The sequence below is a fragment of the Lolium perenne genome, chromosome 5 (assembly GCF_019359855.2).
Source record: "Lolium perenne isolate Kyuss_39 chromosome 5, Kyuss_2.0, whole genome shotgun sequence".
Taxonomy (NCBI): domain Eukaryota; kingdom Viridiplantae; phylum Streptophyta; class Magnoliopsida; order Poales; family Poaceae; genus Lolium; species Lolium perenne.
In genome coordinates this window covers 73,150,118-73,207,618 of record NC_067248.2, presented here as the reverse complement: position 1 = coordinate 73,207,618, position 57,501 = coordinate 73,150,118, and the positions used below count along the sequence as shown (strand labels likewise).

Genomic DNA, 57,501 nt, shown 5'->3' with positions numbered 1-57,501 from the left:
GGTCAAGAGAAGAGGATGATATACTCTGATCAAGAAGAGTGAAAAGTCTAAGCTTGGGGATGCCCCGGTGGTTCATCCCTGCGTATTTAAAGAAGACTCAAGCATCTAAGCTTGGGGATGCCCAAGGCATCCCCTTCTTCATTGACAACTTATCAGGTCACTTCTAGTGAAACTATATTTTTATTCCATCACATCTTATGTACTTTACTTGGAGCGTCTGTGTGCTTTTATTTTCGTTTTGTTATTTTCATTCTCTGTAAATTCATGCTCATGTGGGAGAGAGACACGCTCCACTTTTTCATATGAACACTAGTGTTCTTCATTCTTACTTTTAATGTTCAAGGGCGAAAGTTGATCGCTTCACTTATTGCTATTTGGTTGGAACCAGAAAATGCTTCATATGGTTTGGAATAACTTGAAACTTGGCAATTGTTTTGAGCTCTCATAGATCATGTTTAAGCTCTTGCATCATGTAGTTTAAATCTATTAATGGAGAACTACCGTAGAGCTTGTTAAAATTTGGTTTGCATTATTGGTCTCTCTAAGTCTAGATATTTTCTGGTAAAGTGTTTTAACAACAAGGAAGACAGTGTAGAGTCTGTTGGAGATATGCCCAAGAGGCAATAATAAAATGGTTATTATATATCTTTATGTTTATGATAAATGTTTACATACCATGCTATAATTGTATTAACCGAAACATTGATACATGTGTGTTATGTAAACAACAAGGAGTCCCTAGTAAGCCTCTTGTATAACTAGCTTGTTGATTAATAGATGATCAGGGTTTCATGATCATGAACATTGGATGTTATTAATAACAAGGTTATGTCATTGATGAATGATGTAATGGACACACCCAATTAAGCGTAGCATAAGATCATGTCATTAAGTTCATTTGCTATAAGCTTTCGATACATAGTTACCTAGTCCTTTCGACCATGAGATCATATAAATCACTTATGCCGGAAGGGTACTTTGATTACATCAAACGCCACTGCGTAAATGGGTGGTTATAAAGGTGGGATTAGGTATCCGGAAAGTATGAGTTGAGGCATATGGATCAACAGTGGGATTTGTCCATCCCGATGACGGATAGATATACTCTGGGCCCTCTCGGTGGAATGTCGTCTAATTAGCTTGCAAGCATATGAATGGTTCATAAGAGACCACATACCACGGTACGAGTAAAGAGTACTTGTCAGGAGACGAGGTTGAACAAGGTATAGAGATACCGATGATCAAACCTCGGACAAGTAAAATATCGCGTGACAAAGGGAATCGGTATCGTATGTAAATGGTTCAATCGATCACTAAGTCATCGTTGAATATGTGGGAGCTATTATGGATCTCCAGGTCCCGCTATTAGTTATTGATCGGAGAGGAGTCTCGATCATGTCCGCATAGTTCTCGAACCGTAGGGTGACACACTTAAGGTTTGATGTCGTTTTAAGTAGATATGGAATATGGAATGGAGCTCGAATGTTGTTCGGAGTCTCGGATGGGATCCGAGACATCACGAGGAGGTTCGGAATGGTCCGGAGAATAAGATTCATATATGGGAAGTCATTTTCCGGGGTTCGGAAAAAGTCCGGTGTTTTGACCGGAGCTTCTAGAAGGTTCTAGAAGGACCGGAATAGTCCGGAATATTATGGAAGGTTCCGGAAGTGTCCGGGACGACCCGGGATGTCTAAGGAAGTCCGGAGGGTTCCATAATAGGTGCAACCACGTTGCCTTAAGGGAAAAGGAGTCTTTCCTTAATGCAATTTCGGAATTGGCAAAAGAGTCCGAGTAGGACTAGGTTTTCGGAACCGGAAACCTATCGGAACTCAGTCAAACTTGGGGGCAGGTTTTTGGACGACCCAAGGGGCTTGGCCACCTATTTAAAGAGGCCAAGGGGCACCCCAAGGGCACCACAAGTCGCAGCCCTAGCTCCCCAAGTCGCAGCACCACCCTGCGCCCAAACCCTAGCTATTCCCTCCTCCTTCTTCTCCCGCAGCGCTTGCGGCGAAGCCCTGCCGGAGATCTCCACCACCACCGTCACCACGCCGTCGTGCTGGCGGGATTCCGAGGAGGATCTACTACATCCGCTGCCCGCTGGAACGGGGAGGAGGACGTCGTCTTCATCAACACCGTACGTGTGACCGAGTACGGAGGTGCTGCCCGATTGTGGCACCGTCAAGATCTTCTACGCGCTTTTGCAAGCGGCAAGTGATCGACTACATCCACCACGAGATCTAATCTCGTTAGGCTTTGGAAATCTTCGAGGGTTAGTCTCATGATCTTCTCGTTGCTACCATCTACTAGATTAGATCTTGGCTTGTGTTTTCGTTCTTGCGGTAGGAAAATTTTTGTTTTCTATGCTACGAATCCCATCAGTGGTATCAGAGCCGTGTCTATGCATAGATTGGTTGCACGAGTAGAACACAATTGTTTTGTGGGCGTTGATGCTTTTGTTGTCTTTAGTTCGTGTACTTTGCATCTTGCGGGATGGTGGGATGAAGCGGCCCGGGCTAACTTTACATGACCGCGTTCATGAGACTTGCTCCACGTTCGACATGCAACTTGTATTGCATAAGTGGCTTTGCGGGTGTCTGTCTCTCCCACCATAGTGAAGATTCAATTTACTCTTTCTATTGACAACACTAGTATCACCGTTGTGGTTCATGTTCGTAGGTAGATTGGATCTTACTCGAAAACCCTAAACCACGTAAAATATGCAAACCAATTAGAGGCGTCTAACTTGTTTTTGCAGGGTTTGGTGATGTGATATGGCCATGATGTGATGATGAATATGTATGAGATGATCATTATTGTATTGTGGCAACCGGCAGGTGCCTTATGGTTGTCTTTCAATTTCATGTTGAGTATTATTTCAAAGTAGTTGTAATAGTTGCTACATGCGGTGAACAACCATGAAGACGGCGCCATGGACCTTGATGCTACGCTGACGATGATGGAGATCATGCCCGTTGATGATGGAGATCATGTTCGTGCTTTGGAGATGAAGATCAAAGGCGCAAAGACTAAAGGGCCATATCATATCACATATGAATTGCATGTGATGTTAATCCTTTATGCATCTTATTTTGCTTAGATCGCGACGGTAGCATTATAAGATGATCCCTCACATTAATATCAAGATAATAAAGTGTTCTCCCCTCGTATGCACCGTTGCTACAGTTCATCGTTTCGAAGCATCTCGTGATGATCGGATGTGATAGACTCTACGTTCACATACAACGGGTGTAAGCCATGTTTGCACACGCGGAATACTTGGGTTTGCTTGACGAGCCTAGCATGTACAGACATGGCCTCGGGACAACAGAAACCGAAAGGTTGAACACGAGTCATATGGATGATATGATCAACATGTTGATGTTCACCATTGAAGCTACATCATCTCACGTGATGATCGGTTTTCGTGTAGTGGATGTGGATCGTGTGCCACTTAACAACTATGAGGGATGTTGTATTAAGTGGGAGTTCATTAGTAATTAGATTAAAACTTGAACTAATTATCATGAACATAGTCTAAATAGTATTTTGAATTAAATTTGTAGAATTGGCATCCGTTTTCTACCATGCGTTAGTCTTGTAATTGAGATAGAAATACTGTTAAGTCTGACAAATAACTTTACGGACTGGTACCGTATTGTTAAAGAATCAAGAAATGATTAAGTCCTATTGCAAACTTTTAGTAAACCTCACATTGTTGATTCAAAGAACAAAGGTTTCAATTAGTACCTAAAATCATCTTGTCTCCATGAAACTTGAAGTTCAAATCCGTTTGAAATTGAAGTAAGGAGCTGGAAATTTTGTTTTCAGAAATAAGCGAGGTATAAGATATATGTGATATCTAAGACCTTATTGCAAGGTGATAGAATATAATTTGGTGAGAGTACATAAACTCATAAGTTTTATGGGAATGTACGAAGGTTGAAGACGCCAGGCGTCCCAATCCTCCAACTATTGGGGCACTAACAATATTCGCATATCCATGAAGTGATCGTCCTTAGTATGCACCGTTGCTAAGACTCGTCGTTTCGAAGCATCTCGTGGTGATCGGATGTCATAGATTCCACGAGTGCATACAACGGGTGCAAGTCAGATTTGCACATGCGAATACTAAGGTTAAACTTTACGAGCCTAGCATGTACAGACATGGTCTCGGAAAGTCGTCACGATGGATAAATTTATGAGTGATATTGTTCATCATATTACAAAGTTACTAATAGTGAAATCTGGAACACTTGTCATATGATGATCAACTTCAAAGTAAGAACCTCAAGGTTATTGGTATTTGACCAACAAACCTAGAAGTTTTTGAAGGTGAAGTATTTTCTGAGAATGAGGAAAACTAAAAGAGAAACTACAAAAGATATTTTGGCAGAAATAAAGAAAAGACTAGAAAGTCTAGCTCAGGTGTATATACATGATATACATGTTATGGATGTATTCCTTGTTTTGTCACACAATGAAACTCTTGGGTATTTGTACCAGATTGGTTGGTATGAGATGTCATACAATACAACGCAATACAAGAATACAATGGCCTAAGTGACTGATAAGGAATATGGTAATAATGCACGTCTGGAACATAATAAAGTGTTATTATGTTTGTCGTTGGCATTATACCTAGCCCTTAGAATTTATAATAAATAACTTAATAATTGTTATTTTGCTCTAGTCAAATGAAAACAATGAGTTGTTCAAATTATGACATTACTCCATGTACGATGGATAAAGTTATTATAAATATTAATGGTGAAACACACATACATAACACTGACGCTAAAATGCCATAAGGCAAATGATTTGAATTCTACTTATTTGTGGAACCGTCATTTAGGTCATGTTAGAAAGGAACGCATGAAGAAACTCCATGCAGATGGATTTTTGGAGTCATTTGATTTTTGAATCGTTTGGCGCTTGCAAATCTTTTCTAAAGAGAATGACTGAAATACCGTTCATAGGCCAAGAGTTGAACGGGCAACTGACTTAGTGGAAACATACATGATGATGTATGTGGTTCACTGGGCATAGTTGTGTGCGGGAGATTCTTCTACTTCATGAAAACTTCCAACAATGAATTGAATATATATATGTGGATATATTCGATAAGAAAGAAGTTTGAAACATTTGAATGGATTCAAATAAATTTCAGCATGAAGTGGAAATCATCGTAATAGAAAAGTCAAATATCTATGATTGGATCATAGTGGAAATATTTGAATTACGAGTTTTTAGCGAACATCTGAGAGAGTTATGAAATTGTTCTATAACTCACGTTTCTTGGAGTATCATAGTGATGATGGAGTATCCGAGAGATGTATCCAAACCTTGTTGGGTCAATGATGATATAAAACATTGATGCCATTATATTTTTGTGGATTATGCTTTAGTGACTACCGTTTTTACACTAAATAGAGCATCATCATGATCCGTTGAAATGACACCATACGAGTTATGGCATGGGTGATACGTCTCCAACGTATCGATAATTTCTTATGTTCCATGCTACTTTATTGATGATACCTACATGTTTTATACACATTATATGTCATATTTATGCATTTTCTGGAACTAACCTATTAACAAGATGCCGAAGTGCCAGTTCCTGTTTTCTGCTGTTTTTGGTTTCAGAAATCCTAGTAACGAAATATTCTCGGAATTGGACGAAATCAACGCCCAGGTTCCTATTTTTCCACGAAGCTTCCAGAACACCCGGGAAGGACCAGAGGGGGGCCACAGGCCCACCAGGAGGGTGGCCGGCGCGGCCTAGGGTTGGCCCGCGCCGCCTTACCCCCTGGCCGCCTCTTCGACCTTCTGACGCCGCCTCTTCGCCTATATAAAGCCCCTGCATCGAAAACCCTTACAGAGAGAGCCACGATACGAGAAAAGTTCCAGAGCCGCCGTCATCGCGAAGCCAAGATCTGGGGGACAGGAGTCTCTGTTCCGGCACCCTGCCGGAGCGGGGAAGTGCCCCCGGAAGGCTTCTCCATCGACACCGCTGCCATCTCCACCGCCATCTTCATCACCGCTGCTGCTCCCATGAGGAGGGAGTAGTTCTCCATTGAGGCTCGGGGCTGTACCGGTAGCTATGTGGTTAATCTCTCTCCTATGTACCTCAATACAATGATCTCATGAGCTGCTTTACATGATTGAGATTCATATGAGTTTTGTATCACTACTATCTATGTGCTACTCTAGTGATGTGTTATTAAAGTAGTTTTATTCCTCCTCCACGTGTGTAAAGGTGACAGTGCGTGCACCGTGTTAGTACTTGGTTTATGCTATGATCATGATCTCTTGTAGATTGCGAAGTTAACTATTGCTATGATAATATTGATGTGATCTATTCCTCCTACATATGCATGAAGGTGACAGTGTGCATGCTATGCTAGTACTTGGTTTAGTCGTTTTGATCTATCTTACACTTAAGGTTACTTAAACATGAGCATTATTGTGGAGCTTGTTAACTCCGGCATTGAGGGTTCGTGTAATCCTACGCAATGTGTTCATCATCCAACAAAAGTGTAGAGTATGCATTTATCTATTCTGTTATGTGATCAATGTTGAGAGTGTCCACTAGTGAAAGTGTAATCCCTAGGCCTTGTCCCTAAATACTGCTGAGTTACTACTGCTTGTTTACTGTTTTACTGTGTTACTACTGCTGCAATACTACCACCATCAACTACACGCCAGCAAGCTATTTTCTGGCACCATTGCTACTGTTCATATATATTCATACCACCTGTATTTCACTATCTCTTCGCCGAACTAGTGCACCTATTTGGTGTGTTGGGGACACAAGAGACTTCTTGCTTTGTGGTTGCAGGGTTGCATGAGAGGGATATCTTTGACCTCTTCCTCCCTGAGTTCGATAAACCTTGGGTGATCCACTTAAGGGAAAACTTGCTGCTGTTCTACAAACCTCTGCACTTGGAGGCCCAACACTGTCTACAGGAAAGGAGGGGGAACGTAGACATCAAGCTATTTTCTGGCGCCGTTGCCGGGGAGGAAAGGTAAAAGGTACTCACACTCCGGATCTCGGCCACTAAGCTATTTTCCCGGCGCCATTGTAAGTACTCAAAGCTATTTCCTTTAGACTCTGCAATTGCGACATTTGGTTTCTTGTTTACACTAGTTAGGCATAATGGAAAACAACAAAAATATGAGAGATCTTTATGAACTTTATCTTGAATTAGGACATGATGTGTTTGAAGAAAGAATTAAGAAACCCATGGAACTTTATATGCATGATAATGGGAATGTTATTAGTATGAATGCTTTGAACACCATTGTTGCTAATGCTATGGAAAATTCTAAGCTTGGGGAAGCTGGCTTTGATGAGCATGATATTTTTAGTCCCCCAAGCATTGAGGAGAAAATTTACTCTGATGATACTTTGCCTCCCATTTATGATGATTATAATGATAGTAGTCTTTTGTTACCACCTGTTATGGAGGATAAATTTGATTATGATTACAATATACCTCCTATATTTGATAGCTACTTTGTTGAATTTGCTCCCACTACAACTAATAAAATTGATTATGCTTATGTTGGGAGTAGTAATTATTTTATGCATGAGACTCATGATAAGAATGCTTTATGTGATAGTTATATTGTTGAGTTTGCTCATGATGCTACTGAAAGTTATTATGAGAGAGGAAAATATGGTTGTAGAAATTTTCATGTTACTAAAACACCTCTCTATGTGCTGAAATTTTTGAAGCTACACTTGTTTTATCTTCCTATGCTTGTTACTTTGCTCTTCATGAACTTGTTTATTTACAAGATTCCTATGCATAGGAAGCATGTTAGACTTAAATGTGTTTTGAATTTGCCTCTTGATGCTCTCTTTTGCTTCAACTTCTATTTCTTGCAAGTGCATCATTAAAACTGCTGAGCCCATCTTAATGGCTATAAAGAAAAGAACTTCTTGGGAGATAACCCATGTGTTATTTTGCTACAGTACTTTGTTTTATATTTGTGTCTTGGAAGTTGTTTACTACTGTAGCAACCTCTCCTTATCTTAGTTTTGTGTTTTGTTGTGCCAAGTAAAGTTTCTATGTCAAAGTTGATGTTATATTTGGGATTGCTGCGCAGAAACAGCATTGCTGTCTGTCACGAATCTGGGCACAGTTCTCTGTAGAAAATTCGAAAAAATCTGCCAATTTACGAGCGTGATCCTCAGATATGTACGCAACTTTCATTAGTTTTGAGTTTTTCCATTTGAGCAAGTCTGGTGCCATTTATAAATTCGTCTTTACGGACTGTTCTGTTTTTGACAGATTCTGCCTTTTATTTCGCATTGCCGCTTTTGTTAAGTTGAATGAGTTTCTTTGTTCCATTAACTTTCAGAAGTTTTGTGCAATGTCCAGAAGTGTTAAGAATGATTGTGTCACCTCTGAACATGTGAATTTTTGATTATGCACTAACCCTCTAATGAGTTTGCTTGAAGTTTGGTGTGAAGGAAGTTTTCAAGGGTCAATAGAAGAGGGTGATATAATGTGATCGAGAAGAGTGAAAGGTCTAAGCTTGGGGATGCCCCGGTGGTTCATCCCTGCATATTTTAAGAAGACTCAAGCATCTAAGCTTGGGGATGCCCAAGGCATCCCCTTCTTCATCGACAACTTATCAGGTTTCTTCTAGTGAAACTATATTTTTATTCAGTCACATCCTATGTATTTTACTTGGAGCGTCTGTGTGCTTTTATTTTTGTTTTTGGTTTGTTATCTTAGTTCTCTGAACAAGTTCATCCTTGTGTGGGAGAGAGACACGCTCCGCTGGTTCGAATGAACACATGTGTTCTTAGCTCATAATATTCATGGCGAAGTTTCTTCTTCGTTAAATTGTTATATGGTTGGAATTGGAAAATGCTACATGTAGTAATTCTAAAATGTCTTGGATAATGTGATACTTGGCAATTGTTGTGCTCATGTTTAAGCTCTTGCATCATATGCTTTGCACCCATTAATGAAGAAATACATAGAGCTTGCTAAAATTTGGTTTGCATAATTGGTCTCTCTAAGGTCTAGATAATTTCTAGTATTGAGTTTGAACAACAAGGAAGACGGTGTAGAGTCTTATAATGTTTACAATATGTCTTTTATGTGAGTTTTGCTGCACCGGTTCATCCTTGAGTTTGCTTCAAATAACCTTGCTAGCCTAAGCCTTGTATCGAGAGGGAATACTTCTCATGCATCCAAATCCTTGAGCCAACCACTATGCCATTTGTGTCCACCATACCTACCTACTACATGGTATTTCTCCGCCATTCCAAAGTAAATTGCTTGAGTGCTACCTTTAAACCATTCAAAATTTATCACCTCTGATTTGTGTCAATGTTTTATAGCTCATGAGGAAGTATGTGGTGTTTATCTTTCAATCTTGTTGGGCAACTTTCACCAATGGACTAGTGGCTTCATCCGCTTATCCAATAATTTTGCAAAAAGAGCTGGCAATGAGGTTCCCAGCCTCAATTAATTAACTTGCATTAATAATTCTCTTCACATGTTTTGCTCTGATTCATCAGTAAGCAACTTAATTTTGCAAATAGACACTCCTCCATGGTATGTGAATGTTGGAAGGCACCCGAGGATTCGGTTAGCCATGGCTTGTGTAAGCAAAAGGTTGGGAGGAGTGTCATCCATAAATAAAGAAAAACTAAACTAAAGTACATGTGTAAACAAAAGAGAAGAGGGATGATCTACCTTGCTGGTAGAGATAACGTCCTTCATGGGAGCCGCTCTTGAAAGTCTGGTTGATGAGGTAGTTAGAGTGCCCACTACCATTCGTTGACAACAACAAACACTTCTCAAAATTTTACTTTTATGCTCTCTTGGTGTTTCCAAAACCAAAGCTCTAGCACAAATACAGCAATCGATGCTTTCCTCTTTGAAGGACCTTTCTTTTACTTTTATTGTTGAGTCAGTTTACCTATTTCTCTCCACCTCAAGAAGCAAACACTTGTGTGAACTGTGCATTGATTCCTACATACTTGCTTATTGCATTTGTTATATTACTCTATGTTGACAATTATCCATGAGATATACATGTTACAAGTTGAAAGCAACCGCTGAAACTTAATCTTCCATTATGTTGCTTCAATGTCTATACTTTAAATTATTGCTTTATGAGTTAACTCTTATGCAAGACTTATTGATGCCTGTCTTGAAAGTGCTATTCATGAAAAGTCTTTGCTTTATGATTCAGTTGTTTACTCATGTCATTACCTTTGTTTTGATCGCTGCATTCATTACATATGTTTACATATAGTATGATCAAGGTTATGATGGCATGTCACTTAAGAAATTATCTTTGTTATCGTTTTACCTGCTCGGGACGAGCAGAACTAAGCTTGGGGATGCTGATACGTCTCCAACGTATCGATAATTTCTTATGTTCCATGCTACTTTATTGATGATACCTACATGTTTTATACACATTATATGTCATATTTATGCATTTTCTGGAACTAACCTATTAACAAGATGCCGAAGTGCCAGTTCCTGTTTTCTGCTGTTTTTGGTTTCAGAAATCCTAGTAACGAAATATTCTCGGAATTGGACGAAATCAACGCCCAGGTTCCTATTTTTCCACGAAGCTTCCAGAACACCCGGGAAGGACCAGAGGGGGGCCACAGGCCCACCAGGAGGGTGGCCGGCGCGGCCTAGGGTTGGCCCGCGCCGCCTTACCCCCTGGCCGCCTCTTCGACCTTCTGACGCCGCCTCTTCGCCTATATAAAGCCCCTGCATCGAAAACCCTTACAGAGAGAGCCACGATACGAGAAAAGTTCCAGAGCCGCCGTCATCGCGAAGCCAAGATCTGGGGGACAGGAGTCTCTGTTCCGGCACCCTGCCGGAGCGGGGAAGTGCCCCCGGAAGGCTTCTCCATCGACACCGCTGCCATCTCCACCGCCATCTTCATCACCGCTGCTGCTCCCATGAGGAGGGAGTAGTTCTCCATTGAGGCTCGGGGCTGTACCGGTAGCTATGTGGTTAATCTCTCTCCTATGTACCTCAATACAATGATCTCATGAGCTGCTTTACATGATTGAGATTCATATGAGTTTTGTATCACTACTATCTATGTGCTACTCTAGTGATGTGTTATTAAAGTAGTTTTATTCCTCCTCCACGTGTGTAAAGGTGACAGTGCGTGCACCGTGTTAGTACTTGGTTTATGCTATGATCATGATCTCTTGTAGATTGCGAAGTTAACTATTGCTATGATAATATTGATGTGATCTATTCCTCCTACATATGCATGAAGGTGACAGTGTGCATGCTATGCTAGTACTTGGTTTAGTCGTTTTGATCTATCTTACACTTAAGGTTACTTAAACATGAGCATTATTGTGGAGCTTGTTAACTCCGGCATTGAGGGTTCGTGTAATCCTACGCAATGTGTTCATCATCCAACAAAAGTGTAGAGTATGCATTTATCTATTCTGTTATGTGATCAATGTTGAGAGTGTCCACTAGTGAAAGTGTAATCCCTAGGCCTTGTCCCTAAATACTGCTGAGTTACTACTGCTTGTTTACTGTTTTACTGTGTTACTACTGCTGCAATACTACCACCATCAACTACACGCCAGCAAGCTATTTTCTGGCACCATTGCTACTGTTCATATATATTCATACCACCTGTATTTCACTATCTCTTCGCCGAACTAGTGCACCTATTTGGTGTGTTGGGGACACAAGAGACTTCTTGCTTTGTGGTTGCAGGGTTGCATGAGAGGGATATCTTTGACCTCTTCCTCCCTGAGTTCGATAAACCTTGGGTGATCCACTTAAGGGAAAACTTGCTGCTGTTCTACAAACCTCTGCACTTGGAGGCCCAACACTGTCTACAGGAAAGGAGGGGGAACGTAGACATCAATGGGTATGAACCCTAATAGTCTTTACTTAAATTTTGGTATGCATAGCATAAGTAAATGAGTTTACAACCAAAATCGGATGAATGTCTTTGTTGGTTATCCCAGATAATTGATTGGGAATTCTTTCCACTATGAAGTAAAAGACAAAAGTGTTTGTTAATGTTACTTGCTTATTTCCAAGAAATTGTTTTCTAGCGAAATATTTGAGTGGGAGGACAATAGAACTTGATAAGGTTTATGAACCTGAGCATAATGATCAGAGTAGCGCAACATCGGAAATGGTTCCGGAAGCGGCTACGACAATCATGGCTCCCATGACTACAAAGTGTTTTAGCCATGGAGATCGAAGAAACTATTGAACCTTGTAGGTTTGGTTTACTTTGTGATCAAATAAATGATTTGTGGACAAAGGATTGAATTTGAACAATGATAAACCAACTACATACAAAGAAGTTATGATGGGCCCTGACTCCGTTAAAATGGCTATGCGCCATGAAATCCAAGATAGATGAATACTTTTTGAAAGTAAATGGATCTATAAAATTGATGGACTTGGATGCAATATCCTTTAATAAGTACGACTTGTCGAAAAGATTGTTTACGACAAAGTTCAAAGAGTTGACTACGTGAAGATTAGATCTTCCGTAGCAATGCTTATAGTCTATGTGGATTATTCTAGTAATCGCTACATATTTCTTTATGAGATATGCTAGTAGGATGGCAAAATATATTACTTAACAGAAGTGTGTATTAAAGGTGTATACAAGATACAACCAAGAGTTTTGCTAGTCCGTAGAATACTAGATAGGAATACGAACTTCAATTGGATGAAGTGAGTATTGCGGAGTTGGAATCTTCACCGGATGAAATAGTCAAAGAGTTTTGATTTCATCAGAGACGATGAAGGTACTTGCATTTGCAAGAAATTAAGTGGGAGCGCTGAGACATATTTGTAATACTTTATGTAGCTGACATATCGTTGATTATAAATAGTGTAATTATATAATTGATTAAAAAGGTTTCATTGAGAATTAACTTCAATGAAAGGATATGGACTGAAACATATTTAGTGTCAAGATCTATGAAGATAGATTGAAACACATAATAAGTTTAAGTTAAAGTACATAGAATGAATATTGAAGTAGTTCAATATAAAGAAGGTGTTCTTTTCATGAGAAGGATTAACAAGACTTGAGTGTATATGACACTCAATGAGTTAAAACACATGAGTGATTTTGGATCACAAATAATATGTACAAAATCAGATGTTCTGTGCTCTAAAAGGTTAGGAGCATATACCAGAATGATTCATGTGATGATCATTGGACAAACAGTAAGAATATCCTTGTGTGCTTCAGAAGAACCAAGGATATATATATAATTTTATATGGAGTAATGACAAACAAATCGCTGTAAGGTGTTGCACCGATATTAGTTTGGTCACATATAAGAATTAATTTCAAATCTAAATTAGGCTAAGTATTGTTTAAAAGGTAGCACAATGCTAGATTTAGAAGAGTTCTAAATGTTGTGACGGATTCTACAAACGAAGGTAGAATATGTCATTGTTTTGACAATGACTGAAGATGTTAAGTCAAAAAGTAATTTGAGAAATTGGTTTAGTTCCGATAGTGTCAGAACTTTGAAGCTATATTGTGTGTGACAATATTAGTGACATATTTCAGACCGCGGAATTAAGGTTCCACCAGAGGACTAAGCATATATGCCAACTCATTTGGAAAATGAGTGATGCGTTGAGACGCAAATGAATTGCAAAGTACATACATTTCTGAGCGTGTCAGATCCATTGACTAAAACCTCTCCCGTGAGCAAAACATGATAAAACACCAGAAGGCCAAGGTGTTATATCTTTAGAAATGTAAACTAGATTATTGACTCTAGGGCAAGTGGGAGACTGTTGGAGATATGCCCAAGAGGCAATAATAAAATGGTTATTATATATCTTTATGTTTATGATAAATGTTTACATACCATGCTATAATTGTATTAACCGAAACATTGATACATGTGTGTTATGTAAACAACAAGGAGTCCCTAGTAAGCCTCTTGTATAACTAGCTTGTTGATTAATAGATGATCAGGGTTTCATGATCATGAACATTGGATGTTATTAATAACAAGGTTATGTCATTGATGAATGATGTAATGGACACACCCAATTAAGCGTAGCATAAGATCATGTCATTAAGTTCATTTGCTATAAGCTTTCGATACATAGTTACCTAGTCCTTTCGACCATGAGATCATATAAATCACTTATGCCGGAAGGGTACTTTGATTACAGCAAACGCCACTGCGTAAATGGGTGGTTATAAAGGTGGGATTAGGTATCCGGAAAGTATGAGTTGAGGCATATGGATCAACAGTGGGATTTGTCCATCCCGATGACGGATAGATATACTCTGGGCCCTCTCGGTGGAATGTCGTCTAATTAGCTTGCAAGCATATGAATGGTTCATAAGAGACCACATACCACGGTACGAGTAAAGAGTACTTGTCAGGAGACGAGGTTGAACAAGGTATAGAGATACCGATGATCAAACCTCGGACAAGTAAAATATCGCGTGACAAAGGGAATCGGTATCGTATGTAAATGGTTCAATCGATCACTAAGTCATCGTTGAATATGTGGGAGCTATTATGGATCTCCAGGTCCCGCTATTAGTTATTGATCGGAGAGGAGTCTCGATCATGTTCGCATAGTTCTCGAACCGTAGGGTGACACACTTAAGGTTTGATGTCGTTTTAAGTAGATATGGAATATGGAATGGAGCTCGAATGTTGTTCGGAGTCTCGGATGGGATCCGAGACATCACGAGGAGGTTCGGAATGGTCCGGAGAATAAGATTCATATATGGGAAGTCATTTTCCGGGGTTCGGAAAAAGTCCGGTGTTTTGACCGGAGCTTCTAGAAGGTTCTAGAAGGACCGGAATAGTCCGGAATATTATGGAAGGTTCCGGAAGTGTCCGGGACGACCCGGGATGTCTAAGGAAGTCCGGAGGGTTCCATAATAGGTGCAACCACGTTGCCTTAAGGGAAAAGGAGTCTTTCCTTAATGCAATTTCGGAATTGGCAAAAGAGTCCGAGTAGGACTAGGTTTTCGGAACCGGAAACCTATCGGAACTCAGTCAAACTTGGGGGCAGGTTTTTGGACGACCCAAGGGGCTTGGCCACCTATTTAAAGAGGCCAAGGGGCACCCCAAGGGCACCACAAGTCGCAGCCCTAGCTCCCCAAGTCGCAGCACCACCCTGCGCCCAAACCCTAGCTATTCCCTCCTCCTTCTTCTCCCGCAGCGCTTGCGGCGAAGCCCTGCCGGAGATCTCCACCACCACCGTCACCACGCCGTCGTGCTGGCGGGATTCCGAGGAGGATCTACTACATCCGCTGCCCGCTGGAACGGGGAGGAGGACGTCGTCTTCATCAACACCGTACGTGTGACCGAGTACGGAGGTGCTGCCCGATTGTGGCACCGTCAAGATCTTCTACGCGCTTTTGCAAGCGGCAAGTGATCGACTACATCCACCACGGGATCTAATCTCGTTAGGCTTTGGAAATCTTCGAGGGTTAGTCTCATGATCTTCTCGTTGCTACCATCTACTAGATTAGATCTTGGCTTGTGTTTTCGTTCTTGCGGTAGGAAATTTTTTGTTTTCTATGCTACGAATCCCATCAGAGTCTTATAATGCTTGCAATATGTTCTTGTGTAAGTTTTGTTGTACCTGTTCATACTTGTGTTTGCTTCAAACAACCTTGCTAGCCCAAAGCCTTGTACTGAGAGGAAATGCTTCTCGTGCATCCAAACACCTTGACCCAAAACCCATGCCATTTGTGTCCACCATATCTACCTACTATGTGGTATTTTTCTGCCATTCCAAAGTAAATTACTTGAGTGCTACCTTTAAAATTTCATTCCTTTATCTTTGCAATATATAGCTCATTGGACAAATAGCTTAAAATCTATTGTGGTGATGAATATGTAGTTATGTGTCTTAGTTCTTATAAGTTGCTTGTTGAGCGGTAACCATGTTTCTGGGGACGCCATCAACTTTTTACCTTTGTTGGATATCATGTGAGATGCTATGCATGTTCTTCTTGTCTGAAGTAAGGGTGATTTTCATGATTAAATGGTTTGAGTATGCATATTGTTAGAGAAGAACATTGGGCCGCTAACCAAAGCGATGTATCATGGTGGAAGTTTTCAGTTTGGACATACAACCTCACTCTCTTATGAGAATATTATCTGTTGTTGAATGCTTATGCATTAAAAGAGGAGTCCATTATCTGTTGTCTATGTTATCCCGGTATGGATGTCCTAAGTTGAGATCTATTAAAAACGAGAAATCAAATGCAATTGATCTCCTAGGACCTTTGTACAGGCGGCATAGAGGTACCCCTTTGTGACACTTGGTTGAAACATATGTCATGCACTGATAATCTGTGTTAATCCAAGCTAATTAGGACAAGGTGCGAGCACTATTGGTATTCTATGCATGAGGCTTGCAACTTGTAGGAAGTATTATGCATAGCACATATATGAATTATTACTACCGTTGACAAAATTGTTTCTATGTTTTCAAAATAAAAGCTCTAGCACAAAAATAGTAATCCATGCTTCCCTCTGCGAAGGGCCATTCTTTTACTTTATGTTGAGTCAATCTACCTACTTCTTTCTATCTTAGAAGCAAACACTTGTGTTAAATGTGTGCATTGATTCTTACATATTTACTTATTGCACTTGTTATATTACTCTATGTTGACAAATATCCATGAGATATATATGTTACAAGTTGAAAGCAATTACTGAAACTTAATCATCCTTTGTGTTGCTTCAATGCCTTCTACTTTTAATCTATTGCTTTATGAGTTAGCTCTTATGCAAGTCTTGTTGATGCTTGTCTTGAAAGTACTATTCATGAAAAGTTTTGCTATATGATTGAATTGTTTAGTCATCATCTTTTGTTGGCAATCTTTTGCTTCGAATCACTCCATCTATCTCATATGCTTTACAATAATGTTGATCAAGGTTATGTTGGTAGCATGTCACTTCAGAAATTATTGGTTGTTATCGTTTACCTACTCGAGGGCGAGTAGGAACTAAGCTTGGGGATGCTTGATACGTCTCCAACGTATCTATAATTTCTGATGTTCCATGCTAGTTTTATGACAATACCTACATGTTTTGTTCACACTTTATGATGTTTTTATGCATTTTCCGGAACTAACCTATTAACAAGATGCCGAAGTGCCAGTTCCTGTTTTCTGCTGTTTTTGGTTCCAGAAAGGCTGTTCGAGCAATATTCTCGGAATTCGACGAAACAAAGACCAAACATCTTAATTCACCGAGACGGACCAGAACACTGAAGGGGAGACGGAGAGGAGGCCCAGGGCCCCCACACCATAGGGCCGCACGGGCAGGCCCTTGGCCGCGCCGGCCTATGGGGAGGGCGCCCTGGTGCCCCTCTGACGCTGCCTCTTCGCCTATAAAGTCCCCCGCGACCTAAAAACCCGACACCGATTGACGAAACTCCAGAAACCATCCAGGGGCGCCGCCGCCATCGCGAAACTCCAATTCGGGGGACAGAAGTCTCTGTTCCGGCACCCTGCCGGGACGGGGAATTGCCCCCGGAGCCATCTCCATCGACACCACCGCCATCTTCATCGCCATCGCTGTCTCCCATGATGAGGAGGGAGTAGTTCTCCCCCGGGGCTGAGGCCTCTACCGGTAGCTATGTGGTTAATCTCTCTCTCTCTGTACTCCAGTACAATGATCTCATGAATTGCTTTGCATAATTGAGATCCATATGATGAGCTTTATATCGCTACTAGTCTATGTGCCACTCATGTGATGTTATTAAAGTAGTCTATTCCTCCTGCATGGTGTAAAGGCGACAGTGTGTGCACCGTGTAGTTCTTGTCGTAGGTTATGATCATAATCTCTTGTAGATTATGGAGTTAATTATCACTATGATAGTATTGATGTGATCTATTCCCCCTTTCATAGTGTAATGGTGAAAGTGTATATGCTATGTTAGTTCTCGGTTTATTTTGCAAAGATCTATTATGCTCTAAGGTTACTTAAATATGAATGCTGAATGTTGTGGTGCTTGTTAACTCCGGCTTGAGGGAGCTCTTGTAGCCCTACACAATGAATGGTGTTTGTCATCCAACAAAAGAGTGTATGTAGCACAAATGAGAGAATTTATTTATTTATTATGTGACCAATGTTGAGAGTGTCCACTAGTGAAAGTATGATCCCTAGGCCTTGTTTCCAATACTGCAAACACCGCTTACTTACTGTTCTACTGCATGTTTACTTGCTGCCATATTTATTTCAGATTGTTATTACCACTCATATTCATCTATACCACCTGTGTTTTACTATCTATTCGCCGGAACTAGTGCGCCTATACATCTGACAAGTGTATTAGGTGTGTTGGGGACACAAGAGACTTCTTGTATCTTAATTGCAGGGTTGCTTGAGAGGACTATCTTTGACCTCTACCTCCCTGAGTTCGATAAACCTTGGGTGATTCACTTAAGGGAAACTTGCTGCTGTTCTACAAACCTCTGCTCTTGGAGGCCCAACACTGTCTACAAGAATAGAAGTACCCGTAGACATCAGACATGCCTTCTTATGTAGGTGCAATAAAAATATGGGATTTCTATTTTCGTGCCCTCAGGTCCTTAGTTGTACTCAGTTTTCCCCAGCTCCTTAGTTTTTCCTCAGTTTCCCCAAGCCCTTATTTGAAACCCGCATAAGCAGCTCAGACGACATGATTCCCGTTTAGTTGACCGTTCTGTCACGTGTGGGGCCGCGTCGTGTGGGCCCGCGTCGCGTGGGGCTGGTAGAAAGGGACCGCGTGGGACAGGACGAGAAGCGTTTGGTTGCACGTGAGCAGGAGCTGGGTTCTGTCTCTCCCGGCCCCAAATTGGCATTATTAAGTGCACCTTTTTCCCCTCTTTCTCTCTGTTCTTTTCACCAAATTAGTATAAAATCTAGAGAAGCTTGCATTTCTGACTTTCTTCAATTATTTGTGCCTTTTGGCCCTCGTTGTTTGCCCAATATGGCAGCAAATCTAGTACTCCCTCTGGTCCATATGTATGTAGTTAAATCTAGAAGCAAATCTCCAGGATAATGTACGATAAATTCACAGTCAAAGTAAATCAAGAAAACTAAGTACGGCCAACAAAATATAGTAGACTAGGGATAGATAATCCCTAGATAATATGGATAGATAATAAGCTGCATACACAGCAGCCAACATAGTAACAGGTTCTTCACAGCACCAACATAACAACAAGGGATCCCTAGCTAACAACAAAGGGATCCAAACAACAAACTAGGAGGCAGCAGCAGCAGCACACGTCCAGGACTCCGCCTACCCCATCTGGCTCTGCCTCCACTTGTTGCTCTTGCTCCCCTTGGGAGCCTTGGGCTTGAGCGGAGGCATGCGCCCGGCGGAGATCTCCACCCGCTGCAAGCTGCGGAGGTGCATGCCGAGCGCCCTGTGCTTGGCACGGAAGGAGTGGACGTTCACCGTCGTGCCGACGTTGGGGAAGGTGGTGCTGATGTTCTCAGCATGCGTGACGAGGCAGTTGAAGTCCGTGGCGCCGAGTCTCCTGGTGCAGAAGGGGCACCTGTAGACCTCCTTGGCGAAGTAGGAGATGTACTGGCCGACCTGCAGCCTCCGCAGCACCTGGCGAGTCTTGACGTCCTCCTCCTCCTCGTCGCTGCCGACGTCGCTGCCAGACATCTGATCCATATCAAACAGAAACTAGTGAATGAGTTGCAACGATGACTAACGTACATGATAACAAAGTTAAGAAAAACAGAGTCAGCCTCAGTTAGAGTGGACATGATTATATATCTACAGCGAAGGTGTTAGCGAACTAAAGCTCATGCACAACAGATTTGTACACAGCAATGGTTCGCTGAACCCTCCCTGTAAATATTTGTGCCCAACCATTCATCATAGGCAAAGAAACAGATTCTAGATCTGAACTAGATCTGAACTTGAACATATTCGAGATTATTTGCAAAATTAAACGGTTGATATCTTTTGATTAGTGCATAAAATAACTGATTGAGATCCCATGATTACTTGCATAAATTAACTGATTGAGATCCAATATTACTTGCATAAATTAACCGAACAGCCGAACCCCAAATCTTAAACGAAATCAAGAAGTGATCAAAACAAAATGGAATAAAATCGGCGCAAATATTAGCCCAATACTCATCCATCTACAGATCCATCTACACCAGCAAAAATAGGGTTCAAAAAGGAATGGGGAACAAAAAAGGAAGCAAACCGTAGTTACCTCGTTCCATGGGTCCTCCAGGGAGGTGTCGTAGGGGTTCGGGGGCGGGACGTACGGCACGGGGTCGTAGGGGTCCCATCCCGCCGGGATCTGACTGCCACCGGAGGCAGCAGCCTCCGATGCACCGGCGACGGCGGCGGCGACGTCCGTAGAGGGGACGGCGCCGAAGATGGAGGCGTCGCGCTTCGAGCCTACCTCGACGATGGGATTGGCATTCTCCTTGTCCATCTCTCCGGCGGAGGAAGAGGAAGAGGGAGAGGGAGAGGGTTTTTTGCTTTGGAGAAGATGATGGGACGTGAGAGAGTTGGCGATGCGTGAGCGAGTGAGAGTGACAGAGAGAGTGCGAGGAGGCGTCTATAAAGGCGAGGGGTGGTTAATGCGACCCGCGTCCTACGCGTGCACAGGTGCACGTCTGCACGTCTTGGACATCTGCAACGCGACACGCGCCCACGATTGCACGTCTCGACTTCTCCACCGCGACCCGCGTCTACGCGTCAACAATTGCACGTGTCCTCGAGTCTAACCCTGGAAATTTAGATATACTCAGGTATACCCTCGAGTCTTATACTAGCATTTTTTGTGTGCTCAATTTTCCCCTCGAGTGCTAATACTGGCTAGTGCAATATAGTCAGTTTTACCCTCAAGTGGCTGGTCAACAGAGAGTCAACAAATGGGATTAACTAGTTAAATGAGTCATTTAATGTGCAAAAAAATCCGAAAAAGAGTGGCACTTACTCATGGAGTCTTTACCACAAATTGCCACTTCTCAAATCATAGATAAATCATAGATAAATCAAGTTTTACCACAAATTGCCACTTCTCAAATCACCTAGTAGCTATGAAGGTGCATGGTTTTCCACAATAAGCCCTTCCGAAAACAGCTTCCCCCAAATCATACTTTGTCTAAATGAGGCCACAATTCTCACACTAATGTATATTGGTATTGCAAATAGTTTGAGGTAGGCCAAGATGGGTTTCATTGTACAAAACACGCATTTTCCATTTTTTAAATCTCATATTTGAATCCCTTAGTCTATTTACTACTCAGGTGCCCTTGGTTTCTTGATAGTACTCAGTTTTGCCCTCTCTCTTCACAAATTCTCGCAGACGTGCAACATCGCCCTGATTGCTCTAGCCCATGTCACGCGGATCGTGCTCGCCGACCGTTGATCGTATGATATAGGGAACGGGCAGGATAACCCCTCTCTCTCTCTCTGTTGGCGGTTAATTAGCTTCCACCCTCTATGTATGCTGAAGGGCGGTTTTCTGTATTATTTTTCACGCGCTAAAAATTATAAACTCTTTTAGGCGTTATTTTTCACGCAAAAAATGATAAACCATCACCGATTTGTTGTTGCCATTACTTTTCACGCAAAAAAAATTGATAAACCATCACCGATTTGTTGTTGCCATTACTTTTCACGCAAAAAAAATGATAAACCATCACCGATTTGTTGTAGCCATTACTTTTCACGCAAAAAATCATAAACCATCTATCTTTGTATAGAATGATAAACCTATCACGTATGATTTTTGAGGTCATTTAGAGAAGGCAGAAAAAACCTAATTTGTTACAAAAGCTGGTTTCAGTGAGACCTAACCAAGTTTGGCATACATGATGGCATACCTATAACAACAAGGAATATCTAAAAGGGAAAGTTTCAGAAAATTTGAAATTTAGGGTGAAAATGATGCCATACATGATGCGGTTTTTCGAGGTTTTGACCTGAAAATCAATTGGGTATTATAAAGGGAAATAAAAAGTTCGAAAAATGTAAAAACGAAACAATCTATCTATCTATGTATAGAAGATCAGCTGTATGAAATTTGAGGTTATTTAGAGAAGGTAGAAAAAATCACCTTGTTAGAAAAGCTGGTTTCAGCGAGACGAAACGGCATGCGCTTAAGCAAAGTGATTTTTTCGAACATCTCCAAATTACCCCAAATTTTCCATACATGATGCCATACGTGTAACAACAAGGAACCCTATCTAAAAAGTGTCAAAAAAGTTTGCCCAACCGTATAGCTCTATCAAAAAGAACCTCACCATGGCGCTAGTATAATTTTGGGATAGTTACAAACTTTCGTTACCTAACCTTCAACATGAAACTTGTTTCAAATTCATTTTGGCCTACAAGAAACAAATCCCAACTTGATTCGAGCACCACAGCCTCCAAACGATGCCGATGCCGATATCGGCATGGTCAGAACGGCTATGCTCGCCGCCACTGCTAGGTCAACGTCGGGATGCACCCTCAATCCCGTCCCCTCATTCGATCACTGACACACCAGAGATACCGCCGAGGCCAATGCCGAACGTACATGCTGATGCCAATGCCGAACATGCATGCACGCCGCTGTGGGCACGGCCACGCCGACCCGCTATGCTGGATGCCACAGACCGCCGCGAGGTCTTTCCCTTCGCCACCACACTCTCCTAGCACCCACCTATACACGCCAGAAAGGAGATACACTAGTTTTCTCTATATTGCTCGCGTTCGTGTCCGACACGGTCAGTCAAAGTTTTGAGGTGGTCGTCGATGTCGTCAACCATTTCTTCTCTTCTTTGCATGGTTAAACGCGCCTAGTTCATATCTATCTAATGCGCCTGGTCTCGCCTCATGCAGTTCTTTGTGGACGTCGATCTCATCTCGGCACCCCGCATGCCACCTCCTCCGTGCCATCGCTGTAGAGCTCCGTTTAAAAATCTAATCCTACCCGTGTATTGCCCCTTGTATCAGCGTCATGGCCCCACTTGTCATTTGATATACCGAAGCCCCACTCGTTCGCGTTTTTTTCAGGGATACAGCGATGCTTACGGTCAAACAAAGATGGATGGTCTGACGTGTCTTTGCAGGCTCTACGTGGCCCCACTAGTCAGAAGATAACGGTCAACCGTCGGGCAACCGGCCGTTACATCACGTGTGATGGTTTCAGACAAACGCTTGGGTAAAAATGAGGAAAAACTAAGGAGCTGGGGAAAACTGAGCACAACTAAGGACCCGAGGGCACGAAAATAGAAATTCCTAAAAATATTGGGATTTCATGAATAATTTTTATAACTTTCCCTTGGCTTTCATTGTAGGGAAACACTTCATACTCTTCTTCTTTCGCATTAGAAATTGGTTTCTGCATATTAGCATCAAAAGATCTATAGCAAGATTCTATCTCTAGTTCATTATTAGTAATGCTCTCCTCATGAGTATCTAGGCACTAAGCCTCCGCATATAAATTATAATCATTTTCAGCATTACAAGAATCATCACTAAAGAGAGATGCATCATTAACAGTCATATCATTTCTAATGTGCAACTCGTTGTCACCTTCACCTTCTTGGTGTTCCTCCTCTTTATCTTGTGAATCCTGCAAATGGTTATTTTCGGGATCTACAAGTGTGCATTGTTCCTTACTCTTTATCACAAGTGCATTATCACTAAAATATGTCTGACAATACTCAGCAATACATTGCATGGGTTCGTATGCCATTTGTAAACATTCATCATCACTACTCATCATAAGTATCATAATTTTCGGATTAGCTCATGGGCACCTTCATAAAGAACATACTCTATAATTACCCTATTAGTCCCGATGCATGTAAAATGCATACATGAACTTTGTACTTTATTTACATGAATTCCCACATATTTGCAACATATATGATAATAATACCACATTTTACATTGATTTATGGGGATTTACCAATAATCCCCTGATACCTTCGATCCTGATTATGGATTGTAGTATGATAAGATTTTTTCCCTAGAAGATCTAGGTGTAATCGAACCTTGGGAAGCACTGCTAAAATGGTGTAAAGGAAACGTCTACAAGACATACTAGTTGATTTTATTTTATGTTTACTGGACCTATCTAGTTTAATTTTAATTGGGTTGTGTTCAATGGATGGAAATATGTCAGGGTTAAAAATTCTCCTGCAGCTATGCATACATATAGGATTGAAGTGCAAATGTGTAGTAAATAAAATAGTGATAAGAGATTTTGTGAGCAGCACATCCGTAAATAATATTGCCCCTAAAGCCAGAGGTGACAAGATCCTCTTGGTCCAACCATTGTTCCCACGGCCGCGAGTAACAACAATTATTGAGTAAATGAATACAGACCAAAACATTAAGCTAGATGATTGTGCCGTTGATCCCGAGTGAATCACTAAACATGTACCATTACTTTCCCCTTTTTGTCACTGAGGTTTCGCGGTAGCACGCCGTTCTCCCCCCATCCCACCTATTCCCTTGATCGATCTGATAGAAATTGGTACATGTAGATCATCGAATCGAGGCAAAGAGACAAGGATAGAAGATTGCAAAACTCCTATTCAATTCTTACACATATTTATGAGACTGGATGCATATAGACGCTGCGAGGATTCACCCCAACCCGCAGCCCGTGAGAACTAGTCACACATAATATCAAGATCAAAGATAGAAATCATTGTTGCAAATACTTCAAATGAAATCACAATATTCTTACAATGGCCGCCAATTCTCGAGCAGATCTCTATTACAATGGTGATGGCTATGGCTATGGAGGAGATGGGAGATGAAATGCATGAACTATGGTGGTGGATCTCCTTCGGTGTGGTATAGATGGATCTGATGGATGGCGGCTCTGTTTGGTGACAAATGGTTCTCCTTTTGGCATGGGTCCTTCACAGAACTTATAGGGTTTGACCTCGGGAAGGCTGCGGTGACCAGTACGGGCGGACGGTATGGGCGGGGCTTGCCCGTACGATGTCCCCTAAACTCTCTGGAACCACCTTTCGATGTCTGGCCATATTTGTTGTACTCGTGACACGATTTTCTTCAGTTATTGTAGGTCAATTTGCCATTATGACGTGATTTCCTGCACACCATTCAAAGATAGAAGAGATTGCACATCTTTGCAATAATTACTCATTAATAACACATTGAGAGGGAAACTTAGTCAATTTCTTGACTTAGCTAAAGGTTTAAACGCGAGAAAAAGTGGCGTATTTCATAGCCATCATCCCCTTTATTTGGTTTATAACTCTGCAGAACAAGAATTCCCTATATTTTTGTGTATTTTTCACTTTCAGACACCTAAACGGAGTCAAATTGAGATAGGATTTCTAGAGGGTCATTTTTTGCATCGAGAGAAGCATCATGGAATTTTGGATCACACCTGGAGGGCCTGAGGAACAAAAGAGAGGTGGTGGCACGCTCACCCTGCTAGGGAGCGCCACCCAACCTCTTTCGGCCGTCGATCATCCAATTCGCTTGATTCTTTCACAAACTGATGTATTTTGACCTAAAATCACTATATATATGACCCTCGAGGGTTCTTGTGGATCGAGCGCCGCAGAAACACAGAAACACGAAAATGGAGGCTGCAATGGAGAATATTGGAGGGGGAAACTCCACCGGAGCTGCCGCCGGAGGGATCTCCACCTTCTCCAACGTCTTCCTCATCATCACCATGATCAAGGGGGAGTAGTCCACCTCTAGACTACGGGTTTGTGGCAGTAGCTTGATATATTTATATCATGTTCTTCATAGTTCTTAGTGTCATATGAGCTTCCTAACATGATTATGGTCATATATGTAATACCTATGTGGTGTAACTTTATTCAATGATATGATGCTATGAGTTTGACTATAATTTGTGTAAGATGTATTGATAGATGCATATTATGTACCCCGTTCTTAAGTATTGGTTCTGATCCAACTTGTATGCAAGGATGTGTGTCGAGTGATGTGTGTGTTACATGTAATGGCATGATTTTAGTGATTGGACAGTGACAATAAATTCATGATCTATTATGGCTTTGCCTTTTCTTTTGCTATCCCACTAGGGATAAAGTGAATGCATGTGCTATGTTCGTCACGTGACAAAAGTGATGATCTTGCTTGTTGAAGGTAGCATATATTTGATATTCAAACATCATGTCAAAGTACTTATGGTTGTACTATGTTAATTTTTAATACAAGATTGCTTGAAGTTTTTCCGGTCTTGTGGAATATAAGAGAGATGTGTTGCATCATCTCTATGTTAGGACGTGATGCACATATGAATGTGTATCTTACACATGTTGAAGTTATATTCTTTATATTTCATTGATGAATTGTTATTGTCCACTACAACTTAAAAGAGAGAATAGTCAAGTGAACCCATGAACCCCAGTCCAATTCTAATCATAAGAAACACCTTTTCATCGCATTTATCTCACTCTTTATTTGCAACCCTATTTTAAGCCAAAAATACAAAAAATATTTAGTTATCTTATTTGCATTCAAAACCTAAAAACAAACAAACCTTTACTGCTTTTATTTAGTTTACTTTACTTGTTTAGTTTACTTTACTTTAGTTACTACTTTACTTTACTTTTACTTACATGAAACCTTGTGCTTGACAATCACACGGTCGAGTTGGGGATACAAGGATTTATTTTATTTTACATGATTACCAGAATAAGAGGGGGAGTGATAATTCTTTACTCCATTCGCCGAGAGTTCGATATAACCATCAAGTCACCCTTGTGTGGAAAATACTCTGCTAACACAACACTTTGTACTTCGAGTCCCAACATCATCAAGACTATTTTCTGGCGCGGTTGCCGGGGACTGGGAAGAGTTACATCACAGTGGTTGCTGCATGAGAAGCACAAAGCAATTCCCACGACAACTGTCAGACTATTTTGTAACGCCTTTGCCGGAGAGTGGGAAGAGCATCTCACAACTACATCTTCATCAAGCTAGGAGCACAACAATTTCCAAGGTGACTACAAAGGTTTTTTCTGGCGCCATCATCTTCATCATCAACTTAGTGCAAACACCCAAGCTTGGGGATGTTGCACAATTGTGAGCTCTCTTTTCTTTTTTAGATTTTGCAAAGTACTTTACTTGTCTTGTTTTTAGTCTTTACTTTCTAGTTCTTTGTCATAAAATACAAAAACATATAAAATTAGTAGTAACTATCTTCTAAAAATCATGGGAGAAAGAAATACTAAATTGTGTGATTACACAAACACTCCTAATGATCACTTTATTGCTAAGCCTATCACAACACCTGAAATAACTGTTGAAAGCTTTGAAGTAAGTCCTGGGTTATTAAATCTAATAACTAGGGAACAATTTGGTGGTAGTGCTAGTGAATATGCCTCTATGCATAAGCATGATTTCTGTGAAATATGTGATATGCAAAAGTTTTAAAATGTGTAAAATAATATTGACAAGCTTAAATTATTCCCATTTTCACTAAGAGGAAAAGCTAAAGAATGACTATTATCATTACCTACTGCTAGCATTAATTCTTGGGATGATCTTGAAGAAGCATTCATTAAAAAGTATTACCCAGCTGTTAAGATCCTACAAAATAGAAATAACATCCTATCATTTAGAAAAAATCATAATGAACATGTAGCAATAGCTTGGGAAAGAATTAAATACACGCTTAAAACGTTTCCATCACATGGAGTAAATGAATGGACCATCCTACACTCTTTTTATAATAGGTTGAATATAATTTCAAGAAGCATGATAGACTCTGTAGTGGGGGTGCATTCATGAGTAAAACTGTGCCTGCAACTAAAGCTATATTACATAACATGTTGCATAATCATAGTCAATGGCACACTAAAAGAGCACCCTATCACCAAGAAAGTACACTCTATTGAAGAAGAAAATCCTTTATCCAATAAAACTGATGTCATATTAGCTTACGTAACAAAGAAAATAATGATAATGTTCCTCTACAAAAATTAGTTGGAAACACCAATGAAAATGTAGATGTCAACTATGTAAGAAACTTTGGTAATAATGGGTATGGGAACAAATATAATAATACTTATGGTAGACCACCTTATGCTCAAACTAATTATAACAACCGACCTTTCATTCCATATCCTAATGCCAATGAGAACAAATGGAAGTCACCACCGTCCCACAAATGAGTGGAGACTCTGAAAAACAACAAGAGGCAAATAAAACACTTACTGAACAAGTAGCTAACCATGCCACCATGATAGAAGAGTTGCATAAATCGCTTGCATCTATAAGTTCTGAAATAAAAGGGCTACAACACCAGGCGGCTGGTTTAGATAAAGCTTTATCAAAATTGGCTGACAACCAAGCAACTTTATTAAGCATGTCTGCGAGAAAACCACAAGGGCCACCAGCTATTGGTATGAATTCTATAACTATTGCAGCAAATATACCAATTTCATTTGAAGAAACAAACAATTAATTAATGCAATATACTAATCTTCTTTCACCACTCCTATTACTATTGCAGCAAATATTACTACACCTGAAGATGAGGAGGAAGAAGAGAATATTATACTTACTGAAGAAAAAGAAAGGACTACTATACTTTTTGATGAAAAAGAAGAAACACTTATTCTTGCAAATGATAAACAAATAGAAGAAATAAAAATGCTTAGTGAAGTAAGAGAACCACTATTAGATCTTGATAAGCGTAGTTTACATGAATTAATTACTATACATGAAAAATTCTCTAAAGATCCTACTATCAATGTTCATCAAGCTGGTTTTGGTTCTTATATTGCTAACTATGTTATTAAAGAGAAGCTACAAAGATATAACAATGAAGATATGATACCACCTAAGCTTGGAGATGCTTGGATCTCCAAGATTTTAATTCCCATAAACAAAGAGACACACCATGCTATTCTAGATTTAGGATATAGTGTCTCAATTATATCTAATGAGCTATATGATTGGCTTAATCTTAAAAATATGGAAAAATGCTCTATTGATATTTTACTTTCCGATGATTCAACCAAAAATACATTAGGAAGAGTTAATGATGTTATGGTTGAATTACATATGACTTATATACCTGTGGATTTTATTTTCTCATGGACATGGGTAGCAACACATCTAGTCCTATAATTTTTGGGAGACCATTTTTGAGAACCACATGAGCTATTATTGATTCAAAAAAGGGAATGCTAAATTAAAATTCCCACATAAGAAGTGTATGGAGCACTTTCCAAGGAAGAACGGGGTAGCACCAAAATTCAAGCTACCACATGATATCCATAACTTGAACCAAGTAAGTAAGCCTAGCTATATGGCTATAAAGAAAACGCTTTACGGGAGGCAACCCAAGATGTTTTTATTTTTATTTTCTTTCTACATGCTTGCTATGGAATGTTAGTTTTCTTTTAGTTTACTCTCTGGTTTCTAAATAAAGTACCAAGTTTTTACCCATTTGGATGATAAAAGTTGCAAACAATATATGGAGTTGTTGATTCCCGCGCTGCACTTTTTAGTGCACAATTTTTTTTTGACTTTTTCGGTAACTCCTAAAATCTTGATAAATTCACAGTAGCTTAATTTTCATCCTCTATATGAACAAAAACTGGCTAAAATTCCTTACATGTCTAAGTGGTCTAAAAAGTAAGTTTTGATGCACCAAAAATTCTGGACAGATTCTGTTTCTTAATGTTAGAACCATTCTTTTAAGTATCAAAATGATTTTTCCTTGAAACTTTTGATATACTAAAATGATTATAAAAATATTTTCTCTCAGGTTCATGAATATATAATTTTAATTATGAAGAAAATATCATCAATCTTGATATCTTTGTACCACCAATGTCACCCATAGAAAAGAATAGGAAGAAAGTTTTGTGTTGAAGTTTTTTCATAGGGAATGGAAGAACACCACATCAAGAGTAATCCAAGAATGGTGAAGACCATAATCTTGGGGATGCCCAATGCACCCCACTGGACATATATTACATCTCTCAGTTTTCACACTTCTAAACTTTGTTGTTTAACCAACATAGAATTCTCATTAAAACTTGGAGCATCGACCTTTATTTGTTTTGTGTTTAGTTTTGTTTTAAATTTAAGATGACCAACACATTGAATAATTTTCATTAATATGAATGAGCTACTGGACCAAACTCTTTTTTTATGAATTCCTCAGAAACTAAGTTGCATACTATTAAAATTTGAAGAGGGATGCAAAATATAAAGCTGAAATTTATATTATGTATGGTACTACTAGTTTTAAATGCTTTATTGAGTGATGACTGATGACCCACAAGTATAGGGGATCGCAACAGTCTTCGAGGGAAGTATTACCCAATTTATTGATTCGACACAAGGGGAGACAAAGAATACTTGTAAGCCTTAACAGCGGAGTTGTCAATTCAGCTGCACCTGGAAACAGAATTGCTCGCAAGAGTTTATCAGTAGTAACAGTTTTATGGCAGTGGAAATAGTGAAATAACAGCAGCGGTGAAATAAAGACAGCAGTAGTGATTATAGTAAACAGCAGGATTAAAATACTGTAGGCACAGGGACGGATTTAACGGGCGTTGCATGGATAAGAGAAACTCATGTAACAATCAAAGCAGGGGCATTTGCAGATAATAATAAAACGGTATCCAAGTACTAATCAATCAATAGGCATGTGTTCCATATTTAGTCGTACGTGCTCGCAATGAGAAACTTGCACAACATCTTCTGTCCTACCAGCCGGTGGCAGCCGGGCCTCTAGGGAAACTACTGGATATTAAGGTACTCCTTTTAATAGAGTACCGGAGCAAAGCATTAACACTCCGTGAACACATGTGATCCTCACATCACTACCATCCCCTCCGGTTGTCCCGATTTCTGTCACTTCGGGGCCATTGGTTCCGGACAGCGACATGTGTATACAACTTGCAGGTAAGATCATAAACAACGAATATCTTCATGAATCAATAACATGTTCAGATCTGAGATCATGGCACTCGGGCCCTAGTGACAAGCATTAAGCATAACAAGTTGCAACAATATCATAAAAGTGACATCTACGGATACTAGGCACTATGCCCTAACAATCTTATGACTATTACATGACCAATCTCATCCAATCCCTACCATCCCCTTCAGCCTACAGCGGGGGAATTACTCACACATGGATGGGGGAAACATTGCTGGTCGATGGAGAGGCGTTGGCGGTGATGGCGGTGAAGATCTCCTCCAATTCCCCGTCCCGGCGGAGTGCCAGAACGGAGACTTCTGGCTCCCGCGACGGAGTTTCGCGATGTGGCGGCTCTCTGGAGGGTTTCTGGCGATTTCGACTTCTCCCCGTGCGTTTTCAGGTCGAACCCAATAAGTAGTCCGAAGGGGGGCGTCGGAGGCCGGCCGAGGGGGCCACACCACATGGCCGCGCGGGCCCCCCCTGGGCCGCGCCGCCATGTGGTGTGGGGCCCTCGGGCCTCCACCTCTTTTGCCCTTCTGGCTCCGTCAATATTCTGGTAAAATAGGGCCTTCTGCATAAATTCCGAGGATTTTCCCGAAAGTTGGATTTCTGCACAAAAACGAGACACCAGAGCAGTTCTGCTGAAAACAGCGTTAGTCCGTGTTAGTTGTATCCAAAATACACAAATTAGAGGCAAAACAATAGCAAAAGTGTTCGGGAAAGTAGATACGTTTTGGACGTATCAACTCCCCCCAAGCTTAGCTTATTGCTTGTCCTCAAGCAATTCAGTTAACAACTGAGCGATAAAAGAACTTTCACGAACACATTTGCTCATATGATGTATATATTCTCATGCTATGGCTAATACTTAAGCAGTTCATAATGAGATACATGCAAATAAGATCATCCAACAGCTATGTCAATCATGGAGAAGTACCAACAATTAATAATAAGCACCATGAATCATGTATATAAGCAGGATTGCAATGTTCATAAGAGAATATGATAAAGTGGTATCTCGCTTGCCTGTATTTGATTGGCAAAACATAAATGCCGAGGCACCTCTGGAGTTCATAGAAAGACTAGAAGTATTGATTGTCAAAGATAAAAGCATCAAAGTTGTACCACAATCAATCATATTTTGAGACAAGCATATTATACTAAGAATGACAGTTGTGCTCTCAAGATAGTGCTCGAAGAAAGAATGGAGACACAACATAAAAGTAAAAGATTGACCCTTCGCAGAGGGAAGCAGGGATTAACATGCGCTAGAGCTTTTCATTTGTAAAGCAGGAGTAAAATTATTTTGAGAGGTGTTTGTTGTTGTCAACGAATGGTAATGGGTACACTAACTACCTCATCAACCGGACTCACAAGAGCGGCTCCCATGAATTATTTTTGGGTGGCACTCCTTCCAACCTTTCTTTCACAAACCATGGCTAACCGAATCCTCGGGTGCCTGTCAACAATCACATACCATGAAGGAGTGCCTTTTTATTTAAATTTTATTATGATGATGACACTCCCCCCAACCTTTGCTTACACAAGCCATGGCTAACCGAATCCTTCGGGTGCCGTCCAACAATCACAAACCATGGAGGAGTGTCTATTTAAGTTGATTAATTCGGGACTGGGAATCCCATTGCCAGCTCTTTTTGCAAAATTATTGGATAAGCGGATGTGCCACTAGTCCATATGAGAGTCCGTCAAAAGTAAATGACAAGGTTGAAAGCTAAACACCACATACTTCCTCATGAGCTATGAAACATTAACACAAATTGAGAAGTATTTTTAAAGTTTTAAAGGTAGCGCATGAGAATTTACTTGGAATGGTTTGAAATGCCATGCATAGGTATTTATGGTGGACACTTTTGGAACAACTTGGTTTTCAGGTGTTTGGAAGCACGAGCGGCGTTCCCGCTCAGTACAAGTGAAGGCTAGCAAAAGACTAGGGAGCGACAAATCAAGAGAGCAGTAACTGTCATAATCATGCTTGCGGCAAAATAAATTAACGGAGGCATAAAAGTGATACAAGAACTCTGAAGCAATATAAATCATCGAGGCTTAATTGACTTTTTGTTCAGTCATATGCATGCGTGAGCATGTGCCAAGTCGATATAAATGAATTATTCAGAGGAGGATACCACAATGCCATACTTAGTTATGAATAAAACAATGCAAGCAAACATCCATGACATGCTACTCATATTAATAAATTGGAACTAAACATGAGAGATCATGAACTACTAGACTTTCTCAAATAACATATACCTCACATGAACCAACTAAGCATGCTCATATGGATGAGTATATGTACAAAAATGAAAGCAAATAGAGTTCATACCAGCCTCTCACCACAATCAGATTGTCGTAGATCGTCATTATTGCCTTTTCACTTGTGTAGCTTGGATAATATGAAATGAAAACCACGCTCCAGCCACCGAAGACCATTGAACTCATGATGAACTTTACAAACCAAAGAAGAACAGCAAATATTTTTGGTATTTTCGAATTAGAAACAAGAGCGAAAGAAAACAAGCAAACAAAGCAAAATCTTTTTGGGTTTTCTCATAGCAAACCAACGATAGCAAATAAAGTAAACTAAGAGCAAAGAACCAAATAAACAAATGGTGAAGAGAAACAACAGAAATATTTTTGGTCTTTTTGTGTTTTAGGAAAGAAACAAAGCGAAAACAAAAGAATGCAAACTAACAGAAACACAGAAAAGCAGGATGACAGAAATCTGCCAAATCCTGACAGCAGTACAGAAATCGAAATTAACAAAAATCTTCCATTTCTCAGCTCAAAAAGTGTTCAACTAATGAAAGTTAGATGATAACCTGGGGCACATGCTCAAAAATTGGCAACTCAAAATAACGTTCTGGCTGTGCGTACGAATTTTTTTGGTAACAGCACAGAATCTGTTTTTGGACAGCACTTCCCCAAATATCATCTCCCTCTCATTAGAAAACCACTCTAAGAGACTAAACAAGTATGTACAAGTATCCAGCAACCATAATATGCAAAGAATGAGTGATGCCGGTATACCTCCCCCCAAGCTTAGGCTTTTGGCCTAAGTGGAGTTCATTCCCAACGAGGGTCGGAGTTCCACGCCGGTGGATCATACATGGAGTGGTAATAGGGCCCCTGTGCAGAAGAATATCGTGGAGGTTCCACATGCCCATGATGTTGATATGAGGAGCTCGCTGCATCGGATGAAGAGTCGGGGTGCTCCTCGGCCTCCTCCACATCTTCCCTTGCACGACGGCTTTCCCTTTCTATGTATGCGTTTAGCTCATTTTCTGTGATCGACCACCCGTCCCTGGCATCAAGGTTAAACAAAGCAGGTGCAGGCAAGCGTACTAATTTTTCAATTTTCTTAGTTATACTCCAACTTTTCTTATACAAAGTTATCCTATAATGCAGGTTGTTCAAATTAGATGCATCTGAAATAAATTCATGTCTGATCATGGAGCCAACATCAAGTTTCTCTATAGAAAGCGGAATATCTAAATGGTGAGTTCCTACACCATGCATAGCTAATAAGCGAGAGGCGATAAGACCTCCACAAATTCCTCCCTTCTCACGGTTAGTAGCAAGTCTACAAGCTATTAAAGCACCCAAATTATAAGTCCTATCCTGTTGCAAAGCAGCAGCTAAGAAGGCCAAATCTTGGACAGATAACTTACCTCCAGACCTTCTCGCAAGAACGCACTTTGTAATGAAATAGGCAAAGTAGCGGATGGCTGGCTGTTGAATGCTACTAATCTTACCACTATCATTGGAGAAGCTCCTCCCATTACAAATCCTCGCATAAAGATTTGAGAGCTCCCGCGGTGTTCCCCTGATCTTCTCGCAGGATCCCCACCGCGGCACTCTAATCGCTGTACAAAAATCACTGAAAGGCAAGTCGATAGTTTTGTTATAAATCTTATACCGGACCATGGGGTCAGTTTGAGACCGGTGAAATTCGAAATCCTGCACAACCGACACCGTTAGTTTAGCATATTGGTGAGGTTCACCAACAGCAAAATCTCCCAATCCTGCATTGGAAATTAGTGTTTGAACGTCTTGCAGGATTCCTGCATTCCGCATAAAGTCCGTACATGGGTAATAAGAGGGGTATACTCCCTCTTCACGATGGACTCTCATAACTTGCTGTACCTCCAACTCTTCTTGGTTAAGTTGGTGCACACTCCCTTCCATTTTCTGAAATTTTTCAACAATCATTATAAAATTTGATTTCAAGGTATGTAATTGAAGGGAACTACTATAGGAACTTGCTAGAGTACTAAACATGCATCAAAACTAATTTCTTCCACTTAGAACAAGCATGCAAGCTCACTAAACATGTTATCTACAGCAGCAAAATATTCAAGATATACTCAACCAAATGAAATTCTAATTGGACAATCAAAGGAGTCACATACCAAGGAGTAAATGTGCCAAATTTCAGACAGAAATCTGGGCTGAGCAAGGAGATCGAAAAATTGCGAGTTCTTGAGCAGAAACACGAGTGAGAGAAACTTGGTACGAGCTTTTTCGGGAGAGAGAAGGTACTGGGAGGAAGAGATGATGTAGTGGGGCAAGGGGTGGCCCACACCACAAGGTGGCGCGGCCCCCTTGCTGGCCGCGCCGGCCTATGGTGTGGCACCCCCTGGTGCCCCACAGGTCATCCTCTGGTGCTCCCAGGTGCCTCGTCGAAAAATAGGACCAACGGTGTAATTTTTGTAATTTTTAGAGAACTTCGAAAAATGCACATTTCTGGGTATTAAATTAATGATTACTGCGCAGGAAAATGATTTCTAAAATCTTAAATGACTAAAGCATATTGCAAAACAAAAGTGCTACAGCAAGTAAAATAGGTGGAGGGAGAAAGAAAGAAAGAAATGTTGTTTAGCTCCCTTATGCATTAAAATATACTTGTTAACAAGGTTGATCAAGTCTTGCTACCAAATAAATTTTATATGACATAAGAAGAAATAAACCTCAAATCAATCATGTTACCTTATATTGAATTGATATGGATCCAATCACAAGAGTTTGATATTCTTCTTTAGGCTCATATATAGGACAATCAATGGATCCCACTTTGATAGTTTTCACATTAAAAATTGTATTGACTCCACATACTTTATCAATCCTCTTGGGAAAATAGACGGTGTGTTCCTTATCATCAACATTGAAAGTAACCATGCCTTTATTGCAATCAATAACAGCCCCTGCAGTATTAAGAAAGGGTCTTCCAAGAATAATGGACATATTATCATCTTCAGGCATTTCCAACACAACAAAATCAGTTAATATCAAGCAATGCTGAGTAACTTGAACAGGAACATTTTCACATAAACCAACAGGAATAGCAGTAGATTTATCAGCCATTTGCAAAGATATATCAGTTGGTATCAATTTATCTAAATCAAGTCTCTTATAAAGAGAAAAAGGCATTACACTAACACCTGCTCCCAAGTCACATAGAGCAGTTCTAACATAATTATTCTTGATGGAACAAGGAATAGTCGGTATACCTGGGTCGCCCAACTTTTTTGGAATCTTACCATTGAAGGAGTAATTAGCGAGCATAGTAGAAATTTCCTCATTGGGGATTTTCCTTTTGTTAGTAACAATATCTTTCATATACTTTGAATAAGGAGGCAATTTAATAGCATCAGTCAAAGGGATTTGCAAAAATAAAGGTTTCATCCAATCACAAAATTTATTATAATGTTCCTCCTCCTTTGATTTTAGTTTCTTAGCAGGAAAAGGCATTTGCTTTTGAACCCAAGGTTCTCTTTCATTACCATGTTTCTCAGTAATAAAATCTTCTTTAGTGTACTTATTATTTTTAGCATGCTTTTCAGGTTCTTTTTCAATTTCTTCTTTATCAGGAGTATCATTCTTATCGTTATCTTCCTCATGTTCATTACCACTTTCAGTTTCAGCATCAGAAATAGAAATACTATTAGGATCATTAACAGGTTCAGAGGATTCTACAACATTCTTATGTTTCTTTTTCTTTTTCTTAGATGGAGCACTAGTTTTAATTAGTTGAGAATCTTGTTCAACTCTTTTGGGATGCCCTTCAGGATATAGAGGATCCTGGGTAGAAACACCACCTCTAGTTGTTACTTCACAAGCATGTTTTTCTTTAGAATTATTTCCCAACAAGTCATTTTGCACTTTAGTAAGTTGATCAATTTGAGTTTGAACCATTTGAAAATGTTTAACAAGTATCTTAACATCATTGGAGGTTCTCTCCACAATATCATGCAATTCACTAATAGCTCGGGAATTTTCCATTAAATGATTCTCTACTCTCATATTAAAGTTTTCTTGCTTAACAATATAATTATCAAATTCATCTAAGCATTGAGCAGGAGATTTTGAATACGGAATATCTTCCCTAGTAAAGTGTTGAAGAGAGTGTACCTCAATCATGGATGAAGGGGGAGTTATCTCACATATATCTTCTATAGGAGGTAGATTCTTCACATCTTCAGGTTTAATACCCTTCTCTTTAAGAGACTTCTTGGCTTCCCTCATATCTTCATCATTCAATTTAATCATACCCCTCTTCTTCACTATCGGTGTCGGGGTTGGTTCAGGTGTAGACCAATCATCATGATTCCGGCCTATTTTAGCCAATAATTCTTCAAATGCCCTGGAGTTCTTTTCCTGAAAACACAACCAGCACAACTATCCAGGTATGCCCTAGACTCAATAGTTAGTCCACTATAAAATATATCAAGTAAATCATGCTTTTCTAAATCATGGTCAGGCTGAGCTCTAATAAGAGAGCAAAATCTCGCCCAAGCCTCAGGCAATTTCTCTCCATCTTCCTGGTCAAAATTATAAATTCTCTGCAAAGCAGCATGTTGAGCACTAGCAGGAAAGTATTTTCGAAAGAAAACATCACGCAAGTCAATTGGACTTTTAATAGAACCAGGAGGCAAATTATTATACCAAGTTTTAGCATCATCCTTTAATGAGAAAGGAAAAATTTTAGCGACAAAATAAGTACGCATCTTGACATCATCAGAAAACACGCCACTAAGAGTAGATAACTCAGTCAAGTGTTCAACAGCACTTTCTTTTTTAGTACCACAAAAGGGTGTTTTCTCAACAATAGCTATATGAGATAGATCAAGAGAAAAATCACAATCTTTATCCCTAATGTTTATAGGAGATGTGGCAAATTTAGGATCAGGAGATGGTTTATATCTAACAGCATGTTCTGCAAGCAACTTTTTAATTTTTCTTGCATCAGTAGTAGCATTGCATTTTTCAATAAAATCATCATCAAGCTCTACATAATCTTCATCAAGATCATCACTAGAATATTCAACAGACTCAGGTGAATTAACAGGTGTAGCAGCATTTTCATTAGGAGTTTCAGTATTTTCAATTTGTCTAGACTTAGCAATTGTAGCATCTAGAAAAGATCCTAACGAACCATCATTATCAAGCACAGCAGAAGCATCATCATAATTATGAGAAGAAATTTCAGATTCAGCAGAAGTACCAGCATTTGAAGTTTGTGGTGGTGAAACAAGTTTACTTATCACGGATGGTGAATCAAGAGCAGCAGAGGTACTAAGAGTTGTACCTTTTCTTGTAGTGGATGGTAATATGGCGATCTTAGTATCGCGAGGTTTACCCATAATGGAGAATTTGCAGCGAACAATATCAATCCAAGTGAACTTCCAAATAAAGCTATGCTCCCCGGCAACGGCGCCAGAAAATAGTCTTGATGACCCACAAGTATAGGGGATCGCAACAGTCTTCGAGGGAAGTATTACCCAATTTATTGATTCGACACAAGGGGAGACAAAGAATACTTGTAAGCCTTAACAGCGGAGTTGTCAATTCAGCTGCACCTGGAAACAGACTTGCTCGCAAGAGTTTATCAGTAGTAACAGTTTTATGGCAGTGGAAATAGTGAAATAACAGCAGCGGTGAAATAAAGACAGCAGTAGTGATTATAGTAAACAGCAGGATTAAAATACTGTAGGCACAGGGACGGATTTAACGGGCGTTGCATGGATAAGAGAAACTCATGTAACAATCAAAGCAGGGGCATTTGCAGATAATAATAAAACGGTATCCAAGTACTAATCAATCAATAGGCATGTGTTCCATATTTAGTCGTACGTGCTCGCAATGAGAAACTTGCACAACATCTTCTGTCCTACCAGCCGGTGGCAGCCGGGCCTCTAGGGAAACTACTGGATATTAAGGTACTCCTTTTAATAGAGTACCGGAGCAAAGCATTAACACTCCGTGAACACATGTGATCCTCACATCACTACCATCCCCTCCGGTTGTCCCGATTTCTGTCACTTCGGGGCCATTGGTTCCGGACAGCGACATGTGTATACAACTTGCAGGTAAGATCATAAACAACGAATATCTTCATGAATCAATAACATGTTCAGATCTGAGATCATGGCACTCGGGCCCTAGTGACAAGCATTAAGCATAACAAGTTGCAACAATATCATAAAAGTGACATCTACGGATACTAGGCACTATGCCCTAACAATCTTATGACTATTACATGACCAATCTCATCCAATCCCTACCATCCCCTTCAGCCTACAGCGGGGGAATTACTCACACATGGATGGGGGAAACATTGCTGGTCGATGGAGAGGCGTTGGCGGTGATGGCGGTGAAGATCTCCTCCAATTCCCCGTCCCGGCGGAGTGCCAGAACGGAGACTTCTGGCTCCCGCGACGGAGTTTCGCGATGTGGCGGCTCTCTGGAGGGTTTCTGGCGATTTCGACTTCTCCCCGTGCGTTTTCAGGTCGAACCCAATAAGTAGTCCGAAGGGGGGCGTCGGAGGCCGGCCGAGGGGGCCACACCACATGGCCGCGCGGGCCCCCCCTGGGCCGTGCCGCCATGTGGTGTGGGGCCCTCGGGCCTCCACCTCTTTTGCCCTTCTGGCTCCGTCAATATTCTGGTAAAATAGGGCCTTCTGCATAAATTCCGAGGATTTTCCCGAAAGTTGGATTTCTGCACAAAAACGAGACACCAGAGCAGTTCTGCTGAAAACAGCGTTAGTCCGTGTTAGTTGTATCCAAAATACACAAATTAGAGGCAAAACAATAGCAAAAGTGTTCGGGAAAGTAGATACGTTTTGGACGTATCAATGACATGCTATGTGCCTTATTCAGTTCTACTTCTCACTAGTATAGATAGATGTTTAATTTTAAGTATCATTGCTTGATGATGAATAAATAGCTCTATGGATACTATTGCATGCTTCTAAATCTCTTGCTAGCAAAAAGAAATGAATTCCCACACAAGCATATACTTGTTTACAATTCCACTCAAATCCAAATGTCTATCATATCTACCTATATATCACTTGCTATTCCAATTATAGTATGTGTGTTATGCCTCCAACCATTTCAAAATATTTCTTTTTATGTAATTTAAAGCTCATAGGAAAGTAAGGTTTGGAAGGAAATTAGTACCACTATGCATGTCATGGGTTTGACTGATTATGAGTAATGAGCTAGGCTGGAACCATGATTTTTATGGGAAATACCTTTCAACATTGCACTTAAATCTAAGTTTATCATTATGTACGTAGTTACTGGTGGTCATCTCGGATGAAATAAAGGTCCTTATCCCATAAGGACTAAAGTATGCATATTTGTTAGAGAAGTGCATTGGGGTACTAACCAGAAGCCATACCTACATGGTGGAAGTTTCAGCACGAGCATCCTCAAAATAGGAAGAGTGAAAAGAAAAAAAGGAAAAAAATTATATTTGAAAAAAGAAGACATAAAAGAAAAAGGAAATTTGAAAAAAGTGTGAGAGAGAGTTAGAGAGGATACTCACAAGACTGTTGTCCTTGTTGTCCTGGTATGGATGGCTTAAGATGAGGATGTAAGTCCATTTTGTCTTTTGTACAGGCTGCAAAATATTTTAATTTCTTTTAGAACTGGGCGTAGGTGTGATGGACGTGTCTACCCCCGAATGTTTGCCTCGTGCTGCGCTAGCGAAATTTTGTATGCCATCGGCGTATCCGGACCTTCGCCGATGGCCAAACTAGGCCGATGGCTTCGGTGGTGGGCTGTCCAGCTCAGCTCCTACGCCAACGGCCCCAATAAAAAGCCGATGGTGTAGGATTTGGCCGTCGACACCTTAACCATTTCCTGTAGTGAACCCGAATCATGGGGCGAATATCAACGACTGATTCCCGTCAGGAACCGGTTCCGTTAGAGAATCTGTTGATATATTGGGTCCACTTTTAGTGGCCCACATTAGATTTCAGATCTTCCTATAAATCTCAAAGCCCACACTGTGGCAGCCCATGGGAGTTTGAGCCCAAGTTGGTGGCAGCTCACTAGGGAGTTGCAAGATGTGGGAAGTTTAGTCCCACATGGAAAGTTGAGAGGACGTTAGACCACCTTATAAGGTGGGTTGTTCCACCACTAGTAATTGAGTGAGAAGAGGAGTGGTACACGGGTGCTCCTCCTCCTCCTCACTCCCTCATCCCGACTCGACTCGGCTTGATTCGACACGTCGCGTCGCGATCGTGGTGAGTGGATTGAGCCTCGAGCTGAGACCTTCCTTTCCTTTTGGAGTTCAGGAAAACAAACAGAGTCCTAGACGAACACGTCGGAGTTAGTCGGTTCGGGTCGCTCCCGGACCGTGGACTATCTGTAACCGACTCGAAACGTGCGTGGGACGTGGGCGTGGCCCATGTTGCCTAGGGTTTACTGAGCCTATATAATCTCTTGCCTGGCTACCACATAAACACATCTAATACACGAGTTAGGCTTTTTCCACCTCTATGTGCTTCCGCCGGCATCGTAGCCTACTCCATCCCACCCACCGGCATGCACCGGCGAACGGGAGAGAAGGTCTCCGGAACCGCTCATCTTTGCGATCCTGTACGGGAGAGAGCGAATTAGGTTTTTGGGAAGCGCTCTGCGCGACTATTCAAGCTCTTCACCACGGTCGTCTTCCATCCAAGTTGGGCGGTGCTGCCTACCGACGTCTTCAACGCCGTCTACTTCGACCCGTCGTCAGCAATGTTGTGATCAACAACGTTACTGCTACGACTTCATCTGCTACACCTCCACCGGCACCTCCAACAGATCGGTACGTGCGACATATCTCGATATGTTTAGCGATGGATGTTCTACTGTTTGCGCTGCTACTATTCATGTTGATTAATGCATCTAGTATGTTCGAGTTTCACATGTTAGTAGTTGCTGTTGTCATGTTTAATATTCTGGAATTAATCATGAAAATTGTGCCTAATTATCCAACAATCCAAAGCAATGGCATGAGAAGTTTGACAGAGCTTTAACTTGCAAAAGGTGAAGAAAGAAAGGTGTGCAAGTTGCTGAAATTTTTATATGGCCTGAAACAAGCACCTAAGCAATGGCATGAGAAGTTTGACAGAACTTTAACTTCCGTAGGCTTTGCTGTTAATAAGGCTGGCAAGTGCGTGTACTATCGCCATGGTGGGGGCGAAGGGGTTATACTATGTTTGTATGTGGATGATATTTTGATCTTTGGTACAAACATGGAAGTAACCAACGAAGTCAAGTCTTTCTTGTCAAATAGTTTTGATATGAAAGATCTGGGAGAAGCTTATGTGATCCTGAACATCAAGCTGATTAAGAACGAGAGTGGGATTACTCTAACACAATCCCATTACGTTGAGAAGATCTTGAGCCGGTTCGGCTATATTGATAGCAAGACTTCCTCTAACATCTTATGATCCCAGCGTGACACTACGCAAGAACCGCAGGATTGCCATAGATCAATTGAGATATTCTCAAATCTTTGGCTCACTCATGTACTTAGCGAGCGCGACTAGACCCGACATCTCTTTTGCTGTTAGCAAGTTGAGTAGGTTCATGGCAAACCTGGGTACTGATCATTGACATGCACTTGATAGGGTCATGTGCTACCTATGTGGTACAATGAGTTATGAGATTCACTATTCAGCGCACCCAACTATGCTTGAAGGATATAGTGATTCGAATTGGATCTCTGATATGGTTGATCTCTACGCCACAAGTGGGTATGTATTTACCTTTGGAGGTGGCGCAGTGCCATGGAGATGTTGCAAACAAACCATATTGACGAGGTCAACTATGGAAGCAGAAATAACTGCTTTAGAAACAACCACTATTGAATCAGAGTGGCTGCGTGAGCTCTTGATGGACTTGCCTGTGGTTGAAAAACCTGTTCCAGCAATGTTTTGAATTGTGACAATCAAACTGTAATTGTCAAAGTGAACAATTATAAAGATAACGCGAAGTCATCAAGACACGTAAAGAGACGTCTAAAGTCTGTCAGGAAATTGCTAAACTCCGGAGTCATAACTGTTACATATATTCAAACAGACAAAAACCTGGCAGGTCCCTTTACAAAGGGACTATCACATAATGTGATAGAAAGTGCATCGAGGGAGATGAGTTTGAGACCCGTTGATGTTACACCATAGTGGTAACCCAACCTTTGTGACCGGAGATCCCGTGAATTAGGACCTGGGAAGAACAAACTAGTGGTTTAGTTGAGGAGAGTATTATGCAACCATTTCTATGTGAAGATGCACAACTCTCAATTGTTGTAAGGCAGGTTGGCAACAAGCCTTAATGTGTTTATGTTGGCTATTTTAGCAAAGATGCTGCCCTACAGATCATTCTTGAAGTAACACACCTATATGATTTTGATTGTTAAACGTCGCAATCTATGAGATTTGGGTGATCTCTAGTAAACTCATGAAGAGACCACGAAGTATGACGCATATGCTTCACCCATGGGGTAGGCTACTGGAAGTCATGTACTGGTTATGACTTTGAGTGAAACATGTTCACGCAAAACTTGCAATTCAAGGCTTAGTCCATTGTTCAAGTGAATGGATGTAGCTTAAGGTTCTAGACGGAAGTTCAACTTAACAGTCTATGCTGAAACACTGGTTAATAAACAAGCAACGAGTATTGCTAAATCTCTAAATGGGCATTTGAGATCTGGTGGGGGATTGTTGAAATATTGGGTCCACTTTTAGTGGTCCACATTAGATTTCAGATTGTCCTATAAATCTCAAAGACCACATTGTGGTAGCCCATGTGAGTTTGAGCCCAAGTTGGTGGCAGAGAGGTGGAAAGTTTAGTCCCATATGGAAAGTTGGGAAGAAGTTAGACCACCTTATAAGGAGGGTTGTTCCACCACTAGTAAGTGAGTGAGAAGAGGAGTGGTACACACGCGCTCCTCCTCCTCCTCGCTCGCTCGTCTCGACTTGACACGACACGACACGACACGTCGCAATCGTGGTGAGTGGATTGAGCCTCGAGCTGAGACTTTCCTTTCTGTTTGCAGTTCAGGAAAACGAATAGAGTCCTAGACGGACGCGTCATAGTTAGTCGGTTCGGGTCGCTCCCGGACCGTGGGCTATCTGTAACCGACTCGAAACGTACGTGGGACGTGGGCGTGGTCCACGTTGCCTAGGGTTTCCTGAGTCTATATAATCTCGTGCCCGGCTACCGCAGAAGCACATCTAATACACGAGTTAGGATTTTCCACCTCTCTCTGCTTGCGCCGCCATCGTAGCCTACTCCATCCCACCCGCCGGCGTGCACCGGCGAATAGGAGAGCAGGTCTCCGGAACCGCTCACCTTTGCGATCCTGTACGGGAGAGGGCGAATTAGATTTTTGGAAAGCGCTCCGCGCGACTACTCAAGCTCTTCACCACGGGTCGTCTTCCGTCCAAGTCGGGCGGTGCTGCCTACCGTCGTCTTCAACGCCGTCTACTTCGACCCGTCGACAAAAACGTTGTCATCAACAACGTTACTGCTGCGACTTCATCTGCTACACCTCCACCAGATCGGTACGTGCGACATATCTCGATTTGTTTAGCGATAGATGTTATATTGTTTGCGTTGTTACTATTTATATTGATTAATGCATCTAGTATGTTCGAGTTTCACATGTTAGTAGTTGCTGTCGTCATGTTTAATATTCTAAAATTAATCATGAAAATTGTGCCCTAATTATGCAACAGAATCGTTTCGTGCCGCCCGTGGTAGCCCTAGTGCGAAGACAATGGTGGGCGAGATGGTGGCCGGCCGGCTGGCTGCATGGTATGGTATCGCTCGACTCTTACGCCACACAGGCATTAACTCCCATAGCTAGCAGCCACAATGGAGGAGCTTAATTTGGCGTCTAGACGTACGTCACTCGGTATAGTATCGGCCGATCGGTCGATACCTTTGGGTTCATACGGCCCATGCGTTCGTCCATAAAGGATCCATACTCCCATATACATCTAGCAATCAATTCCTAGCCATCTCTACCTAGCTAAGCTACTCCGTCGATCGCAATTGCACCGTATTCCTACAAGTATATATATACACACATAGAGGTCTAGGTGTAGCTTCGGCTATGTGCCTTGATACCCAGTACTACGAGCTCACACTTGAGAGTTGAGACCGGCATCAAAGATCTCTCGCCATGCCACTACTCTCGCACGGCGACTTGCAGCTTGACGGCGAGCCCTCCGCCGCCCTACACGACGATGTGGCGCCGAGGCGGGTGTGGGTGCCCGGGCCGGTGATCGTCGGCGCCGGGCCGTCGGGGCTCGCCACGGCGGCGTGCCTCAAGGCGCGTGGGGTGCCGTCGCTGGTGCTGGAGCGGGACGCGTGCGTGGCCGCGTCGTGGCGGCACCGCACGTACGAGCGGATGCGGCTGCACCTGCCGCGCTGCTTCTGCGAGCTCCCGCTGGTGCCCTTCCCCGCCGGTACGCCTCCGTACCCGACCAGGGACCAGTTCATCGCCTACCTCGACGCCTACGCGCGCGCCTTCGCCGTCGAGCCGCTCCTCGGCGCGCGGGTCCGGGCCGCCGCCTACGACTCCGCCATAGGCTTCTGGAGGGTCACCGTCGACGTCGACGGTGAAGGCGCTGTGGCAACGACGACGGAGTTCGTGTCCCGCTGGCTGGTGGTGGCCACCGGCGAGAATGCCGAGCCGGTGTGGCCAGAGGGCGTTGAGGGGATGGACGTGTACCGTGGCGCGGTGATGCACACCAGCACCTACAAGAGAGGGGACGAGTTCGCGGGGAAGAAGGTCCTCGTCGTAGGATGCGGCAATTCCGGCATGGAGGTCAGCCTGGACCTATGCAACAATGGCGCCAAGGCATCCATGGTCGTCAGGGACAAGGTAGGCGCCTATAATTACTCTAATTAAGTCACTGGCACTCTGCTACTAGTAGATTGCACCCAGAAATTTACTCGTACACCATTTAAGTCACTGACATGGCATGCCACTCTTCCGTGAGCTAGGTAGTAGCTAGGTTACAGACAAGAAACTAGCCCAAGTTAAGCGCTAATAACGATCAAAATGAAGTCCTTATCCCTTTCTCTCAGTTGTAGGGTGCCACTATGCCTGCGAATTCCCTTGTTCGATACTCCATCACAAGGAATATTAAACCCATCACATATACATTTTTTTCTGAGGGATTCTTGAAAATAACAATGCATGCCTCTGGAATATTGTTTGATACTTCCATTGTTTTTTTTTCCAATTTCTCATCCCCATGTTCGATCTATGCATCCCAATTCCCCTTAACTATTTCTACTGTTTTGTATGCATGGACCATGTTTGGAGAGCCATGTCGTGCATGCTTAAAATGGATCCCGTATTACAAAAATAAGGGCATAGCAAACACTCAAATAGCTGGTTGAAGAATAGGTCTGAGGTGTTAGTTGCGTAGGAAGTTTTTGTAGAATAAATCATTACACCGAAAATATGATGTCAGGAAACATATTCTGATTTTTTAAACATAAACAGTTATGTTTAACTTAAACTTTGTATGTTTCAAACTGTGAAATGACTAAAAGAAGGCACACTCTATCACTAACATATGTTTTTATTGAGTAAAGGACAGTATAGGTCCTCAAGCTATTTCTATGGTCTCGCTAGGTAAATTTGAAAATTGTGCATCCGGGACCAAGGTGACTCTTTCCAATGTTCCAGGGCCTACATGAGAGTCTTATAACCTACAATTAGCTCTACTATTTACAAATTTGAAGTTTGAATGGCGTATATATAACTCTACTTAATGTACTTACCCAATTTCTACATTTCCACATCAAGTGTTTTTTTTAAAGCTTAAGGAAAGAACCATGTATAGAGTTTGATCTATACATAGTGAGATATTTACAATTTCATATCATAGAAATCATGCATATTAAATACTAAGTTGACTATACTAGCAAATATCTTGTTGAAATTAGTATCGAATATGTGTATAGGACTACCATTTGACTAAAAAATTATGGACTTACAAAGGGTCGTGTGTGTACGTCCAACACATGCCTAATATATAAATGCACCGTCAGTATGAAACTATTAAGTTGGACACAAGATTATGAAGGCGGCGGTCCGGAACGCCATCGTGGAGGTGATCAATTTATCCGTGATGGTCGAGACATTGTATGATGGCCTCGGTAGGCTTCGTCGTTAGTATAATGTGTCCACTTAGTACCGAGAGATGTATGAACATACATAGTCATGCTCGGATATGTAAGCTATTTTCCATGAATCTCGTTGACAAATATTGTCTCGTCACCTACTTTATGGTTTTATCTCAATAATTCTAACGGATCTCATACATTTCTTGTGTGATTTTTGTAGCTTCATGTGTTGCCTCGAGATATACTGGGCATCTCAACATTTGGCCTCTCTGTATTCCTTCTCAAGTGGTTTCCGATTGAATGGGTAGATGCCTTATTCCTCTTTTGCTCAAGGTTGATACTTGGAGACACCGCAAAATATGGTCTCCAACGGCCTAAGATCGGCCCGCTCCAAATAAAGAAATCAACCGGCAAAACCCCTGTGCTTGATATAGGAGCTCTGAGAAAGATTAGGGACGGTGAAATAAAGGTAACATAACTCCTATTGACCTCATTCTCGTGGAACATGATCAACACTTTTGACTTTATTCCAACAATAATGCTACTCCCTCCAGCTCAAAATAATTGCTCAAAGTAGATGTATCTACACACTAAAACATGCCTAGATATATCCATTTTTGGGCAGTTATTTTAATCAGGGGAGTATAGTAAAATGAGCATCAAAACTTTGTGTTAATCGATCTTGAAGTAACAGCTCCCTAGTACTCCTAGCATTTCAGCATCCAACTATTAGCAACGAATGAAAGATCTAGCCAGTTGTTTCTAGTGGCCAGTGTACTGTGTTCGGTTATTACTCGATGATGTCCTAGTGAATCTAGAGAGAGATTCTATGCAGGTGGTCCCGGCGATCAACCGGTTCACTGAGGGTGGTGTTGAATTCGCTGACGGATGTAAGGAGGATTTCGATGCGGTCATACTCGCCACCGGGTACAAAAGCAACGTGCCATCATGGCTCAAGGTAACGTACGAAAATGAGTACTCCCACTTATTATCATCATGCACTCATGAGTGATAAATAAATAATTGACGCTGTGCATGCATGCAAGATGAAATTACGCAAGAGTGCAAGACAAGATGCCTAGACCAAGGGCCTCTATCGTGTCTGCAAATAGCATGCATGCATGGGGTATTGCTAGGTTGAACTGTTGATATTCATACAAAGCGCTATACATATGCTTCTGGCTTCAAACAAGTTCAATTTGAACTCCTAAAACGGCTTATATTTAGCAAGGGATTAATGGAGTAGATAGCAACAGAGATACCCAAAAAAAAATAGGTGGTATAATATTTCGAGAAAAAACCACTTGTGCACACCAGTGATATTCTCGATTCGAAAATACCTGATCCATCTTAATTAGACATGAACCTAGCTAGTTTGTCAACTTACGACTTTGACTTCCCGGCAAAAAAAACTTATGACTTGGAGTGTGCTTTGCATAAATACATTAGCAAAACAATACTATGAAATAATGAGTTTTCTAAAATTTTATATTGTAATACTCAAGTTACAAAATTTTACTTGCCCACTTTTGAGGAGGGTGTATATTTTCCAATGGTGGTAGTATTTTGTTTGTATAGTCCTTGTCATTTTGATGGAGGTATTAGATTTAGATAGGAAGGCATGGGCATTGACAATGATGCTAACAAGAGGGCGATATATATGTACCTATCGATCTCTCCCATGGGGACACAGAAACCTTTCCAAAAACCGTGAATGTGGATTGACAGCCATATACATGAGATGAACTGTGCTAGCTAGCTAGGTCCTCTTTAGTCTTTAGACTTGGAGAGAAAAATATTTTGTTAACACATTTAAATCAACAATTTGTCGATTTGGGCAGAGTGTGTGTGCATATGGCCATATGTCCAAGTCTTGTGGGTGCGATCAATGTGATAGCTACAAGCATGTACTTGATTTCCTTGTTGCTTAGTTGCATCATATCGATCATCGCGTGTGCTGGCGTCTAGTGTAGACATGGACACATTTGCTAGCTGCTGTATACGTCGACGTCGTGTCAACGAATCGTCATACTTTTCATCTTTTAAACTAGCTGGCCAGAGCTAATTAAGGATGGAGAATATATATGCATATAGGCGGCTCGATCTTAGCTTGCATGTTCCTGTCAACTCGATCTTGATCTCATGCGTGGGTGTATTTCCTTTGTAGTTGTATTCTTGCTGTTGTTGTTGTACAGTGAGCTGGTCCAGCAGTGGAGCCCATGCTTTGGACGCTAGCTTGGACCTAACGGTGACAGCTGATGCTATACGAAATAAAAAAACATGAGTAACATCAAGCCTAAAAATCTAAAATAAATAAATTCCATACCAAACATGAGTAACCTTTTCCAAGAAACCTGAACTATAAACCAATCCTATTTTGCTTACTCAATGGTCGCACATGAAGCAGTGCTGCACTTCCCTGATATTTTAAAATAAATCTATTGTACACACACATATCGTGTTCCATGCATGCTACTCCAATAAAGAAACCAGACTAGTTTTCAGAGAATACATGAACAAGAACCATATTGGCAGTTAGGGAATTATTTTAGCTCGCAACTATTGATATGTCTCCATGCAGAGGGAACTACAAGCCTTCACTGTTGAGAAAGGGATGATACGGTCTTTCCAAAATTTGCATGGACATCTTACTACTCCAGTTGAGTTAGGTTCTTGTTGTTGAGATCTTCCTCTGAGTTAGGTGTGATGCACATGCTGGCCCATAATGATGTGGTGAGGGCCATGTATCTCTGGTGATCATCATGTGCATGGCTATAGTGCTTGCTACCACACCCATTGCCCACTCTACCTTTTGTAGGGTGGCCCACCTGGATGATTTGCTTGATGCCTCCCATCTGCTCACCAGATTTGATGCATGGTCTCAACTCTAAGTCTGTTTGGCGCAATAGCTGAGTTGACGTTGAGCCGTCTATGTGTGCACATGTATTTTTGAGTTTCTTAATTGGAAAATGTGAGCAATGTGTTACTAACTGGTATGGATGGTATTCCAAATTCCGCACAAGATTCTGCAAGTCTTTTCATTGGCCGCCCATATTTGGACGATGTGGTAGCCTTTACATTATTGGTTCACCATATTTGATAACTAATGATTAGCAGAGTCATCCGACAATATGTGTGCTAAAATAGTTGGTATCTTATTTGCAGCGTGCAATGAAATTGGTCATGAGTATAAGTATTTCTTCTTGTAAAAACAAACTGTAATTTTGCATGTTACTCATCAAATAGGTATATGTACTTATTTCAGGAGGATGAATTCTTCAGTGAGAGTGATGGGTTCCCCAGGAAGGCATTCCCGCACAGCTGGAGGGGCAAGAATGGCCTCTACGCCACCGGCTTTACAAGGAGGGGTCTCATGGGTTCCTCCTACGATGCCTCGAGAATCGCCGCCGACATCGCCAACCAATGGAGCGAGGCCCTTGCTAGGAATATCGTCGCTCACAACGATGCTTGAACAATAGTACTCTTATGCTCTAATTTCACCTGCTTGAAATGTTCCGTGTTTTTGAGCAATGCCTCCGTTGGTGTATATATCTATCTCCAGCTATCTAATGTGTCCGCATAGAAAGATATTATAGAGATATATGTATGGAATAATTAGTGAGAAGCAAGGTGGGGTAATGCAGTATATCGCAAATATTCCTTTTCCAGTGCAAATGAATGTAAAAAAAAGCCCATCGTGTCTTTTGTTTTTGTTTTTTGAGGGATGCTCACAGTGTGCATGGAGAATGCTCGTTCTTTTTTCACAGGCCCGGCACATGATCACCGTAGCCAAACGGGTGTGCAGGTCCAGTACACTATGGGCCTGTTTGGTTTGCTGGGCTTTTTGTTTTTCTGCTGCTGCGGAGCACGTCTTTGTAGCTTTGTTGAGTTTTGATGGGCTAATACGACGTCTGTGTCAGACTCTGCACTTCAGTTGGTCACTCACTCAGTATCTCAAAAAAAAAAGTTGGACACTCTCTCACACCTAAGGATGGCAATGGGCAGGGTATGAGCAGGGTAGAGCAATACCATACCCATACTCGTATAGTCGATGGGTACAAACTTCTACCCATACCTGTGCCCATGGGTATAAAACATTACCCATACCCATACCCGGCGGGTACCCGTACCCATTGTGTACCCGGTGGGTAGATTAAATTGTACATAAGTTTCTCGCAATTTTACATTTATCGATAATAAATTTTATTAAATAATAAATCATCTCAACTCGATAACATGTAGTTGAGTACATAACAATTAAAAAATATAAAAAATCTCATTCTTATATAGTAACTCATAAATCGATAAAAGTAGACGTGTAACATAAGAAATTGACAATAAACAGGCAGGGTATGGGTATACCCGCTGGTACAAAGCTATACCCGCCCTACCTATGACTTAACGGGTAGGGTATGGATACTACCCATAGGCATAAAAGTGTACACCCTGCCCATGCGGCTACGGTACCCGCAGGTACCCATACACCCGCTCTCTGACTAGCCACCTGCACTTCGTGGCTGTTTGGGTGATGAGTATTTAGAGTTAGTTTTGGGAAACCGAGTTTATGGAGATTTTTTTTATAGCAAAACCAGCTTTATTTTGTTTTTCAGTTACGACATGTTCAAGAAAAATCCATGTTTGGACGAGGCGCACAGCACGTTCATGGTATAACGTGTAGCCGCAGCGTCTTCGACGCAGGTATCGTGCTCTCCGCCGCTAATTACAACCGTCTTTGACGGCACTGGTTGGTTCCTCCCCAGTGGCTGCCGTGCGACCAACTCGTCCATCAGCAGCATCGTGGCAGCATGGCGCCATCCGCCGAGAACAGCACCGGCACCTCGGGTGCCATTGATGCTGCCGTGACATGCCTGTCTTTCACATTAGCGAGCGCGCGCGACCTCCAAGCCTCCGCTGCTGTTGAGCCACTGGCAGGCACTACTTTGGCTTGTAGAAGCAGTAGGTGCCATAGCAGGATCCCAACCAAGAAAAAAATAGCGCGCTATAACAAAATAGTGTCGGCCGAAAAATACGTTATTTGCGTGCTAGCGTCGGAATAATGTAGCGTGAGCTGTCTAAAAACGCTATAGCGTGTTATTATCGTCGAAATAGCGCTATTTTTTTCCATGATCCCAACACAACAATCTCTCGTCAATGGTATCTTGCCCCTGAAGATGTCAACAGCGCACGGCCTCCAACTCATCTCGACGGAGAGGACATGGTGATGGTCTCCATGACACTAAAGAAGCTGGTCTCGTCGGTCCAGGGATGCTTGGTGGCCTCCATCTCCATTACTAGCCAGACCTCCGACGCAGTTCATTCTTGGCGGGCCTCTGTTGTGGGCAGCTTGAGCAGTATCTCTTGGGCTGTCTCAGCGGTTTCCGGCCTCGGAGAAAATCCCGTCATCATCCATAAATTGAAAGACCTCCACTCCTCCACTCGCCTTGTTATTGTTGATCACCGGCCACCGGCGAGGCCATTCTGCTCCGTGGAATTACATGCTTTACCCTGTTCAACCAAAAGATCAATTAAAGAAACTAGAAAATTATATTCAACACCTTTCCGTAAGTCTTGGTTGGTGGGCTTTTTTAAAAGATCTCTCGCACGGGCTTTAGGTGTTAATCGTTTGATTTTTTGGGGGGAGGTAGCAATTATTTTTAACACTGTGTTGCCTAGAATTTAAATCCAAAACCTTGTAGGCCTGATACCACGTGCAATTGCATGCTCTAGCCAGTTCAGTCAAAAGAACAATCTGACTTGATCCAATGCACCTCACCATCGAAGACGATGTACAACATGTCGAGGTTTCCGAGGTCGGCACGCGGCACCGCAGCGCATGCCATTGCAGCATCGTTGTCCTGGAATTGACTACACTTACGACCCATTTTCCCAAAAACATCTCCGGCCCATCTTTTCCAAAACGTAGATTTTAAGTATTATGGAAACCAAGTTTTGCTTATCCAAGAATTAGTTAGAATATTCAGACAAACTTTTAGTTTGTTAGCCATTAAAACAGGGTTGTAGATAAACGGTTCTGTATAAACTTGCTATCCAAACAAGGCCAATCACGTCGGAGAGAGTCCTATTTGACACGGTTTTCATGTTTATGTACCGGTTTGTGTGTTCTACCCTGATTCTGTTTTACTGCTTCATTCTTGCCCAGTTCTTTCGCGCCTAGTTTTGTGTGAGTTATACTTTGTCTCCTTCTGTTCGCATCCAGTTCTGATACTTTTCCAAAATGATGGAGCCCAGTTTGTTCGCGCCCTAGTTTGAGTAACAAATGGATTTTGAGATTTTTTCAAACTGATAAAAAGGAATAATTCAAAACATGATTAAAAACAGGAGGTATCTGAACAAGGTGAGCCAGCTTCAAGTTTGTTACGATGCCACCCACTTTCCGCCAACCTTTCTCTCTCGTCGTCCCTCACCTCCGGAGTCGTCCTCCTCTCCCTGTCTCCTCCTCATCCCGTTTTCGACGGCTTTTCTTGCCGGAGATGGCGAGGGGGGGCGCGGGGAGGCCGACCGTCCCCATCTATATCATCCTCGTACTAGTAGGTTTGTGCCTAAGTGCCAGAATGGCGTTATATCGCGAGCGTTTGGTCAGCAGGAGATGGTGAGTTCCTCCTGGTGGTCGGCGGCAGTGGTGCCCGTTGCTTGCGGCTCTGGTGGTCGGAGCTAACGGCGAGGAACAGAGCCTCTTCTCCTCCCTCTCCAATAAAGCTCGAAGGAAGAGCCAAGAGAATCAAGGATCTATGGGTTCTCCCCTTCCTCCTCGTGGTCGTGGAGATAGATAGGAGGAAGTAGAGGAACCTCAGGCTCCTCGATCTAGAGCTTGGCAGGGAGACACTGTGTGTGAGGCTTGCTCATGCAAGAAGCTCCTCTTCGTGGAGTCCATCAGCATCAGCGAGGTGACGATGGGGCTAACTTTTTGCAGAGGAGCCACTCCACTCTGGGAAGCTCTATTCATCCTGATTTTCTTACTCTTTGAGAGGATATTCATCGACCCCACACTTGGAAGCAACGCCATCGATGCCCCAAGTGGCATGTTTCCCCGTGGCGACGACGGTGCCTGGTCTTGGAGGTTCAAGATCGGCGGCTACCAAGGACCTGATCACGTTTTTGCAACATATTTTTGGGTTGTACATGTAAATCTCAAGGCCCATACTATTTTTTCTTTCTCTTTGAGGGGACTTTCTGTAATCTTGTAACAACCGCTTAAGTAATGCAAGTTGCCAGGCCCTTCGTGGCCTCTCCCATTAAAAAAAAAGAACATATACGCCGAGCTTTTACAAACTGACCCAGCACAAAGTACTTTTTAGATTACCTACCTTAAGAGTCTTGGTTTTTAGACATACCGAGGCATCAAATACACTGTTTCTCTTTAGTACAACCAGAAAAGCTATACGATGCTAGCAGAAAAATATGATAATTAGCAAGCATATGCACAAGTAAGGTAGTAGAAACATAAGACTATCATCGCAGATGAAAAGACAAGATAAGGTATGGCCAACCTGGTCAGGCTCGGGCTTGAAACTTGAGCCCGAAAGTCGGGATGGCTGGGCTTGGGTCAACAAAATATGTGATTTAGAAAGGGTTAGGCCGGGCCGGGGGTTTTGATGAGCATGGTTGAGGCCTGAGTTCTAGGCCCGGCGGTCGGGCTAGTCCAGGCTCGGGCTTTTTAGGCTCGGCCTGAGTTTTGCCCAGGTATCTCAACTTCTCAAGTATGCAATATTCTTCCAAATTAAAACTACAAGAAGCTAAGAGCATCTCCACCGGTGCGTCCCATATAATAGCCGACAACATCACCGACACAGTTGTATGGGGCATGCCAGCAGGAGCTCATAAGAATAGGGACGTCTGTCGCACACCGGCACGCTCCATATGCCCCCTCTCCCCTAAAATTTATTTTCACTTTTGACGGTTACAATTTTTTGCATAGGTTTAAACGGCAATTAAAACAATATTAAAATGTTTAAACCCAAAAATAGTTCAAACACAAAAATTAAATTATTCGTACAAGAATTCAAATAAACTGAATGCAAGATGTTCAAAAATTATGTGGCATTTCCTCTCCTCACCTACAAATGTTGAACTAGATCATTTTGAAGTTGAGTATGGACACTTGCATCTCAAATTTTTTGATGCATGTGGACGCAAGCAGCAAACTAGGTTGGTACATGCTCAACCTTAGCAAGAGGTCCCTGAAAATCAAATGGATGGTCACCATCCGATGGTGTGTTGCACTCACTCTCGATGATCATGTTGTGCGTGATCATGCCAAGTGTTAATTACCTCACACATCTGAGATTTCGACCAGGTGAGAGAAGGGTACCGAACAATGGCAAGACGCTTCTAGAGCACACAAAAAGCCTGCTCGACATCCTTGCAACATGTTTCATGGCATGTCACAAAATAACCTCTCTTCTCTGTAGTAGGTTCTGCGATTGTCTTCACAAATGTAACATACAGTGCATAAATACAACCGGCTAGATAGTACCCCTTGTTGTATGCATGGCCATTAATCTCAAAATTGACATCAACAACATGTCCCTCAGCTAGCCTTGAAAATACTGAAGCACGCTGCAACATGTTGATATCATTGTGTGGCCCTGCCATGCCCACAGTGATGGGGTTCGTTGCATGGAAAACAAAAAATTTCCTACTGCAAGACGAATAAAACCAACAGATCTAATCTATGGAACACCCAAGATCTAATCTACAAGATCGAAGCAACGAGATGGAGATGAGACTAACCCTCGAAGATTCCAAAGCCTACGAGATTAATATCGTTGTTGGTGTAGACGATCGTCCCCTGGTGCTGCAATCCGGCAGCACTTCCGTACTCGGTCGTGCGTACGGTGTCGATGAAGCTCCTTCCTCTCCCGTTCCAGCGGGCAGCAGAGGTGTGGTAGATCTCCTCCAACTTCCAGTAGCACGACAGCGTGGTGGTGGTGGTGGAGGAAGAAAACTGCAGGGCTTCGTCTAAGCCGGAGCAGCGTATGGTGGAGGGAGAGGCGGCCAGAGGAGGAGGCAATGGATGTGGGGTGTGGCCGCCCACCCCCTCCCCTCTTTATTAGGGGGTCAGCCGGCCAGGGTGGCCCCCTTTCCCATCTAGGGTTAGGGGGGGCGGCGGCCAAGGGGGGAGAGGGCTTTCCCCTCCCCCAAGTTGATCCCCCTAGGGAAACCCTAGGGGGTTTGGCCGGCCTGGGCCTTGGGGCCATGTGCCCCTGGCCCATTAGGCTAGGGAGCATCCCCTCGGCCCACGGTGGGCCTCCTAGGTCGTGGGCCCCATGGTGGACCCCTCCGGAACCTTCTAGAACCTTCCAGTCATCCACCGGAAAAATCCCGAACATTTCCGAAACCCAGAAATCAACTTCCCTTATATCAATCTTATTCTCCGGACTATTCCGGACCTCCTCGTGACATCCTGGATCACATCCAAGACTCCGAACAAACTTCGTCTCCATACCATATTCAAATCTACTTATGCGACATCGAACCTTAAGCGCGTCACCCTACGGTTCACGAACTATGCAGACATGGTCGAGACTCCTCTCCGAGCAATAACCAATAGCGGGATCTGGAGATCCATAATGGTTCCCACATATTCAACGATGACTTAGTGATCGATTGAACCATTTACATACGATGCCAATTCCCTTTGTCTCGCGATATTTTACTTGTCCGAGGTTTGATCATCGTTATCTCTATACCTTGTTCAACCTCGTTACCGACAAGTACTCTTTACTCGTACCGTGGTATGTGATCTCTTATGAACTATTCATATGCTTGCAAGCTAATCAGATGACATTCCACCGAGAGGGCCCAGAGTATATCTATCCGTCATCAGGATGGACAAATCCCACTATTGATCCATATGCCTCAACTCACACTTTCCAAATACTTAATCCCATCTTTATAACCACCCATTTACGCAATGGCGTTTGATGTAATCAAAGTACCCTTCCGGTGTAAGTGATTTACATGATCTCATGGTCGAAGGACTAAGGCAACTATGTATCGAAAGCTTATAGCAATTTGAACTTAATGACTTGATCTTATGCTACGCTCATTTGGGTGTGTGTCCATTATATCATTCAACTAATGATATAACCTTGTTATT

The 57,501-nt window shown here is 41.9% G+C and overlaps 1 protein-coding gene across 1 annotated transcript; it reads left to right on the top strand.

The window, feature by feature from the left end:
* Positions 1-45,336: 45,336 nt before the first annotated feature.
* Positions 45,337-51,056, top strand: LOC127299454 (indole-3-pyruvate monooxygenase YUCCA1). Its single transcript, XM_051329419.2, has 4 exons — positions 45,337-46,125; positions 47,602-47,850; positions 48,217-48,339; positions 50,647-51,056. Exons 1-4 carry the CDS (start codon positions 45,421-45,423, stop codon positions 50,851-50,853), a joined length of 1,284 nt encoding a protein of 427 aa, XP_051185379.1. The 5' UTR covers positions 45,337-45,420; the 3' UTR covers positions 50,854-51,056.
* The last annotated feature ends 6,445 nt before the right edge of the window (positions 51,057-57,501 follow it).

Bases quoted from the DNA above. Each gene is read 5' to 3' on its own strand.
- LOC127299454 (XM_051329419.2), top strand. From the start codon at position 45,421: ATGCCACTACTCTCGCACGGCGACTTGCAGCTTGACGGCGAGCCCTCC. The intron at 46,126-47,601 runs GTAGGCGCCTAT...TGATTTTTGTAG, and splicing joins CCATGGTCGTCAGGGACAAG to CTTCATGTGTTGCCTCGAGA. The intron at 48,340-50,646 runs GTAACGTACGAA...TACTTATTTCAG, and splicing joins ACGTGCCATCATGGCTCAAG to GAGGATGAATTCTTCAGTGA.